This window comes from Cibotium barometz, chromosome 11, assembly GCF_041138505.1.
Source record: "Cibotium barometz isolate CiBa-2024 chromosome 11, ASM4113850v1, whole genome shotgun sequence".
In the NCBI taxonomy this organism is placed as follows: Eukaryota; Viridiplantae; Streptophyta; class Polypodiopsida; order Cyatheales; family Cibotiaceae; genus Cibotium; species Cibotium barometz.
The window spans coordinates 35,894,696-35,966,784 of record NC_141056.1 but is presented as its reverse complement, the minus strand read 5'-3'; the positions used below and the strand labels follow the sequence as shown (position 1 = coordinate 35,966,784).

The following is a 72,089-nucleotide window of genomic DNA, read 5'->3' as shown; positions in this document are numbered from 1 at the left end:
TCCCCTTATGACATCAATCCCTCTAGGATTTGGTCCCTTACCTAGCACTACCACAAGTCGTAAACCTTTAGGAGGGCTACGTGCCAACCCTTTACAACCCCTAAATGCCCACATCTTGGACATATTGACTAATCTAGGAAGGGGGGCTGCCCAAGGACTAAGTGAGTCCCTACTACCCACATTAGCATTCACACACGGTCTCAGTGACTCATACAAGAGCACAACCATACAAATTTCTAAAATCACAGGCACGTACAATGGAACGACTGATCCTGTTCAATTCATACAAATGATTGAACAAAGATGTGAAGCCTTTGGAAATCTAAACTTCCCCCAAGGTACATGCGTTGAACCTATGCTTAGTGGGAAAGGCCAATCGATGGTTCATCACATTGATGCCAGCAAATCAAGACAAACTTCAGGACCTTGAAAACAGCCTTTATCCATAGCTTTTCATGACAAGGTGATCGGTGGAGTGTAGCAAAAGAACTCTATTCAATTGAGTGAAAACACAACAAAACCATTCGAGATTTTATCCTTCGGATAAAAATCTTGGACTCACGATGTGAGCCATGGGAGGAACTAAATGATGCTCAATTGAAGAGATGTTTCATGATGGGCATAAAGAATAACAGCTTACACAACTTTATTATTGTATCCAATCCAGAAACATTCGATCAATGTTGTGAAGAAGCAATACATTTAGATGACAACATGATGGAGGATGATCACGATACGAGATGTTCCTCATCTAAACCAAATGAAGCAATGGCTAAAGAAAAATTGATCTCGGAATTGTCATTCCCTGAATTCTATACATCCTTGCTTAAAATCTTTGAACCGAAATCTCCAAGAGAGGATGAGTCCCCTAAAACCAACCATCCTTAATGCCTCTCCAAGTGATGGGCGAAATGCCTTGTGTTCATTGCCATCGCTACATCCATCCCAATCCTCAATGTGCGTACAATAGGCCTATTTTTCTATATTGCATATATTGCAAAACCTTTGGTCACAACACAGCCCAATGTCCCAATTCACCTACAGTTACCTCAAAACCTCAATCTCATGTGCCCTAAACAAAAATCATCCAAAAGGGTTGAAACTGCTGAGGAAAAGCGGTTAAGCAAACACTTCAGTGTTTCTATGATTGTGGACCGCACAAAGTGGCAGAATGCACAATTTGGAATACTTCCATGCCCACAGTCACTAACACTTTGCAACCCATATGTGAACGATGTGGCATCGATCACATATTCCAAGATTTCCCAAAGTGAGTTGCCTCACTGCAACTTGTCTCACAGAATACAACCTTAACATCTTGAGTGTACAAAATGGGTAATTTTCCACGGTACCCTTGAATGTGCTTGCAAGCTAAGACATAAGAAATAGTTAAAAATAATGCAAAAGAGAACACTTCAAAATGGGTAGAGGAGAATGTTTTAAAACAGAAGCCAAAAATGGAAGCAAAACTTTCTAAACCCAAGAAAAATAAGGGGCAACAAACTGTCAAAACCAAGGTTGAAATAAAGGACAAGGAAAAGGAGCATGTGGTGGTCCTAACCCCAAAAGAGCCAAAAGCTACACATGACGTAGAAGTATCCACCTCAAAGGCTACCACTCAAACCACAAAACCCACGAGTAAGCAAAAAAGAAAGTTTGTTCTCGTCATATGGGCAAACATAATGAAAACTTGGAAATCCAAGGAAAGTCAAAATATGATACAAGTTCTAGTACATCACTTAGTGAGGATGAAACAAGTTCTGATTCTTCACTCAGCACACCTCATAGACTAAACAAGAAACTAGAACCCACCCAACCACCCCAAACAAGAAACTAGAACCCACCCAACCACCCCAAACTGAAAAATCATCATCACATGACATATGCGCAACACAAAAAGCAAGCTCAAGAGAGCATGCCTAGCATTGTTGAGTGTCATAAAAGGATCACTGATGGTGATTGAACCTCATAATGTCAAACCTAAAACAGCAACCAAAATACAAAAACCTAAGAAGTATCACTTTCCCTTTCAAGAGAAAGACGTAATCTCTACAAAAGAGTCATTAGAGGTAGATTGCACGAACTATGCGGTTGAAAAAGCACATGAGGAATTTGATGAATCCCTTACAAAATTTAAGCAATCTCTCAAATACTCATTTGGAGGAGTGCTCTTCTCTCATGTGAAGCCAGCATAGCTTCAGCCCTTGCACCTTTAAAGGCCAAACATGTGTTATACCAAGACATCAAGAGTTACATAGAACATGATTGTATGGATTCTTAGGTTTCCAAACAGACCTTAGTTAAAATTGTCAAAGGAACGAGTGTGCCATTATACACATTAGGTACTATTGAAAAAGCTGAGAGACAAAAAGAGAATGAAAGTGAATGGGAATATGAAACCGACATGGGATCTGAAGCTGAAACAAAAACTGAAATATCCATGGTTTCACTTGAAGATTCTATCCTGGTATGGTTAGATTTCCCCACTCGCAATGATGTTAAGCACAAACACGCATTGATTAGCCCTAGAGCTAGCTATAACATTATGACTATAGACACTTGGGAGTCATTGGGACAACCTAAAATCATCCCTAAATAAAATGGTCTTGCAAGAGGTGCCTATTGACAAAACATTGAAGTTCCGAGATGCTTTAGCTATGCTACTTAAACTATCGATGGCCAATTGGAATTTAGATTCCATGTTACCCCAGATCCCCTTGAATGTGATGTGACACTTGGGTAAATGACACGTGGTATTCAATTGATGAATCCATGCAAACAGTCACCTTGAACACTCTTGTAGGCATTGTGAAATTGCTATAATGGGAGGAAGAAACCTTAGAAGAGTTGGAACTTCCATCATATCTTGCTCAGAATATCCCAATAATTATGGTTGGATTAGAACTTTCCAATAAAATCACCACAATCCAAGCACAACTTTACCCACAGCGAGAGCACAATCTCATGACCCTCAAGCGATGGGATTTGTTAGGTCAATCATCACTAATGGCTCATCCTAATAGAATTCTATTCAAACACACTTAGACTTGAACATGCCATATTTAGGGTACTTTGAACATACAATGTATATAGAATCTAACCCCCTTACGTGTAAGTTTTTTATGGTTATGTGTTGGAAGTAGATTTGATCTTGGGGCATAAATGGACTATTGCTACCCAAGCACCACTGTGCTTTGCTAGTGATAGGGTCATCATGATGGTCTCAACCACACAAAGTTGACAATACCATACTGCACAGAAGAGGATCCAACCCTAATGGATTTCTATGATGCTAAATGCAAAAAGCTACAAGCCTCTTCCTCGAAATCCCCTCTACATGAAGACCTTCCATCTGTGTATCACTGAACCAACTCGGACAATGCATCTACCCCTTCACCTCCATCCTCACTAACAAGGTCAACTGCCACAACCTCACAATCAACGGCGGCTGTTCCTCAAGAAGTCCCCCAAGCACAACCACCTATCTCTAAAAAGGAACTCAAGGGAAACGCTCCAAATCCAACACCTCCTCATCGACCAACCTCATCAAAGGAGACGGTTGCATGCTTAAAAGCCTCATCATCAACAGCCACTCAACAAGAGACTCAAGCCTCATCGTCAACAACACCCATGAGTCTCAAACCTATAACCTCAATGCCAACCAATGTGAAGGAGAGTCCCAACCCTTCCTCTACATCCAAAAATAAAACCCTATCATGACAACCAAGGTCACAATATCTTAATGTTATCAAAATGTGGGTGGAAAAGTAGCTACTTGTAGCTCAAGGCTACTACGAAGGCGCCAATCCAATTTGGGTGCCTCAATAATCAAAGCCTCTTCCTTTAAATGCAAAAATCAAAGACCAAGAAAGAATCAAAATACTCCACAACATCGTCCACAAAAGCCTATGCAATTTCCTCATAGAACTCCAACAACTCAACAAATGTGGGTACCAAACAAATTATTACAAGCACAAGGGTACTACCAAGGTAATACCAAAGCTTGGATTCCCAAGCGCACCAAGAAGTCCCACAAGCTTGCGCAAAGAAAGAACCTAAGCCCCAAAGGCATCAGACACCAATTCATCATGTTTATCAAAGATGGGTGCCTATGTGAACGTGCTTCAACAACAAGAGCACTATGATGGAAATCCCATCACATGGTTGCCAAGATCGAACAAAGGGAGAAATGCTTCACAAACACCTTCAACCCCAACAACTTCACCTAAAGTTTGACCACATAATGGAGGCCCAAGCAACACCAAGTAAGCCACTCAACCTATCTCGTACATACAACACATACACAAGAGCTTGTGTGTTCAATCAACCCCAATAGCAACCAACCAAAACCTGTACCTATTGCCTCCACAACAATTGAGCCACAAATTCAAGAATCAATTCCCATGTCTGCAAATGGAGACTTATGGGCACATCAAGGACAAACTAACAATTCTCTTTTCACCCCTCTAGATGAGAAGCATGAGCGCAGAAGCTACACAGCAGACATAAGAACCTATTCTCTCAAAAAGGAGCATAGACACAAGAACCTGTTACTCACAAGGTGGTAACAAAAAAAAGGGAAAAAAAACACAAGGGAGTCACACATATGACCTACCTAAACCGGGTAGAATATCACGAGAAACTCCCAACAATCTTCAATAGCCAATATATTTTGGTTAAGCTTATGGCTTACTATTCTTTTAGCTAGGTTAATTTTGCAGCTGCCCCATGAGTACATATCTATACTCATGCACTTAAGGACATTTTTACCAAAACCTCATCATCGACAACCTTCCAGGTACATCTCTAGATGGGGGGGCCATGGTGGGCGAAAGCTTGGTCAATTGTACAATCCATCGCCTGGAATTTCTTTTCAAAATTGAGAACCTCTCCAAATGAACATTGAAATCTTCATAATACATTGGTCTCTAATCCTTCGTGAAGATATCAACGTTAGCCTCGCAAGTCGACGTTATTCTTTCATGCCTTACCAACCAGTGGCTACTTCAACAAGAAGCAGCTCAATAAAGAGTCCATTTGACTCATTTAATGTAGTTCATGATTATCTGCTTCATAGAGTACTTAAATATGCATAAAAGAACCACATGGGAAGAAGCATGCATGAACAAATCCAAATCAACATTTGACAACCATCCTACCACAAACAGGGACATCATCGAAGGCCAAATTCTTCAAGGATTGAATGTCACTGCAAATGAATTAGATGAGGAACTGAGAAACCAATCTCGTTCTAATGATTTTGTCTACGTTCCTCCGGATACTTCCTTATCTTCTCCCTTATCATTAACATCTCTTAGTTTCCCAACTAACACAAATCACATGTAACTCTGCTTATGATTGCCAAAAACAAAGGGAGCAAACAATACAAACAAAAAAAAAACATGCTCACAAAAATAAAAAAATTACAATCACTCGCAAAAAACCCCCACCACCCCCACCACCCCCACCCATTAAGAATTCCCACTAATCACTAACTAATCTTTTCATTTACTAACTAGTCTTTTTTATTTCTTCCTCCTGAGGAACAAGGACCATTGAACGTCACTCAACCTCAAAAGCCATCAAGCTTGTCAATTCTCCCCACACAAAGGTCTTTAATGCTCACGAGGACATAATCGACATCAAGAAGGGGGGAATGTTAACCTATTCCTAGGATTAACAAGAGCTACTAACATTATCTTATATCAAGGAGTCAAGGCAGATACACCAAAAGGTCATGCATTCAAGATATGAAGCAATGGTGTCCAAATCTACAACTTGGATGGGTGCCCGTAATGGTCCTATGGAACAATTATAGCAATTTTCGCTTCAAAAGCATGTGGTAGCAAGTTAGTATGAAGCCCCAAGTGATGTAATTTATGGATATATTATGAGAGTAGTCATTGTAATAGCATTAGGCCTCTTATGAGCCTAAAGTGCTCGATCGGCCGTAGTGTAATAATTGAGGTAAACACTTATGGCCATGTATACAAGTGAATATCTCTCATAATACAAAGAACTCCCATTGTGCAATAGAGTCTTGCTCTTGCTAATCTCTCTCTCTCTAATGCATGCTATTGAGTGTGTGTGAGTGAAGTGGGTGAGAGGAGAGACAAGTACACGTAGTGCAACGCGGTGGTTTGACAACACTCGTCGGTGGGATGCATATTGGAATTGCTTCTCAAGGAGTTGTAGAGCTTGGAGACCTCAAGGGTTACAAGCTCGACCATTGGAAAGATCCTCACAACAATTGGTTCACCAGGTAATCTCTTGTTGGATGTATTTCAAGGGTGAGCCATAACAATTATACATGTGACATACATACAAAAAATAATGATAGTTTAAAAAAAACATCCGTCATAACCCTTAAAGCTAGGTTTGAAAATCAAAATTAAAGATTAAAAACTTTTAAATGGAAATAGTTACAAAAATCATGAATATATCCCTTCTTGTAATAATAGATACATTTGTGTTGCTTCATCAATGTCTATATCTAATGGAAGCTCAATGAAAAGATGGGGTTCCATATTAATATCACTATCATCATCTTCTTCGGATTGATGTTCCTTATGCTCTTGATCAGCCTCCTCTAAATTGTTTTCTTCATTTTCATCATCGTCTTCTTCCAATGAGTCGATTTAAGGTAGTACTTGCACCTCATCCAGAGATTCGGCCTCAACATCTTGATCTTGAAAGATACGTTTTGAACGAGAAAAAAGTTATATAACATACCACCACTTTGGATCAATTTGATCGACGTGAAACGTAACCTAAAATCACAAAGCAAAGGGGTTACACTTTTATTATACTACATCAAGGTTTACCGGTGATTAGTTGGGTTACTAACCTATTGACAGTGTTGAGGTAGTACGCAAGTATCTTTCTCATCATTCCAAAACTTGGTGGAATCAATTTGAAAAAACCCATTTAGATATTTCTTCACGGTTGCTTGAGCACCCCTATATATCACCATGAACCATTTGACATCAAAGATGAAGAGACTAAATATTCTAAACCCAACCTCAAGAATACCTTGAATAGTTCCATAATACTCAAGATTGTTCTCTATGACATTGGTATCCACACTACTCCCCCATCATGTCATGGGTAATGGGGTGGGTGTTGGCATGAGGCCTTTTATGGCCACTGTGCTCTTCGGTCTTGTGGACCTTCTGCCAAAGTGTTGAAATTTTCTCTTCAAGGTAGTTTTTGATGACTTGATAAAGCAAAGAAACATGGGATCCTTTGGTTCTCTACACTCTAAGACATGCTCCAAGGTGCTATTGGCATGCTCATATTTTGCATTATCTAATAGATCATGCAAGTTGAATAGACAGTCTAGAGGAACAACCTAGCCATATTATTTCTTTAAGGGAGATGCCTTCTTCAAGGGGGGTGATGGGATGTCTTCTGAGGTTGAGGGGTTGCGGAGGCAAAGGGGGCTACCAAAGCAATCTAGTCAGATTCTTTCTTTAAGGAAGGTTTCTTCTTTGAGGGGTGGTGCCTTTCTTTTGACATTTACTCTTAGCCCCTTTTCTTGGGGATTTCACCAATACTTTAAAATAGATATTTTTTAGGCTTAGGGAAAAGTGCTAGATAGGTCACCAACTTTTTGGAAAACATGGTGCAACATGCCCAAAATTGAGCAGCTAGTGAAACTTTAACGTGTGAAAGGCAAATGGTAACCCTCCACAATACAACATGAGGCCATTCTCTAATAATTCATCAACATAGTGAAAGGCCCACCAATCCAAGTCTAAGGACATTTAACTAGAAGTAATGTCCTAATCCCAATCAAAGTAAAGAGCAGCATAGGGAAGCACAATAACACCTTCAAAGATAACTCAAGGCATCTATTGAGGCATCTCAAGTTTTGGTTGATTAATCACTCCTAAGAATTACAATTAACGGAATGGGAGAGCCAAGCCCTTAAAGCACATCTAGAAAATTCCGATAAAGAGCTTGTAAAGGTAGTCTTAGATTCCTCAGCTCAAAGTGAGGCTACACCAACAAATCCTCAAGGATAGGGATAAATAGATCCTCAAATTGTAGGAATAGTTGCAAGTTACAAAACTAATAAGATCTTTCTCAAGAATAAAGGCTAATCAATGGCTTACCAACAAGGTGAATGTGCTCAAGGTCATTTAGCATCATGGTTAACCAACCTTATTCACCCTTTCTATGGTCATATGGACCACTTAACCTCCTCTCGTTCCACCAAAAGCTCTAACCCTCAATTTCCTTTAATGTGATGTTTACCTTAAGCATAGACCCATTTATTTTTCATCATCAACAAACTTCTTGCCCATGCTATCTCTACTTTTGCAATCCTCTACATTTAAGAGTAGATATCCCTTTTTATCCCCACCACCATCTACCATTTCTCAGTATATCCCATTGTCCTAAACCTTAAGTCTTAGTGTTGGCTGCTCATGTCTTACATCAATTTTGAGGAAGAAAATTTCTTAGTCCTTAGAAGCTACCAAACCTCCACAAATGAATAAATCCTACATGAGGGTCTTGAGAGACACCTTGTTAGTTGCCTTGACAACCAACACAAGACTATGGTCCTATGGAGTCTACCACCAAATGGGAAAATATCCAGCATAGTTGTGCAACTTTTCTAATTTCGATGTCAAATACCCCAAAAGTATGATCCTATACCATAGATTCTACCAATGAATGGGCAAATATCTAGATAGTTATACACCTTTGCTAATTCCCATGTCAAATAGCTAGCATAGTTGTACACCTTTGCTAATTCCATGTAAAATAGCTAGCATAGTTGTACACCTTTGCTAATTCCCATGTAAAATAGCTAGCATAGTTGTACACCTTTGCTAATTCCCATGTCAAGTAGCTAACATAGTTGTACACCTTTGCTAATTCCCATGTCAAGTAGCTAACATAGTTGTACACCTTTGCTAATTCCCATGTCAAGTAGCTAACATAGTTGTACACATTTGTCGATTCCCATGTCAAATACCCCAAAATTAATGTTGACAAGCACAAAACAACTCACTTTTGCCACCAAGTAAACATAGAGGATTGTAATGAGGACACACAGAGATCTTTGGATGATTGTTTACTATGATTATGATGCTACTATTGCCCTGGATTATAATGAGTGGACCCTATAGTCCATAATCATCATAGTTCTTGGAACTCCAGGTAATGCGACAATATCTTTTCTGCGCTATGCAACATTATTGCCACAAATGTAGGATTAGCTAGAGAGGCACATCTACAATTTAACCAAATGAACATAAAGTGCAAACACCCATGTATACATGGGAATGCAACCAAGTTGGCAACAATAGTAACTTTATTATAAGAAGTTTTGGGTTGAGTACTACCCAGCTTTAGTTTATAGGATGACAATAGTAACTTTATCATGAGAAAGGGCATCAATATCCATGAATTACTCCTCAAATCTCTCCACCTTTTTCTGAAATATCCCCACACACTCTGAATCAACCCATGTGGGCCCATGATATTACCTACCAACATATCATTGCTCGCATCACTTTGAAATGTACCCATTCACCTTTTACATTCATTATTTCCCTTTTACCTTTGGACCATTTAATCTTTGATTTTTTGCCCTTTAGTCCTTACACAATTCTTTTTTCTTTAAGGTGCACACCCCCCCTCATTCCTAGTACGCTTTATCACTTGTTTTTGGAAATTTACCCATTCACCTTTTACATTCACTATTTCCCTTTTAACCTTTGATTTTTGTCTCTTTTAACCTTGCAAACTCCCCCTCATTCCTAGTACCCTTCATCACTTGTTTTTTAGCACTACCTATCAAATGATGAATCCCTATCATCATTACACAAATTGAGTCTACACTTTTAGTCATTTTCTAGAGTGGTCCATCTCATCTTTCCTTCTTTGGGATAAAATGTTAACTTGAATTGAGATTTTACACCAGGCTAGGAGGTAGGGTTACAAGTCATGCGGCACCCTTTTACAACTCACTCACTTATATAATTAAGGTTGAGATCCCACACTAGCTCTCCACACATACTTGCGTGCTCATAAAGGACGCAAGGTCACATCCATTTTGTACTAAAAATCTGGGCAGGGAACCTAGCCATTATGCTTACATGTGACTTTGCAAGGACGCAAGGTCACATCCATTTTGCACTAAAAATCTGGGCAGGGAACCTAGCCGTTATGCTTCTTCTACTTACATTGACTTTTACTACTTTCTTTGGCATTTACCCTTAGCCCCTTCCCATTGGGTTTCAAGGATTATTGTGTTCTAGCCACCCCTCTTTATTGGACAGGCTTACCCTTAGCCTTACCAAAGCATGTGTTGCTAGGTATTACCTTAAAGCCACAAACTACCTCCCTATGTGGGTGCATTAGTTCATTCGCCGCATCCTCACTCCATTGCCACACCAAAATGTTGAAGGGAGAAATCTCCATACCTAGATGGAAGTAATAAAAGATGGTCCTTCCACGATGGTTTTCTCTTACAAAAGGCGAGGGAAGAAGAGGCTAATGTAAGAGGGAAACCTTAAGCAACCCTATTCAAAGAAGGCATCCATCTAGCATGCATGAATCCAATAGCATAAAAGTACAAGTGACTAGATTTTACACTAGGTTGGCTAAACTTAAAAATGGTTCGACCTCTATTACTAGTTTTGAGCAAGTATGTGCACTAAATCCTTAGACTTTCCCTACTTCAAATTACAAACACGGTAAGGCTGCTTTATATGTTGTAGTGCTATCTTATAAAAGATAAGTGTCTGTCTAGGTGGGTAAGATGGAAAAGCACCTTACGGTGGTAGGTCGGGCAAGTGAAACCATATTAACCTACGGAGTGGTTAGCATACCCTCCCTTCCTAATGGTGATTGTGTCCTTATGTCACCCAATTCGGTGCAGTGGGTAAAGTTGTGGTGGAAAGGTGTGGATAGTCCAAGATACACCATGAAGTTACTCGATGGGCTAAGTGGTATCATGTTAACTAACTCAACTTTCTTGCTCAAAAGTTACCATCATACCATAATCAAATGTGCTTCTTTTAGAATCTACATGCTCCATGCAAAAGTGTCTTCTCTCTGACCATATTGCATTATATAGTTTGTACTAACATTAAACAAAAGCATGATGTCTAGTATATTGCATCAAACAAGGTATATAACAATCAAAGCATGAGACAGAGATGATTACTTGAGGGTCACATCCTCGTCCATACTCATGCTCTTCTCTTGTGGATCATCTCTCCATTTTGTTATGCCATGGATATTGCCATACGAAGCCATTCTATATTGATCACATTTGGTAGAGGTTCTAAGCCGAGTGGGAATGGAAAGCATATATTTTCTCTTCTCAAAGCTCTTCTCTCATTCTTTCATCTATTGATTGCATCCTTGTATCTCCCAATCCACTTCTCCATGATGGGACTATTTAGAATGAAGAATGCATTCACCTTTTGGCATAATGCTTCATCCAGTCTTCGTTGCCTTCTTTCTCCTTGTGGAAAATTAGTGATTAGTTGGTCTTCCTCCTCATTGCTCCACAATCCTGACATGGAAGGATCTATGCAAGAGAGATGTTTTGAGATATACACAAGAGACTCTTGCATCAACCATTCCTCTACCATGCTTGTTTCTGGACTTGCTCTTTGTCTCATAAAGTTCTTTAAGGTTTTCATGAACCTTTCAAGAAAAAACATCCATCGAATATAAACAACACCACAAAGTGCCACTTCATCAACCAAATGCACCATAAGATGCAATTGGCTAGTGAGAATTATTATAGGAAAGTTTTCATCGATCATACACACTACCTCAATAGCATTGAGATGAGCCATCTCAATGGATGTAGGACCTAACTCCTTTAAGAATATGTATCTACATACATAACAATCATGTGTACTATTTATTATACATAACTTGTGATTGCATGAGAATACCAAATATTAAATATAACTTAGCTAGTGAATTGAAGACAAGATTCATACCTCACCAAGCTTCCCATTTTGTAAATAGCCTCTCTCACCTTCTTGTCTCCACAACCAACTATAGCAATTGGAAGAATAAACTATGCATAGAAAAAAATGGAAGTTATTATATGAGCCTACAAATTATGTACCATAAAGATAAAATAAATAAGCGAATATTTGAATACTTGTAATATCTTGTGCCAATCATGTGTCTCGAGGCCGTATTATTGTACCTGTCCTTTATCTTTGTTCTTTGTGAAGGCACCCTTCAATGAATGCATTACTCCTGTTGTATGGAAAGAGGCAATCACACTTTTCACCTTATTATGCTCCTTCTTGGTTAATACCCATGGTTCCGTTGGTAGAACCATGTTACGACTTTCACCTATTGTTGGCAATCCACTTTGAAGGCGTTCAATGTTTTGTAAGTCATCCCTTGCACCCTTGGTATCTCTTTTACCAATTAAATGGTCCCAAATATTTGCTGCCACATTCTTGAAGATATGCATGGGATCTAAGAGATGATTGATCTTCAACTCACACCAATATGGAAGTCGAAAGAAGATTGAGTGTCTACACATCCCATCGGGTGGTGGATTTGGGGTGCTTCTCCATGCCTCAACAAACCAATATCTACCTCTCATCACAAGTGGTGAGACATCATGTGGCACATACTTGGGATGTGGAGGATGGAGAAATTGATAATGTTTGTCATACACCACCTTCTTTAGTGTAGAGGGTCTTCCGAAACAAATGATGGTCCATAAATCGTACATGCATGATGTTAGAAGGTTGGCAAAACTATTTTAAAATTGACATAATTGAGAGGTAGAGTAAGACAAGTGTAAAGTTATAAAGTTCAAGTATGTACCTGAGCATTCTGAGAACTCGAGATAATCATGCATCATCCAAAGTAGAACTCCTTTCACCTCGATTTCATGCCTATTTATTGACCTTGAGACATCATGCACTTTGATACCTTGACATAGTGTCTCAAGGTCCTCAATCAAAGGCTTGAGCTACACACCACTCCCACCACTCACATCCTTAGGGGACATCCTAAATGGACTAACCAAGACATTCACTTTGCAAGACAACCACCGAACCACTGACCCCCAATGCAGCAACCTCATCTTTGGGAGTGTTAAAAGAAGGTGAAATCCCAACACCTCCCATCGGAGAGTAAGAACAGATGCTCCCTCCTTGACTACCCATTCAACTAGTGTGATGGCATTGACACTGATAGAGCCATTAGGATCTTGGAACAGAGGCAGCACCTTGACTCCACACTAGATATCAATAGGATCACTAATCGCCTTGACATCTGCCTAATCAAAGTATATCTAGAAGAAAAGTTCAACCAATGGTCGAGAGCTCATCGCAAGAGGGAGCGTGGGGGATACAAGAGACCCATAGTTTCCCCTATCATGCACAAACGTATGGGCAAACAACCTATTTGGAAAGGCCCCTCTCTTCAACAAATACTCGGCTACTACACAAGTGAGTCCAATGGATGCAAGGCTGGTATTACCTTTGAAGATATGTTCGAAACTGCCTTCCGGACATCCTACAAAGCTTTCCACCGCACTACCCAGTATATGAAATCCCGATTTGACTTCTACTAGAACTTCAATGGCTTTCCACCGCACTACCCAGTATATGAAGTGACTTCTACTAGAACTTCAATGGCTTCTACCACTAACTTCCTCTGAATTTACTACCAATTTTGAGGATGGAACCATGATTAGGAAGGGGGGTATGCTAACCACATTGGCTAACATTACTCTGAACGCGAATGTGTGGTAACATTTTCAAGCCATATTTTTTGTATTATGCAATACGCTTCATGTAATTGATTATAGGAAATCTCTGATCTTACAACTTAATGCCAGAAGATAGTCAAAACCGAGCTTTATGACTTGTGTAATGCTGGTAGTGTATACTTAGACTAGGAAATTAGCTTAGACTAGCTTTTGGGCCTCCAAACATTACTTGGGCGGTCGGGCATTGTAAATATGAGTCTTGCATATAAGACATTTTGACTAATGAGAAAGCACATAATCCTATTCTCACAATTGAGTTTAAGTCTCTTGCTCTTGTGATTGAAGCTTGCTTGTATACTTTATTTTCTTTGTTGCATGCATGCTTGAGGATTATGTGTGTGAGTGATGGTGTGTTGATACAAGTTCTATTCTCCCTCTCTCCTTCTCTCCCCTTTTCCCCCCTGCTCTGACTCACCAAGGCAATGATGTAGAGGTTCAACTTCCCATAGATCTCTCTCTCTCTCTCTCTTTCCTCCCCACCCATTTGCAACACTTCCTCATAGTGACAATAAGGGAGGCAAGGTTGAGGACCCTAGCTCTCCACAAGAGAGGGTTGCTCTACTAAGAGTGGCTAGAGATGCAAGCCGATAAGACCCTTCAATTTTTCCTGTTCTTCTCTCTATCTTGCAACAACAAGGCTCAAGCGTTCTCAAATCGATGAGAGAGACTCCCACCCCCAAATCCACCTTTCAGTGGCTATAATAAAATGGGATTAACATAGCCAATGATCCTAAGGTTGACTACCTGCTTGTGCATAGTCTCTAGAATTAGGGGTGGTATGATCTTTTTTGTGGTTTAACAATGAATATGCAATCTTTGTCTCTAATGCTGAAAAGTTTATACCCAATTTTTTTAGCCTTGGTTCAAAAACAAGGTACACATTTAAAATAGCGAACCTGTTATTTTTTAAAGCTCTCAAGGCTCGAGGCAGTTAATTGCTCTATTTGCAAGACGCTCTTACTCATATTCATCCAAAAATCCATTTCCATCTGTGTCTCCAGGACACTCTTGCTTAAATTCATCCACAAATCCATCTCCATTTGTGTGTACAAAATTCATCCTTTGAATGGAATGGCAATTGCATGTAAGAGTCCCATAGGATTGCTATGAAAGGTAGCCATAAAGGAAGTAGCCACCACGGGTGAGAGGATGATGGGTAAGAAGAGGAATTTGTTGTTCCCATGGTGACGGTGCACAAAGTAGGGTTGTGAAACTCTGTTCCCCACAGACCTGAAATCAAATCTCACGTAATTTTTATCCATATTTTCTACTCCTGAAGCGTTTAAACACATCGTATTCCACCAAACAGCCTGGCAACTAAAATTTTTGGTAGGAAAAGGAGCCATTAGAATAAAAGCTAGAATAAGAAGGCTAACTATTGCATACAGGCACCTAACAATATTCATACCTTTTTAAAAAGGCCACATTCTTCAAGATGAGTTTTTCACATGTAGTTGGGTATGCCTTTTTACTAATATCAACCAAGCATGATGGTGTGGCAATTGTTATTCAGCGTGGATTAACTTGATGAACAACCCCTCTACTTTGCCAAACACCAACTCATTCCTAGTGATTCAAATTGAACAATAAGGCTAGAGAAGCAATTTGATTCTAACTAATGAAGATCAAGCGTCGAGTTGGGTAACCCTAACAATCTATATTGCCACATACAAAACCTATCCCTATCCAAGACTCTTGGATTATCCTAAATTGCCACAACAGATGAAAGGTGGTCTCAGTTGTGATGAATTTGCAGAATGTGCAAAAAGCATGGCCACTCCTTTAGTGCCTTGCCGGGCTCCATCCTTCCTATAAACAAGCCTTGCTGCACTAACAAGTGATTCATTCTGAAATTAGGATGTAATTCTAGTGATCACTTACTCTACTTCGGATTATGCATTCATTTGCGTGAGACCCAAGCTGAAATCTAGATTTGATCTTGTCTTTCTCCTCCTCACCTGTGCAATCTGGAACACCTTTGCATCTCTCCTCTAACCCCATCAGCTTAATTGTAGTTCTGAGGACATTTAAAATTGAATCGTTGACAATACACCACAACTTTGGTTAATGCTAGTTATTACTGTCACCTATAAAGACCGTAACTTTGGCTATGCTTGCATGCCTTTTCAACTTGCATGTAATGGTGGTCATGAAGCTAGACTTCCATATGTCCTTTGGAAACCATCAAGTTACAACACACAACTTTCTTGGATATACCACTTGTGTGTGTAAAAATGTAAGGCATACCAATTATAATACCTTGCTTTCCACCTTACAAAAAATGCCTTTACAAAGTTGTTGATATTGTTATGATTTCCAAAAAAATAAATAAATAACAATCTTCAAAGCAAAATTACAGGTCGCCCCTCCTATTGTGAAGAAAGAAATGCACTCATGTTAGATTGAAGTGACTTGCACTATTCACTTTACAGAATTCAAAAAAAATAGTGCAGGTTTCCTCCAACATTTTTTGGTCTTTGAGCCAAGGGAGACAACAATCTCAGTGACTGTCCATCTCTCTCTCAGATTGAAAAATGATCCATCATCCATAGAGACTTTGATCTGTAAGGGACAAGAAATATACAGACAGTCATCATTTTACTGAGCCTCAGACACAAAATAGTACATGCCACAACACAATCCTAATCATGTCAAACAAAACTAATTACGAGAGACAGATTGGGCTTACTGTGGAGCTATGCCATGTGGCTCTTTGAATCCAAGGTCATGAAATAGCAGTAATCAGAGTATATTCTGATGTCCTGTTGGGGATGAGAGCGTATGAAGTTAAAAGAGTAGCCCTTCAGCTACTGAAAAAATCAGCATGGCTTGTTAGAAATCAATGTGGACAAGTAAGGACACCTTTAGGCCCATATGATATTCCCCACTTTGGATACCTTCTTGTTATGTTCTTGTTAGTCACTTGACTTAGCATTTCCTTAATAAAGTACAGCTTGAAAAAGACTGCTGCTACCAATTTTCACTTGGAAAATTGAGGTATATAGGAAGCTTACACTCTAAATACATAGCTGTTGTTGGGAGGTAGGATATCTAGTGCAACAGAATGCATTACGTTCCACGCATGAGGGGTCTTACTCTACGAGCAAAAGCAGACGGATCTCTATCCCACTCTGCAACTGATTGTTTCCCATCAAGATCATCGGCAAGACGCAGAGCTTGCCTTTGTAGAAGCATTAAAACAAACCTTTGGCTGGTATTCACCATTCCTGGAAACAGGTCGGAGATCAAGGGTATCATACTGTCAGCAGCTTCCCTCATCTCTGTATCAAGGCATACCATTGAAAATATGAGGCCGCATCATTGCAAATCTTCCGTCTCTTGCAATTAAAATCTCATATATCATGATCACAAATCAAAACAACTCTAGCGTGTATGATGCAAACTCTACTTTACCCAGTCTGCTTGGCCTTTGAATGAATTGAGGTTCAAGCAGTACCCAGAGTCTCTTTACAGCTTCCAAAGATTGTTGATCCTCAGCACTTAAAGTAGCAACACGACCGGAGCCAAAAAAAAGGCCTGGAAGAGGGATAGGCCATGACTTTGGAGCCGTAAAAGCAGGTGGGAGTGAAACAAGAGCTCGTGAAGCAAAATACTGCCAGATCTCTGCCACTGCATCACGCGAAAGCGCATCAACTACCCGGACAAGCTGCAAAAAAGCAAATTTGCAAAGTGAGCAGCATACAGCGAACAAAATTTGATATCATGAAATCCCATGGACTCTAATGGAACCCCCATCTAAGATGACAGCGTGGGTCTGATACCCAGACATGTACAGGGGTGCATGCACGTTGCGTCACCAAAAAGATATCAAGAAAAACCAAGGCTTATAGATACCTCTGTTAGTAATAGCTCCTGAAGATAGCTGCCATTAGGGGCAAACACCAAATACAAAACTTGCTTGGCAGCAAGATCAACAGATGGCTGGTACAATCTATTGATGTTCCCAGACTCTACAGGTGTTACAGCTGTCAACGTTTGGAATGTCTGAAAACCAGAAATGATGTTTTCCACCCTGGTTACATCAAGTTGCTCCTTCCCAGCATATACAAAGTACTTCAATGCAGCTCTCGTCCTTGGACTGCTAAAGAGTATGCTTTGTTAGCTTCAAAAGCATCATATAACAATAACCCAGGAGAAATGTGTGCATATTGTTACCTGTCATCTGTAATGAGACGCTTACAGAGGTAAGGATAGCAGTCATTTATTATGGCATAATCTGGATCGGCTGCTAGTCCAATGCCTTCCAAGACAGAGAACGCCCGTAAGATTAGAGAAAAGTAAGGAGGAATGACAAAGACATAATCCCTTGATATGGTGGAAAGGTCATCTGTAATCTGATAACCCATGAACTTGATAATGTTAGCTGTTGCACAAAACCATCTAGCTACACTCACACATCTCTCTCTCTCTCTCTCTCTCTCTCTCTCTCTCTCTTACACTTTAGCGCGCTGCGGACCTCCGAGCCAGACGGAGACCGAGAGCACTAGGCTACCAGACTCCTAGACTACATCAGAGGGAGATTACAGAGATACGGGCTCGACATCAGCACGATATCCAGGAGCTAGCTCACTTACACTCACACCCGGAGATCATGCTCCGAGGTATTTTTGCCTCGCCATCGCCTATGTATCACATATTACACCCCCATTATGGTACTCGTTGGAGCTAGACAGATCTGCATTGCATTCTTGTATATACCCTACGTATATAGGTTGCATACTGAGCCTCTAGCAGTAGTGCTCCATCCATCACACCCCCCCACTAGCTCAGTACTTTGATACTTTATTTCATGTTCATTTTGTCCTTTTTTTTTTGGACATCCAGAAGACATTGACAGTTGTACATTGATTTGTCTCATAGGTCGAGTTCGGCCTCTAGTAGACGTTAATACAGCTTTCTTTCTCTCTCTCTCTCTCTCTCTCTCTCTCTCTCTCTCTCTCTCGTCTCGCCAGAGAGTCTCGGGATGTACCTGATAGAGTGCAGACGACATAGAGACGGAGTATTGAGAGGATATGTTGAGAGACAAGGCCAGCCCATAAGACGTCGCCCAGAGACCCATCACTGATTTCTTCACAGCACAAGTACCCACATCAACCACCCACGCTGACACCATCGCATCGACATCAGCTCATAACAGCAGTACAAAGGGGGCCAAATTCCGTCCCAGAGGAGTCCTAAGTGAGCAGGCCTACTCCATCCTACGTGCCAGGCGCCCCCGACATAGAGCACCGAGGATCTCCAACCATACAGAGACAGATCCATGAGATTCTCCAATGACATGACATGCCCTCACCATAGCCACATCTGACATCAGAAGGCTTATAGAGTCATGTTTCAGTTTTTAGTTTTCAAGTTCTTTCTTTACTTTTTCCATGGCCTGTATACCCAAGGTATCATTGTACTATTCATGCTTAGGCAGCACTCCGGAGGAGACAGTGTCAGCAAGGAGCCTCCCAAACCTCCATCACAGATTTCTTTGAGTCACAGCCATGGATTATCGTGGCCCGGCAGGAACAGCAGCAGGACCATCCACATCCATGACGGCCTACACAGACACATTATCTTCTGGCACCACGTACACAAGGTGTCACTACTAAGCGTGCCCGATCCCTTCTAAGAGCCAAATGCCCCAGATCTCAGAGACGCCATCCCTCCACCTGGCAGCTGCAGATCCAGATCTCCTTTGACGACATGGTGAGCTCCCATCACAAAGGGGAGATTTATGGCTGCTTTGTGTTCTATTCTGGAGGAGGATCACAGTATGACCACACATTGTCACCATGTAGCATCACATGGATACTTTTGCATATGTAGCTAGTTTCACACAGTTTTTTCTTTTCCATGGTTTAGCATTCATCATGGATTTATTGTCCTACCTTTTTGGTCTCATAGACCCTCTAGGTCTTTTGAAGACATTTCTCTCTCTCTCTCTCTCCGACAGATCCATGAGATTCTCGGACGACATGACATGCCCTCACCTGACACCATGGCCACATCTGCCATCAGGAGACTTTAGAGTTATGTTTCAATTTTCAGTTTTCACGTCCTTTTTTTTTCTTTTTCCATGGCACTCTATACCCACGGTATCATTTTATCATGGTCTCATAGGCCCTTCGGGTCTTTTGTAGACGTTAATAGATCTCTCTCTCTCTCTCTCTCTCTCTCTCTCTCTCTCTCTCTCGACCCCCCCGTTGACCACGATCACCTCATCAGCTCCACATCCAAGACATGCTCCACCGCCATCGAGCTACCTTTCCACGTGACATAGCTGAGGGAGACCTCTCGGCCATACTCGTCAACCCCATGCTTGACATTTTGGAGAGTGGTATACCATCTACTCGGAGCTGATGTTGCTCCCATGTTTTTATGTTCTTAGTTTTCCATGACGAGTTTCCATGGACAGTTTTGTATCACCCCAGTGAGATAGCTATATTTATGTTTTCATTCTGTTTTATTTTCCATTCTATGATGAGATATGCCATGGACATTATTGTACCACTTTGGTCTCATAGGCCCATTGGGTCTTTAGTAAACGCTTAATCTCTCTCTCTCTCTCTCTCTCTGTCTCTCTCTCTCTCTCTCATAGGTCGAGTTCGTCCTATAGTAGACATTAAAACAGCTTTCTTTCTTCTCTCTCTCTCTCTCTCTCTCTCTCTCTCTCTCTCTCTCGGGTGTGACATGGACATGCTTCTATCCATTGGCCACCTCAGAGGTCGAGTATGTGGCCAAATTCATGTGTTTGTAAGGGCTATTGTGCCAGATCATTGCAATACAGTGCAGGTGCCCAATGTGGACAAAGTTATTGGGCTATTATGTGAACACACTCAAATGGACATTATTATTAGGGTTGGTAGGGTTGGTAGCCAACTCACCAACATTAGACACTATAAATAGGAATCTAAGCTTTAGCCATATTCATTCATTGATCATCATGTCAAAATATGCAGCGAAAATGAAGACGAGATCTGAAAACACCAAGAGCAAGTGCACAGCAGAAAAACACAGAACTGAGAGAGAGAGAGAGAGAGAGAGAGAGAGAGAAGCGTATAACTATGCTATACACACAAGAAAATCCCGGAATACAATGAATACTGTGTGGGGGGCAAATGGCCCCAAGGCAGCCAATCAGCTTGCATAAAAGCAGCCGACAGCAGGTACTACTGCCCATGACCTGTTTGCCCTCCAATCGGCCAGCATCTTCTAGTCGGCCAGCATACAGGGGAAAGCCAGGGGAAGCAGAGCAGTCGGACAGCCCTCCACACCTGGGGAAAAATAGGGAAAAATAGGGAAAGTGGGGAAAAATGAGAAAACGCCTAAATCAGGCGGGCACACCAACAACAGAGGCCCTGGTGTAAATATACAAACAACAGATGACTGCTAACAATCCCTCTCAGCTCCTGGATGTGGAACCAACCCCAGTGAGCTAGAGTGCCGCCGGAGCATTCGTGAAGAGGTCCGCCGCATTGTCCTCCGTCGAACAATAAAGAAGCAAGATGTTACCAACCAAGATCTTCTCACGAACAAAGTGATATTGTATCTCTATGTGTTTGGTCTGGGCATGGAAGACCGGGTTCCGAGCAATAGCTATACAGCTCTGGTTATCGCACCAGATGACTGTGGGCTCCTTCTATGGAAACCCAATCTCGCCAAGCAACCTCTGCAGCCACACAACCTCGCAAGCAGCACCACAAGCAGCCCGGTACTCCGCCTCTGTCGATGACAAGGCAATAGTTGGCTGCCTCTTACTGCTCCATGAAACCGATCCTGAGCCGAGGGAAAAACTGTAGCTTGATGTGGATCTCCTCGTGTCTGGATCTCCTCCCCAATCTGAGTCACTCCAACCTTGGAGTTTAACTCCATCCTTCAATCCCCCTCCTGTGTAAAAGAGTCCAAGATCCTTCGTACCCTACAGATACCGCAAGATCCGCAATTGCATGAATGAGCTCAACAGCCCCACAGGAAAGCTAGTCCAATCTGGTGTTCAGCAACCAGATCAATGAACCAACTAGCTTCCGATATAGAGAGGCATCAACTGGCTCACAAGGATCATTCACTTTAAGCTTTGTGTTCGGGTCCATCGGCAACGTGATAGACTTGTAGTTCTCCATCCCACAGGCCTCAAGTAACTCATGAACATACCGCTGCTGAGAGACAGAGTGTCATGTGCATCCGTTCATCCCAATGCTCATAGACATGTATATTCTCATAAGCAAATATATGGGCAGATTCAGGGGCAGATTTTGCAACCCTACAAGCTCCCGGAAGTGCCCAAGACATAGCCCAATGGTTGGAACACCTTTTGGGCATAGTTTCGACACAAAATATGACTTTTTGGACAATGTTTTTGTGGGAAAAACAGGCAAAACCGACTTGATTACGAATTCATTTCTTTTTCCTATAAATAGGATCATTAGGCATTCATTAGAATCATCATTAAAAGATCAAGAGGATCAATTTGTCAGAGTCTGCAAGGTAGCAAGGACACAGTGGTGGATCAGCAGGAGCTTCTCTTGTTCGATTGCAAGTAGAGGGTTGCAAGGATCTTTGGTATGCATCATGAAGCTGTGAATCAGCAAGATCATTGTATATATAGCATGTTTTGGCAATATACAGTAGATTAGGTCCATCTCTCCTTCTCTTTTGTGTCTTTGCTAAACATAGGATTAGCGTTATCTTCTTTGCTTAGCGTTAATCATGAACACGCTTCCGCAACGCATGTTACATTGGTATCAGAGCTAAGGTCATCCTAGGACAACCCTTAGCTTATGTTTGGTGCATGCTGAATAGGGTTTCTGAAATTAGGGTTTGCGTTTTAGGGTTTACAAGCAAGATTAGGGTTTGCGTTTTTGCGTTAAATCTGCGTTTTCGCATCAGCTTTTTGCTCATTTTCAGCATAGTATAGTGCTAGAAAGTCTAGTTTTCAGCCTAGCATGATCCTAGGGAGTTTAGAAAACATGTAGAACTCTAGAGTTAGGGTTTTTGGGCTGATTACAACAAAAAAAACAGCAAAATAATATCATGAGTTCAGAGGCAATGGACGATGACTTTCTCAAGACTTTGCAGAGTCGTCGGGGACGGGAAGATGAACGATACAAAAGGGAACAAGAACGCTATGCTCAATATGAACAAATCATCGTTGGGGCCAGGTTTAGGCAACAACTCATAGAAGAGCTTCAAGAAGAGGCACGTCAAGGCCCACTTCTATACGAGCAAAGATGGACACAGTTCAACGAGACATGGGCACAATTCATGGCAGCATCAACAAAGGCCAAGAAGGAATCACCTAGGGTTGTGAAGCAGCCCATGACCGAGAGAGTTTACCCAACGAAAAGAGAGCTTCTAAGACGAGTTCTCGGGAGACGTGATCACAGAAAGAGGTGTTTCCGAGGAGGTGCCATTACCCGGGATGCACATGCCTAAACCAGAACCAAAGCCAAAGCTAGAGCCAGAAGCCAAACCAGAACCAGAACCACAGATCGAGCAAGTGGATATTTCCAAATCCTATTTGGAGGAGGATGAGGTCAACCCGATAGTTCCCAAGGAGGTGGATCTCTCCAAATCCTATTTGGAGGAGGATGAGGTCATCTCGACAGTTTCAAAGGAGTTTTCAGAAGATCCAAAGACCAAGCTAGAGAACTTGAAGACCAAGTCAGAGAGCTTGGGGATTGAGCCGATGGATATGAAGTGCAATCTTCAATTGGACCAGAACGGAATCGGAGCAAAGGTATATGGATTACCCCAGTGCTCCAAGCTTAGCAAGAGGGGATGTCATGTGCATCCGTTCATCCCTGTATATTCTCATTAGCAAATATATGGGCAGATTTAGAGCAAATTTTGCAGACCTACAAGCTCCCGCAAGTGCCCAAGACATAGCCCAATGGTTGGGACACCTTTTGGGCATAGTTTCGACACAAAATATGACTTTTTGGACAATGTTTTTGTGGGAAAAATAGGCAAAACTGACTTGATTACGAATTCATTCCTTTTTCCTATAAATAGGATCATTAAGCATTCATTAGAATCATCATTAAAAGATCAAGAGGATCCATTTGTCAGAGTCTGCAAGGTAACAAGGACAGTGGTGGATCAGCAGGAGCTTCTCTTGTTCGATTGCAAGTAGAGGGTTGCAAGGATCTTTGGTATGCATCATGAAGCTGTGAATCAGTAAGATCATTGTATATATAGCATGTTTTGGCAATATACAGTAGATTAGGTCTATCTCTCCTTCTCTTTTGTGTCTTTGCTAAACATAGGATTAGCGTTATCTTCTTTGCTTAGCGTTAATTATGAACACGCTTCCGCAACGCATGTTACACAAAGAACCCCCTTTGGGTCTGCCAGATCTCCAATCCCAAGAAGAAATGAAGTAAGCCTAAATCGGTCATCTCAAACTCCTTTGACAAGGCAGCCTTCGTGTCACTGCAGTGTGCTCCATATGACCGCCGGTGAGAATGAGGTCATCCACATAAAGGATAATCAGCGTGACCATGCCATGTTCTCGAAAGAGATATAGGTTGGGATCTGCAACCAATCTCTGAAATCCAACCCATAGAAAGAAGGAATCAATCTTTCGATTCCAAGCCTTGGGAGCCTGTTTAAGACCATACAAGGCCTTCCGTAACTTGTAAACCATCCCCTTTGATCCTGGAACCTCAAAGCCTGGAGGCTGCTCAACATACACCTCGTCCTGCAGGTCACCATTAAGGAACGCAGATTTATCATCCATATGATATACGGGCCACCGCTTGAGAAGAAGCAAGGGCAAGAATGGTCCGAATCGTGGTCATCCTCGCTATCGGTGCAAAGGTATCCTCATAGTCGATGCCAGGCCGCTGAGCATAACCCTTAGCCACAAGTCTGGCTTTGTGTTTATCCACCGACCCATCTGATGTATACTTGGTCTTAAAGACCCACTTGACACCAATGACAGACCGTTTCGATGGCCTCGGTACCAACTCCCAAGTGTTATTCTTCTCAATGGCATCCAATTCCACCTGCATGGCTTTCCTCCAAGTATCCTGTGCAAGGGCTTCCTTGACGGAAGTGGGCTCTTTGTTCCGCATGATACGAGACATCAAAGCATAGTTTACTTGTAAAAGCTCCGCTGAATGACTTTTATCACGGACTCTATGCGATCTTCGAGGTCTGTCCTCTATGGTCCATTCGGAGGGAAGCTCCGTGACACTTGACTCCCGAAGGGTGTCCACCAACCACCTGGGTACTCCAACAGAACGCGGAGCCTCCTGCTACTACGGGGGCTCATCTCCAGCTACAGGCTCAACCTACTCAACTAACTGAGGTTATCTAGCTGGAATAATCGACTGGGAATCATCATCAAAATCCTCTGGGTCTCCAAGAAGTAGTGGCTCATCAACAGTGGAAACCGGAACATGCTGGAGAGCCATACAATAGCTGAAGTGACGAGTGTGAGGCCACTTGTTTCACTGTGATCCACTTTCTAACAACTATCAGGCCACTTGTCTCACTTTGGTCCACTTTCGTGCCACATGTCCCAATCTAAGAGATAGGTCCATCCATAAACTTTATCTCTAAAAATATCCCAATTGATAGCCCATTTGTCAAGGTACTTTGGCAACTCTTGGTATTTGCTCAATTCCAGACATAATGACACGAACAAAATTTCCATCGGAGTCAGGCCAAAAATAGTAACCCTCCTAGATTTTAGGTGTGTGATCCTTTGTATTCCAGGATAATCCCCCATTCCCAAAGCTTGTACTTTCCAAATATTTAGACGTTTTGCAGTCCACCAGACCCCTTTCATACTGAGAAATATCCACATTGGTGAAATCCTCCCCAGTTTCTTAAAAGTTGTCCGCAACTTTAAGCTTCAAGCCATATATATCCACGATATAATCATGTCCCATCAAGTGGGTGGACCAGACAGTCTCAAAAATCCAATATGACTGAAAGAATCCATGTCCCAAATAAATGGGCAAGACTAAATAAGTCTCCATAATACCAATATCAAAATCATGTCCCAAAATAAATGGGCCAGACAAAACAATCCCATAAGTCCAGATCATAATCGTGTCCCAAGTAAATGGGCGAGACAAAACAGTCCCATAAGTCCAGATATCATAATCATGTCCCAAATAAATGGGCGAGACAAAACAGTCCCATAAGTCCAAATATCATCTCTATGTGTCCATGCTCCAAGAGTATACCCAAACGAAATAAGTTTTGGTGTCGTATCCACCAACTCGATGGAGCAATCTCTCGTTCCCCAATCCCTAGTGTCACGTCAAATGCATGCAACTCTTCACTGGCTTTCTTGCTTACACATGCGAAGCCCAGCCCGAGAAATAGAAGACCGATTGACCAAGCACGCAGATGTAGAACGTCCGCTGGATCTGAGCACAGACATTGAGTCCCCACCATGCTAGATTCTAGTTTATTGACACTTAGCGTAGACATAGTCCCTTGCCAACAAGGTGTCAGTCCACATGACCCTTGGCGTAGACATAAGTCCCCTGCCAACTAGGCATCATGTCTACTCTACCACTTGTACTCCGTGTTGGTACTCTAACCACACACCTTGGATGAGAGGTGGGCTCAAGTAATAAGATAAAACCATCACTCATCGCAGACATAGATAGCTTGGTGTTCCATAAGCATTTCTGCTACACAGTTTATAGGCATTTAGGCCACCAATAGTTTGTATGCAATTTCGGCCACCAACTCACACTACCCTCTCAAGTGCCCATGTTTCCTTCCATCTGCTCTCTATTGTTCCACCCATACATAGTAGAAACAATCTTCAAGAGAGCACGTAGGACAAGAGAACACTACACAGGGTATGTTGTGCTTGATACTACCCTTTGAAGTGCCCATGTTCCCTTCCATCTGCTCTCTATTGTTCCACCCACACATGGTAGAAACAATCTTCAAGAGAGCACGTAGGACAAGAGAACACTACACAGGGTATGTGAACCATGAGTTCCATAAGTCCAATGCATCCCAAATAAAGGGAGCCATAAACAATGTTTCCCTAAAACCATCTCAAGGCAAACAACACCTTTCTCCTTGCATGGCTATACAAGGGTTAGTGAACATCAAAAACACTTCATAGTGAATAGCAAAAGCACCAACTTTGCAAACTCAAAGTATACTTAGCTTTTCTTTGCCAGGTTGGTCATGAAGCCAAAAGAAATATCTCCTCACCATATCCTTAAGATATCCCGAGATATATCTCCATATAGCTTGCTTGTAAGCTTGATAATATAATCCACAATATCCATATGGAAAAAGTGCTAAACATGTGCACATAAAGCCAACTCCATACTTCCAAGACACATTCTGTGAATTCATAAATCCTTAGACCAAGCTGTCTACAGCTCATGCTCTTGCTTTATAGACTATGAAGAAGCTGACCATGCTTAATAGCAATGATGGTAAGTGTGGTCCTCACCTTAGATCTTTTCTCTTCCTCATTGATAGAAGGAAGCCACTGCTTCCAAGAAAGCCTAAGCTCTGATACCAATGTAGCTTCCAGGGTTTCGCAAAACACTTGACCATTAATGCAATTAAACACTTAAACCATGGCCACGGCTTTAACACATATCCATCATCACTTTGCATAAAACATAAAAGCTGGACAAAACATCCACAAATGCTGAAAATGGAGCTTGCACGTGACACTGCAAAGAGGCCGGAATGGGCCGACCCCTCCCTTGGAGTATTTTATTACCCAAGGAGAAAATATCATGTACAAGATTTGAGGGCCTTACTCTCCCTGCAGGAGATGCCGGATTATCCATATACAAACCATTACACAGCCCAACATGAGGCAACCATAAGAAAGTACAATGGTTGGTAAAGCAGGTATAGTGGCTGGTACAGTAAGTACAAGGGTTGGTATAGGCGGTACAATGGCTGGTACAGTAAGTACAAGGACTGATACAATCGGTACAATGGCTGGGACAAGTGCAGTGGCTGGAAATCATAATTAAATGATTAAATACCTTGTCTTCAGTATTTCTTCACGATGGAAGCCTTCAAAAACAATCCCCAACAGCCGGTATACTTCATGGGCAGCCTTCAAGAGAGAGAGAAAGAGAGTAGCCATCATTAGCGCAGCCAGTAACACTGGTAGAGGCTAGTGTGCAGCAAGAGAGCCTCCTTTAATAAAGAGAGAGGGCTGCAATTTGTAGATTTGGGGCTCCCATGAGTGAAAATGGAAAGAGAAGGCAATGATGAAAAGTGGAGAGCCATACAATAGCTGAAGTGACAAGTGTGAGGCCACTTGTCTCACTTTGATCCACTTTCTAACACGTGTCAGGCCACTTGTCTCACTTTGGTCCACTTTCGTGCCACATGTCCCAATCTAAGAGAGGGGTCCATCCATAAACTTTATTGTTAAGAATATCCCAACTGGTAGCCCATTTGTCATAGGTACTTTGGCAACTCTTGGTATTTGCTCAATTCCAGACGTAATGACGCGAACAGAATTTCCATCAGAGTCAAGCCAAAAATGGTAACCCTCCTAACTTTTAGAAGTGTGATCCTTTGTATTCCAGGATAATCTCCCATTTCCAAAGCTTGTACTTTCCAAATATTTAGATGTTCTAGAGTCCACCAGACCCCTTTCATACTGGGAAATGTCCAAGCTGGCGACAGCATGCACGTGACATTCCCTGTACTAAACTTGATGACAAGATAGACACTCTATCATTCTTCCTCCCTCGACTACTACTAACTTTGACCTTCTACAGAATTGACTTTGACTTTGACTTTGACTTTGATTAATCTTTTTGTCTGAACACCTTCACTCATGATCTCCACTTCCAAGTCTTGCTGAAGAACTACGCATCTGTTCAACTGTTGTCCCCATGCCTGCTTTCCCTTACCCTTAACACAGCGGTTGGTCACCTGCTGGAGCAGGTCATGCTTGTTGCTAGGCCTTTGGAACTGATCTGAGAGCTTAATGATGTACTAGTTGTGCGTACATACCTTTAGGAAATGCTTCCTTTGGCTTCGCCTGTTGAGCAGACCGCTCCATATGCTACCCTATTGCATCCTTTTTGCTAGAAATGTGCACCTTCTTGGGACTATGCTTAGTGGGTTGAGCCTGAATGCTCTGATACCAATGTTGCATGCACGGAAGCCTTGCTGTAATAGCCCTAAGCCTGATTAAGAACAAGATGCTGATTAAACATGATTAGGACAAAGAAGAAAGAAGAAGAGAAAGATTGGTGTCAGGGTTTTTCTTGTATTTTATATGGTACAAAAAGGTGGCTTAAATGCTTGTACATACTTGGGCCTTGGTCAGCCCCAAGGGGGTGACCCTTTGCCTTTACATAACTTCTTCTAACTACTAGACTTGATGAAGAATTATGAACTTGATGATTGCTGAATTATGGACTGAATGCTTATGTATGCGCCTGGGATGCAAGTCGGCCAGCTACAGCTCTTGTCGTCCTGTTGTGTGGACAAATATTCACATTAAATGCTGAAATTGCTGCGCTTTTGCCTGCTGATCTTGCCCAAACCTGTGCCCACTGCATGAGCACCTAACCGCCTGCCACACAAGGCTCTGCTGCCAGCTGGCAGGCAGGGTATTGCTGCCAGCCGACAGGCCCCTATGCCTTCCCATGATGATGCTACTGATGTTGATGATGATGATGATGAAGATAATGTTGCTACTGATGACTGACTTAACTGATGATTAACCAGGGATTAAGACTATTCATGCAGATGATTATCCATGGCACAAGTGTGCACGTGACATGTTATGGTAGAGCTTGTTACATTTTTAAGATTGGATGTCCTATTGGGATTCACCTCTTGGATGAGAGTTGGATTGACGGTAAGCAATTGGATCTTTGTAGTAGGTTCTACAAGAGGAGTCTTACATTAGCAGTGCTATCTAGTCAAGTTTCGCAACTATCCTGCTATAGATGCGAAATGGTTGGATTATCCTCAAATTTTGGATGCCTACATGGAAGCTTTTCAATTGTGGTCAACTGTTGAGAAGAGGGGGGTGATGTCACCATTTGGCTCCCTCAACAACAAGGTATCCTCAAATAAATGCAAAGATAGATTCTCACCGGATCTTTCTATGCATCTGGAAACGACTTTGACTAGTAAATCACCCTCGGGATGTCCTCTATTTGGGCTTTGCTGATATGATCAGTAGTCCTCGAGTAGATGATGATGGAGAAGATGATCTTCACACTTCAAGGAATATGGCAACGCGATGAAGAGGTTCTTCTTCAACTTGATGCTCAAAAGAGAGGCTCATGCTTCTTTTTGTTTTTGCCTCTTACTTTGCTTTTAATAGTAAAATATTACTCAACTTTAGTCAAAAGTTCTTGTTTTGCTTTTCTAGCTTCAGGGCCTTGCTTTTTGGTCCTGGAGCTGCTTTTTGAAAAAGCGGCTTTTAGCTTTTTGGTCCGGCTTAGTCTCCTCTTTCCAATGGTGCCCTTGGCTCATGGTCAATCTTGTTTGACTTTTTGGCACTCTTTTGATTTGCCACATAACACTTCAACAAATCCAACACAACAAAATTTGCAGCCTCACTTTGACTATCTATTTGGGGGTGATAAGCAGATGAGAACTCAAGCTTAGTGCCCATGTTGTCAAATAGAGCCCTCCAAAAGAGGCTCGTAGTCCTCGGATCTCTATCCCCAACAATGGACTTAGGCATACCATGATGCTTGAATATGTAAGCAAGGAAAAGCTTCACCATATGATTGGCTTTAATGGTTTTCTTGACAAGTAAGAAGTGAGCTTGCTTGCTAAACCTGCCAACTATCGTCGAAATAGCATCATTCCCATGCGGGGATCTAGGTAAGTCCATAGTAATGGTTTCCCATGGCTGTGAGGGAATAGGCAAAGGCTGAAGCAAACCTGGAGGCTTTTGTCTATCAAATTTCACTTTTTGGCAAGTAATACATGCGCGTACATAAACCTCAATGTCTTTACGCATGCTTGGCCAAAAGAAATATCTTTCTATCATGCGTATCGTAGGTAAAACACCTCCATGACCAGCATAAGGTGGGGCGTGACATTCCTCCATAACCCTTGGGCGCATATCCTTCACCACGCATAAGCAGTTATCCTTCATAAGATAACCCTCTTTGATCACATAAGAGGCATGCGAGTTACCAGACATCAAATCAGTCCATATATGGGAAAAATCAGCATCCAAATGATATAAATCACGCATGGTAGTCACGTCCCCATGTGAGGCCACTGAAACAGCATCCACATATGGCCTCCTGGACAAGGCATCTGCCACTACATTCTTCTTTACCGGAGTATATATGATCTGAAAATGGAACATAGAAAGAAAGTTTGCCATTCTCATTTGCTTCTCCAAGAGCTTTGTTTGAGATAGAAAGTACCTCAAGCTTTGATGATCTGTCTTGACTACAAATTCAGTCCCAAGAAGATAATGTTTCCATATTTTTAAAGCATGAATTACAGCCAAGAGCTCTTTTTCATAAATGTCCATATGGATCTCAGCATCATGCAATCGACGGCTCTCATAAGCAACTGCATGACCCTCTTGATTTAGGACAGCCCCTATACAATTCCCACATGCATCACATTCCACCGTGAATGGCTTTTGCAAGTCGGGAACAATCACCACGGACCCACAAATGATAGCATTTTTAAGTTGCAAGAAGGCATCTCGCTCATTCGAAGTCCATTTGAAGGCGGCCTTCTTCTTTGTAAGATCATGTAATGGCAAGGCAATCTTAGCAAAATGCCTTATGACTCGCCTATAGTATGAACATAACCCAAGAACGCTACGCACTTCATGTACATTTTGCAACTTTGGCCAATTCCGAATGGTTTTAATCTTAGTAGGATCCATTCTTACACCATCTTTGGATACAATGTGGTCCAAATAATGTATCTCTGAAAGAAAGAACTCACTCTTCTTGGCATTTATGAAGAGTTTATGCTTTCGCAACTCTCCAAACACTATAGCCAAATGAGTCTTATGCTCCTCCTCATTCTTGGAGAAAACCAAGATATACACCTGTAAATTTACGATGGGGTCGAAATATCATGTCCATCATATGGTTGAATATTGCCAGGGCATTGGTAAGGCCAAAAGGCATCACCAAAAACTCATACAATCCAAAAGCTGTCCTGAATGCGGTTTTATGGACATCCTGGGATTGCTAGAAACATGGTGAGCTAGACTAAAGTTGGAAACTGAAGTGAGAGAAGACAAAGACACACTGAGATACTTCCATTGATGTGACCCCTTGAATATATAGGGGGAAAGTACAAGAGCTGAGCATGAGTGCATATGGGATAAATCCCTGAGTGCCACATGGCATACACTGAGATGACCAAGACTAAAAGTACTCCTAGTGAGCATTTAGTAAAAGTACTCCTAGTGAGCACTTAGTTCCAACACCCTCCTTAAGTGATACTAGGACATGACTGACAAGATGACAGATGACAAAGATAGATAATAAGGCAAGATGAAGAGACTGATGACTGATGACTAGACAGACAGACAAGCCAAGATAAAATGACTAAGACTGAAAGACAGAAACATAAGACAAGATCCTAAGACACCCCTCCTCAAGTGATATCCTCATATGGGTCCACAAGGGTAGGGACAGAAATGGATCATAGACTTAGACATAGACAATCAGCCAGTAGATGAGGTCTCACAGACAAAGAGACTGTCAGATAGACATTAGAGAGTCTGGCAACTAGATGATAGATGGAGACATAGACAAAATGCCAAAGACATGTGGGTAACTAATCCACAAAAGATAGGCATATAGACAAGAGAATGACTGATTGTTGACAGACTGAGTGACAGACTGAGAGATGGACCTCAAAGATGGGCTCAAAGACAGATAGATCCACATGGCCTACATCATCGGTGACCAGAGGTGGTTTTCAAAGACAGAGAGAGGACCATAAGATATGTGGTTGTTACAGTAATGACTTGCTCAATATCTGAGCCATCTCCAGCACTATCTCCTGAAACCTTCTTTATGAAATCCCAAAGACCTTCTTTCATAAGATGATACTTGACTTTCATTTGCCAAGTATGAAAATTTTGCCCATTGAACTTATCAATGGATAGGAATGACTGAGTAGATGTAGCAGCCATTGGGAAGGTCTTACCACTCGTGAGATGTGGCAGTGTCTAATCCCGTACAAAGATAGAGTGTAGACTGAAGAAGATAGATGAGAGGTTAACTTAGCATGAAAAGAAAGCATATGAATGACTGAGATAAAATGAAAGCATCATTCCTCCACTTTTGAAAAACGCAGGTCTACTGGACAGCATTTGGGGCCACTTCATTTTGCGGCAGCCTTCCAAATGGTATGTCTAGATAACCCACAAGACTAATCGGCAAAATAGAATCGTAGTGAAGATTGAAGAGTTCTTTTGCAGACCGGTTTGTAGAAGAACATTTCTTGTAGAGATCAATGTTCTCGCCCTCTTCGTTCTGCATCTCGAATCCATGTCAAAATCTCCGGCTCCTTCTCCACGATGGTGTTGCTTCGGGGGCTATGAGCTTGAGGCCGGGAGATCAAGAAGCGCATAGGGTTTCGATTAGATGGCTTTCTGCAGAAAAGATATGAATGCGGACACAGAATAGCAGAGATTAGGGTTTCTGCAGAAGAAAAAAGAGGTTGTCATGGTCTTGAACCACGAATCGGATAAAGACCAGTGTAAAAATGCCTGACCACAGCAAGGAATATCTTAGCCTTGGGCGGCTGTCGCTTGAACCAAAGAAAGTTGGCTCGTGGAAGCCACTCTGCCGCTTATTCAGGCTCGCGAGTCACAAGACGAAGGCGCTGCTGACTGATATGACGGGCTGCAAAAGTAAAACGCTGGCACGCTGCTTGAGAGCTACGCAAAAGGGATGGAAGATGAGCTAGGGCTGAAAGGGAAGCTAGGTGGAAACCTGGCTCTGATACCATGCTAGAAACATGGTGAGCTAGACTAAAGTTGGAAACTGAAGTGAGAGAAGACAAAGACACACTGAGATACTTCCATTGATGTGACCCCTTGAATATATAGGGGGAAAGTACAAGAGCTGAGCATGAGTGCATATGGGATAAATCCCTGAGTGCCACATGGCATACACTGAGATGACCAAGACTAAAAGTACTCCTAGTGAGCATTTAGTAAAAGTACTCCTAGTGAGCACTTAGTTCCAACAGGGATACCACACGAATCTGGTGATAGCCACTCTTTAAGTCTATACGGCTGAAACAAGCTGAGCCATCAAGCTTATCCAAGATGTCATCTATGCGTGGGATTAGAAACCAGGTCTTGATGGTGAGCTTGTTTAGAGCTCCATAATCCACACATGCGAAATGATCCATCCTTCTTTTGCACAAGAAGCACAGGAGAACAAAAGGGTGAGGAGCTTGGCTAAACCAAACCCTTCTCCAAAAACTCATTAACTTGCTTCATGATCTCCTCTTGTTGTGCAGCACTCACACGATATGCAGGTTTGTTAGGTGGGGAACTACCTCGCACAAGATCTATGCGATGATCCTCGGGCCTCTCAGGAGGTAATTCTACTGGCAATGCATCGGCAAAACAATCTTTATATGCATTAAGAAAATTCAGCCTATCTTGAGTCAATACATCCACATTCACATGACTTTGTTCAATCTTGTCACGAACAAAAACCAAATACGCAAAAAGACTCTTTTTCATTGCCTTATTAATTTGGATGTGAGATACAACTGGGATGAAATACCCTTCTTTGCCAGCATCAATGACATGCATGCGGCCTTTATGCATAAAAGTGATCCTGTTGGTTTTATATTCTTTGCGGGATTCAAGCCTATGATGCCAAGGCTTACCAAGCAATACATCACATCCATTCAGAGGAGCAATCAAGAAATGCTCATGATCCAAATAGCCCTGTATATGTATGTGCAACTTCCCAATAAGAGGAGTCACGTGCACCTCGTTGCCAACAAAAGTGGCCTTTGCCTCAATCTGGGGTCCCATGTCCCCAATCTCTATGCCCAAGGCGGCTACCATCTTTGTAGAGATGAAGTTATCCGTCGCACAATCATCAAACATGAGTAAGGCAAGCTGATCCTTGATTTTCCCCCAAGCTTTGCATACCACCCTCTCTTTGCCATCATGCTCAGTGTTACCTTGTACATCGGAAATGGCATGCACATTAGCCTTGGGTGGCCTATCCTCTTGCTTTTGCTTGCGGATAGAGCATTGCCTAAACATGTGATCTTTACTACCACAAGAAAAGCATTTCCCCTCTTTTGCATATTGCTCCCTTTGCTCGGGAGTCAAGCCAAACTTGTTCTCCTTTGGTCCAATGTCCTTGGATGGAGTATTTTCAGCTTTACCTCCCTTTTGGGTTTCCCGAAAGTTCTTTTTAGGGGACTGTCCACCTTTTTGCAGGTTTGGGGCAGCCCTGTCTTTACCCTTTGAACCTCCATGATCCTGCTTAATTTTAAGCACCAATTGCTCCATAGCAAGAGCAGATGCTAGAGCTGTTGAAGGGTGTGTTTCGGGTGCAATTCGATGCCCGAACGGTAAGCTGGTTGCAACCTGGAGCGAAACTTCCTTTTCTTTTCATCTTCGGAGAGTTGCATAAAGGGAGTAACCTCAAGCAAGACTTTTCAAAATTTGTTTACATATTGTTGCACACTCTCATTGTCTTTTTGCTCAGGTCTATCCCACTTTTGTGTGAGAGTTTGCTCCGCATTTGGAGGCAAAAATTGGGCATAAAATTTATCCTTGAACTCTTTCCAAGTACAAATGGGATCTTCGGTGGTCTTTTCAGTGATCCACCAATGGGCACCTGTCCCCTTCAAAAACATGCTTGCATGATGAACTTTAGACTTCTCAATGAAGTCCTCATCATTGAAAGCAATGTCAAACTGAGCCACAAAAGCAAGCACCTTGGAGGCATCATACTCTCCATGAAAGGCACCAAACTTCACAGATTTGTCTCGTGCCTTAAACTCCTTGAGCTTTTTGGCATGTGACTCATGTTCTTGCCTCTTTTGTCACGTGCATCCCGCACTTGGATGCCACGTAGACATATCTGTACAAAAGGTGCAGGACCTAGGATGGTAAACTGGTCCCATGTGAGCCCAATCCAGTCTAGGACGAGTCAACCAAGGATCCATCCCAGTCGTCCGAGGTCAGGTGTGCATTGTCCTGCACATGAGTCCAAGGTCAAGTGTGCACTGTCCTGCACATGAAACAGTGCCAGTCCACGCTGTGAGTCTCCCTCTGGAATGATGACAGTGATACTGTGTATCTAATATGGTACTGGATGCCAGATCATTGTGTAGGTAGTTAGGGTTTGCTTTTAGGAAAAGGGGCCAGCCCATAGGGCTACCCCAAGTCTTTGTGTGGGCATGGGGAGTGTGAACCCACCCCCATGAGGGCCACGAAGGCCCTGGCTGAACCCACCAGCCATGGAGAGGGGCAGGCTAGGGGAAGCATACAGGATATGCAGCCTTTATATGGCTGCAAGGCAAGTATGGGGCAGCCCATACAGGCTGCCCAGCCCCCAAACTGCTTGCAAAACAGTGCCCAGCCCCTTTGTTTTCAGGCGCCTAGTGTCCAGCCATCAAGGGAAATGATGCACAGATTTTATGTGTTTTATTCAGCATTTAATGCTGATTTTACAGTCGTGGGCAGCAAATATGCTGGCCGCCTGGATTAATGCTGGTCGACTGCTGTTTATGGAGTAGTATAAATAATGAGCCCACAATCCCATTGAGTTATCTCATAATTCACCAAGTGCTCAAGCAACCAAAGGGCCAGGACAGCCATGGGGTTGCTAACGCAAAGGGGTGAAGGACTGCAGGTCAACGGCAGAGATTTCTCAACCAAGAAAGGTCAAGTTTTACTGTATTTTCTTTCAGATTTACATCATTCTAATAAAGCAAATACACCATTCGTGGTGGGGGCCCTACAGAGGGTATTTGGGACCCAATACTGTGTCCCCTCCTCTCTCCCTCTCTCTCTCTATTTTCTGCACATCTTCATTCAGTTTTGTGCATTAATTCCGTCGCGAAAAGTGTGCTGATTTTCTGAGCATTGAAGTTACCGATCTCACCCGAAGCTTCCGCATGTTACAGTGGTATCAAAGCCTACTTCAAGTGCAAAGATTCAGCAAAGAAACCAGAATTTTTTCTCGCTCGTGTGGTTGGTTTTCAGACGCCGGTGGACTACCCCTTTCGGAGTGACTCCTGTCCCTCGAAGGACGGTTGGTTTTTAGCCTCCGGACGTCTCCCACACACATAGTGGATGGTCAGATTGCGCTCCGGAAAGAAAGTGTGTTTTCCTGCTATGGCGAGCTTCGATGACGAGAGAGACCAAGAACCTTGGGAACAGAGTGCACCGGGCAGCCCAGCTAGGGCACCAAGCTTCAGTGTTACATATATGTTCCAGCAGATGATGCGAGCAATCGCAGACCAGACAACCAAGTTGGAAGGGCAGAAGGCGCAGATCTTGGCTCTGGAAGAGCGTACCCATTCTCCAGTGTCACGTTTTCCATCTCCTCCTCCCTCTCCTTCCGTATCCCAGATTCCAGATCCTCGACACAGGGACCCTCTCGTGGGGTCACGACCGCAACTGAGCTCTTTGCTTGAGTAGCACATGCGGGCATTGGAGATCCGACAACGTGAAGACAAAGCCACGCGACACGTCGAACACGAGCATTACCTGGCAGCTTTGGACGCAAGATTGACACCGGCGGCACCCTCGAATCATTTTCCCGAGAAAATGAACTTCAATAAGTATAATGGTAAACTCGACCCCACAACTCTTTATTCATGGTTGCATCAATTTGAAGCTTACTTTGCCGCAGTTAGAAAGACAGATACTGACAGAGTGATCTTAGCTAGTTGGTACTCGGAAGGTGAGGCCATTCCTTGGTGGACTCAGTGGGCTCATGCCCACACCAGATTAGGTATGGCAACTTATGTGTGGGACGAGTTTATCCGCGATCTTAAGTAGCGGTTTCTACCGCCCCACTATCTTGAGCGACTCGAAGACGAGTTCAGGGAAGCGCGTCAGAATGCGCAACCAGTCCTTCAGTTTGTCAATAGAATTTCGACTTTATGTTTGCAATTAGGCTTATCTGATTTGGACAAGAAAGGGAAATTTTTGTATGGCCTTGACACCCAAATCCAATGGGAGGTGCGTATGTTTAGGCCAGCCACCTTTGAAGACGCACTCTCGCTTGCGCAGAGTGTAGAAATGAAGCATAATGGTGGCAAGCCCAAGACTTCCCAGCCGGCTACTCCCAAGGCTACCGCCTCGGGGGGAAAAGGCCAGAACCAGACGGGGTCTTCCCCAGGACAGAGCCCGGGAGCCTCTGGCTCCAAGAACTCGAACAATGCGTCTAAGCTTACTCTAGACCAGAAAGCGGAGACAAGCAAGACAAGTGGCAAGTTGAGTGCTGAGGAGCTTTCTCAGTACAAGGAGGAGCGTAGATGTTTCTTTTGTCATACAAAAGGACATACTTCTCAGGAGTGTCCTAAGAAGCCTCCAAAGCTTGCCGCCGCTACCTTCACAGCTTCTGTGGTGAGCTCAGCTCAAACACAGGCCCCAGTGGCTACCCCTAGTTCTTCAAATCCCGGTGCTTTAGTTGGAGCAATTATTAGTCGGGAGCTCGAAAATAAGCAGAAGGGCACCCATGATTAGGAGTATGAGCGCAACAAATTGCTCAAGTCCTTTGGCTACATAGGTGGCCAGAGAGTCGTTGTCTTGTTTGACAGCAGCAGCACAAAGGATGTGGTCACGGAACAGGCCGCTAGGCGTGCCCGTTTCGTCTTGACTTCGGTGGACAAACAGGTTGAGGGTTTTAGCACAGGCATGACAACGAGCGTCAACTACGAAGCTCTAGGTGCTAGGTTGGTTATTCAGGGCATAGCATTTGCGTGTGATCTTATGGTTGCCCCTCTTGTAGGAGCAGACATAATTTTGGGTATTCAGTGGTTTCACAAGTTTCTTCCTGATGTTAAGTGGGACAAGCACACGTTCCAGATCAATCAGAATGTGTCAAACGCCCCAGTAACCATTAAATGTGAGCCAGGAATTCCGAACTTTCCGCTCATAAGCCACTTGCAGGCTAAGCGAGCAGTCAGGAAAGGCGCACATTGTGCGATGATATACATCTAGATAGTCCAGACGGTGGCCAGTGCTTCCGAGAAGTACTTGGCTCTCCATGAAAAGTTCCAGAAGATTTTTCTTCGGGACAGTCTCCCTCCCCAGCTCCCCCCGTCCAGACCGGAGGACCACAAGATTGACCTCCTCCCGGGCTCGGAACCCTCGAGCAAGTTTCCGTATCGCCTTTCCAAGGCAATGGAATCGGAGTTGGACCGCCAACTCCAAAAATTGTTGCAATCTGGCTTCATCTGCCCTAGCGTGTCGCCATGTGCAACACCGATCTTATTTGTCAAGAAGAAAGATGGGTCTTCCCGTTTGTGCGTCGATTATCGTGCACTCAATAAGTTGACTATCAAGAGTAGATTCCCAATGCCTCGAATAGATTATATTCTCGAGGCTGAATGAAGCAAAGGTGTTCTCGAAACTTGATTTAAAGAGTGGGTACCACCAGGTGCGGATTGTAGAAGGGGACATCCCCAAGACAGCCTTCCGTACGGAACGAGCCCACTATGAATTTGTGGTCATGCCATTTGGCTTGACGAGCGCCCCAGCTACTTTCAACCGCATGATGATGCATGTTTTTTGGGATTTGATTGGAAAGTATGTGTTCGTATTTCTGGACGACATACTGGTATTTTCCGCTACAGTTGAGCAACATGACATTGATGTGGAGAAAGTTCTTAAGTTGCTAGAAAGCAACGAGCTCTACGTCAATGAGAAGAAGTCAATGAGAAGAAGTCAAAATTTTATTTATTCCAGATGCATTACTTGGGATACATAATTAGTGCAGAAGGCATTCGAGTTGATCCGGCTAAAGTGGCCGAGATTGTCAACTGGGAAGTACCTCCGACAGCCTATGACATTAGATCCTTTGTGGGTATATTGCCAGGCATACTCCACCCACATAGACAAGTTTTCTGATCTCTCGGCGGATCTCACCGATCTACTAAAGGGTGTGAAGACAAGAAGACAAAAGATTCGAATGACTCCAGAAGTGTTGGAGGCATTCAAGAACCTCAAGGTGGCTTTGTCAGAAGCGCCTTGTTTAGCACTTGCCTCGTGGGACGAGCCATTTCAAGTGATCACCGATGCAAGTAATATTGCAATTGGCAGCGTGTTACAACAGAATGGTCATCCAGTAGCTCACATGTCTCGTAAGTTACTGCCCGCAGAGAAAAATTACTCAGTCTACGATACTCCTAGCAGTTATACAGACCTTCAAACATTGGAAACATTTTCTTTATGGCCGTGACTTTGAGGTTCGCACTAACTATCAAGCATTACGCTGGATTCAGACAATGCCAAGTGCACAGTGGAGTGATCGACAACACCACTGGAGTCAGATGGCCAATCCAGTGGCCGATGCTTTGAGCAGGAAGGGACAAGTGACTTCAATTCAGACCACTAGACTCGATCTTGTTGGTATAGTATGACTAGATGACATGAAGCACACGTACGCGGATTCCGAGGAATTCTGTACATAGTGGAAATAGGCATTGGATGCCACAAGACCATGCCACTTTCTGATACGCGATGGTTGGCTTTTCTACAAAGGCCGACTGTGTGTCATGAAGTCGTTCAGGGCATCTCTTCTCCATGATGCCCATGACACCATTACTGGTGGTCATAGAGGCATGAATTCGACTCTGGAGAAATTGGAACAGCAATATTATTGGCCAAAGATGAGGTAAGATGTGTTTACATATGTACAACGCCGTGATATTTGTCAAAAGGTGAAAGCTCCTCGTGGAAAGAAGATAGAGTTGTTACAGCCCTTGCCAATTTCCAAGATATTTCAATGGGACTTTGTCATGAATCTGCCTCCCAGTCCGAGTAAGCGTAATACGCAGTGCTTAACTATAGTTGATAGATTTAGCAAATTTGTTATGCTTATTCCTCGCAGGGCCAATGTCACCGCCAAGGATGTTGTTCATTCGGCATTGGTACCCGATTGGCGGGATTCCTAGGACCATAGTGTCAAACCGTGATGCCAAGTTTACCAATCATTTTTGGAGAGCATTGTTTGATAACTTTAGTACTAAATTGAATTTTTCCAGTGCATTCTACCCACAGACGGATAGCCAAATAGAGATATACAACCAGTTAGCCTTTGATGTGCTGAAGTGTTATGTCCACGATCAGCAAGGTAAGTGGGAATCTTATTTGCCTTTAGTTCAAGTTGTTTTGAATGATTCTTTTTCTTCAGCTATTGGCAGGACTTCATATGAGGCAGCGTTTGGAAGATCTTTCCAGTCATTGTTGACCAAGACCTCGTCTTCAGTACCTGAAGCGAATAGAGTGACGGAGTCTTACCAAGAGATTTTAGAGTCAGTAAAAGACAGGTTGGCTAAAGCGCAAGAGGCCTACACTCGACAGGCCAATAAAGACCGAAGGGATATGAAGTTTTCAGAAGGGAATTGGGTTTGTCTTCGGATTATGAAGCAAAGGTTGAAGCAAGTGGACAAGCGATGCCCAAAGTTGTCTTTCAGGAGCTTCGAACTTTTTCCCATCCAGAAAAAGATCAATGAGGTTTCCATGCAGTTAAAGCTACCTCCGAGTTGGACTATGCACGATGTGTTTCACGTCACTTGGTTAAAGCCATATGCAGGTCCGATCCCTTCAGAAGTTATAGACAAGGTGGAACCAGATAATGTTGATGAAGCAGAAGTTATGGTTCCAGAACAGATCCTTCTGCACCGTTTCAAGCATGGCTCTGGCCGAAGGCAAAGATAGTTCCTCATGAAGTTTCAGGACCGAGGGGCCCACGAAGCGGTATGGCTTGACAAAGAGTTTTTTGAGGACTATCCCGCGTTATTGACGGATTATTTGGAGGCTATGCAACTTCCGTCAAGTTAAGCAGAAGGGGATGCCACATAGACATATCTGTACAGAAGGTGCAGGACCTGGGATGGTAAACTGGTCCAGTCCAGGACGAGTCAGCCAGGGATCCATCCCAGTCGTCCGAGGTCAGGTGTGCATTGTCCTGCACATGAGTCCAAGGTCAAGTGTGCACTGTCCTACATATGAAACAGTGCCAGTCCGCGCTGTGAGTCTCCCTCTGGAATGATGACAGTGATTTTGTGTATCTGGTATGGTACTGGATGCCACATCATTGTGTAGGTAGTTAGGGTTTGCTTTTAGGAAAAGGGGCCAGCCCATAGGGCTACCCCAAGTCTTTGTGTGGGCATGGGGATAGTGTGAAACCACCCCCATGAGGGCCACGAAGGCCCTGGCTGAACCCACCAGCCATGGAGGGGCTGTAGGACAGCCCTAGGGGCAGGCTAGGGGAAGCATACAGGATATGCAGCCTTTATATGGCTGCAAGGCAAGTATGGGGCAGCCCATACAACAGTGCCCAGCCCCTTTGTTTTCAGGCGCCTAGTGTCCAGCCATCAAGGGAAATGATGCGCAGATTTTTATGTGTTTTATTCAGCATTTAGTGCTGATTTTACAGTCGTGGGCAGCAAATATGCTGGCCGCCTGGTTAATGCTGGCCGACTGCTGTTTATGGAGTAGTATAAATAGTGAGCCCACAATCCCATTGAGTTATCTCATAATTCACCAAGTGCTCAAGCAACCAAAGGGCCAGGACAGCCAAGGGCTTGCTGACGCAAAGGGGTGAAGGACTACAGGTCAAGGGCAGAGATTTCTCAGCCAAGAAAGGTCAAGTTTTACTGTATTTTCTTTTTCAGATTTACATCATTCTAATAAAGCATATACACCATTCGTGGTGGGGGCCCTACAGAGGGTATTTGGGATGTTACAGGACTGAGTATTTTACCTCTTTGTCTTAAGCATTGTTAATTATGTTTTAAGCATGTTTAAGCATTCACTAATCATGTTTAATCCAATAAATGCATGTGTAAGTCTGTACATGTGTGTGGATTCAGATACATGTTTGTGTGTGTGTTCATGTGTGTGCATGATCATATGTTTGTTCATGCGCATGTTTTTTTGGTCTTTCTCCTAACTTATTGCAAGAGCAACAGCTGAGGCATCTTGTGGGTCAGCCCAGTCAGTAGACTGACGTGGCATTGCCACGTGGCACAAGTGCAGGTGATGTGGGAACTGACACAGTAAAGCTGACGTGGTGCACGTGGACTGCAGCTAACGTGGCAGGCACAAGCACGTGTGCCTGCCTGCAAGTGAGTCGGCTGGCTGCAGACACTGCCTTGTAGACGGCTGGCTGCAAGCACTGCCACTTGTCATAGGCGGCCTGTAGCAAGCAGTCCTACAGGCACACAAGTGAAGCGAAGGCTGGCTGCAGGTGCACATGGCGGCTGGCTACCACGTAGGCGGGCAGGCGTACAAGCGAAGGAGAGAAGCGAAACGAAGGCGCCGAGCAGCAGCTAAACGCAAGGCGACGGGCAGCAAGAAAAAGCGCCGGGCAGCTCAAACGCACAAGAGAAAAGCGAAGCATGGATTTTCGAAAAACACTAATCGCTGTGTAGTTTTATTTTAAAAAAAAGAGAGAGAAAAAAGCTATTCGAAGAGTTCTTTTTTTTTATAAAAGCTCTTGTAGTAGTTTTTTTTTTCTAAGGGGAAAAGCATACTTTTCCCCCAAACTTGTATAAAAAGGGGGCCAAGGCTCTTGTTTCAACACAACACATCTTGGGTGAAAGCTAGTAGGAGATCTCCTCCCCATGGATCAAGGAGGAATCTTCTCGGGAGTTGTGCAAGGGCTACGCCGACTTTAAATTATAAATAAATACCTGCGGGGGCGCCACACTTTGGGGCCAATTGGTCTCTTGTGCAAGAGCACTCTAGCTCCACTTAAATATTTTATTTTTTTCTTCCAAATTTATTATTCCAGTTCATAAAGTGATTAAAGTGTGATTAAGTGTGTTCACCGCCCGTCAAGTTGCTGAAGGCCCGTTTCAACGTTCCATTGCCGGGATTCATCGTCAACTTTTTCAAGAGGGCGAGCCTGTGATTAAAGTGTGATTAAGTGTGTTCACCGCCCGTCAAGTTGCTGAAGACCGGTTTCAACGTTCCATTGCCGGGATTCATCGTCAACTTTTTCAAGAGGGCGAGCCTGTGGTCGACACATTCGATTCTATGGCTAGAACTAGTGCGGAGATGAAGGATCTATCTTCGGAAGAGTACGACTACTATTTCAATGAAGACGAGGAAAGCGAGTAGGAAATACCTTCCGATATGCCAGAACTTGAAGATGATGATGCCACCTATGAAGCAAAGATGCAAAGTTTGATGGAGGAATTAATGGAACTCGCGAAGGACTCACGTTTTCCACAAAACTTCAAAGGTGGTTCCAAACCACGGAGGCAGGGGTCTGAGAAGAATGCTAAGCCTCAACATTCGACTCCCATCCACCCAAATTTTCAGCCATACACCGATTCTTCTTCTTCTTTTCCCCCACCTATCCATGGAAACCCTTTCAATACTTCTCATCCTGGTTACTTTGGCGGAGGCTCTGTCTTTCATTCCATGACGGGTGTACCCAACATGGGCATGACTGGGAGCTATGGTATGCAACCAGGTATGCATGGAGGTATGTATGGAGGTATGCCAGGAAGTATGTATGGAACTTATGGTGGTGGTGGTGGCAGTGCTTTTGGTATGCCTGGTATGGGAGGTGGTATAATGGGAATAGGATCTAATGCTGTGGGCAATTCTCTTCTCAAACCACATCCCTATAATAATCTTGTTCAAGGCGAGAAGCCAAAAGATTATAAAGAGGGTGGTGCTGCAGTAAAGTTTGATACTTTTAGTGGTGCAAAGGACCGTTTGAAGGCTCTCACCTTCATTCAACAGTTTGATGCGGCATTTTCTGGTGGTAACTTCACAGAGGCATCTAAGGTACGAAAGGCACCTTCTTTCCTAAAGGGTAATGCTCTTCAATGGTGGTCGACACTTCTTCATCAAGGAATAGCACCTACCACTTGGGTGGAGTTCAAGCAAATCTTCTCTTCCTTATGGTTGACATCGAGTTTTGAGGTGGATGTTTTTTTTTTTTTCCCGAGAAAAGATCCTTTCATTAGTTATAAAAAAACGCCCACTGGGCTACAAAACCCTCTCCTGCTCATAAGAAAGGCAGAGCAGAGATCCAATCAAGGCAGCTAGGGAGACTCCCTAGGTGCAAAAAAGTACAAATAACTGAGAGGCTATATCATACAATAGGAGGGGGGAAAATCCAAACAGGTGGCCTGTAGTGCCAGCGGGGGGTACCCGCGTGTGGAGTATAGAAAGGGCCGCTGCGCCAAGTGGAGTAAAAGGCCTGGCGCCGCAAGATTGCTCGATCCGAGTCACCCCGGATGCGGTCATACTGTCCTCGCAAGGTGTGAATCAACTCCTACCAGATAGCTCGAACAGTCTCTGCTGGTGGCTCCAATCTCCCCTCAAAGGCCCTGAAACAACGGGCTCTCCAGGTGAACCATATGGTGAGGCTGCTGAGGAGCTCCCATTGTAAATCCCTCTCCTGTGTCCAGCCGGCGGACGAGAAATCCGGTGAAGGAACAAGGCGAGGCTGGCCCCTAATGAATCTGATGGCCTGGCTATCCTGCTCCGTCTCGTATCCCAAAGCTGGCCCTGACGAAGTCGACCAAGCAACGGCTCCCCACGTATACATGCCCTCTGGAGAGAGGGGGGTCAAAATGCGCAGCATCCTCAGCCAAATCTGCTGCGCCTGTGGACAGTCCCATAGGCAATGTCTCTGTGTCTCCAATGGGTGGCCGCATCGGACGCAGGCCGGCGGAAGGCTCAAACCAAAATTCTAGATAAAGCTAGAACCAAAATTCTAGACAAAGTTGCCTGAGTTGTTACAGAGGATGTGTTTGCATGGAGCTACAAGGACATGAAAGGGGTGGATTCCCTGTAGCCACAGCTTGCATGTAACCTCCAGAAAACTACATCCTATTCACATGAATCCAAAGACATGTTTTCCACATGAAACCAAAGACTTGTATCCGATAAACCAAAGACCTATATCCCATAAACCATAGGCCTGTTTCCTCGATACCAAAGTCTTGTTTCCTCTCGAAAAACCAATGTCCTGTGTCCATGACAGATATACCATCCAAGCACGGTTGCCAAAACCCAGAGAGAGAAAGATAGAGGACATGTCAAGCAATCCCTGAATACACATAGGTCCAAGACGAAGAGTAACAACACATCTCTTCCAAGAACATCATCCTGTGCATCTTAGCTTGATCCTCTGCATCCCAATCTCTTCAACAGAGCCTGCAATCCATGATGAGAGAGAGAGAGAGAGAGAGAGAGAGAGAGAGAGAGAGAAATCCTATCTCTAATCTCCTGCATCAAGTAGGTTTGGGGAATAAGGCCACCGCCACCTCCTCCAACAACCCACGCGCATGTGTGAGCGCCCACCAGCACACACATATGCGAGCGTGCGCCCACCTTCTGCAGCAGCCTGCGACTCTGTACGCCACCTGAGAGTTTCTCATCCTACAGGTCTACGCAAATCTACTCAGCCCACGTACAACAGGTTGCGCCTGAATGCGACTCCTGCAGCCCAGCCCACGTGTCTGCAACCCTACGCAAGTCTGCTCGCCTATTTGCCTGTGTGTACTACAGGGCAAACTGCCATGACCAAAAACCAAGAGAAGCGCCACACGCCAGCGCGAACGCCCATAACATAGAGGCGCGCACCACAGCAGCCCACGAGCGCTTCTTGTCTTGCAGACCTGCTAGCCGTCTGAGAGCAAGAGAGAGAGAGAGATTCAATAGATGATTGCCAAGGTGATGCGCCACACGATACCACCTGACACTCCCTTCGCTTTTATAACCAAAGATGCGATCTGCTTTCTCCAAAAAGCAAAATAGCCCCCCCCCCAAAAAAAAAACGCAAACTTCTAATAATAATATTTTAAGTCATTCAAAGGTTATAAAACCTTATAAACTCAAGATTCCCTTTTTGTCCCTTTCACACTTGGGCTGGCCACATTTGGGTTTCCTTTTTATATCCAAATTGATGCGCCGATCACACTGTTCGTCCCGTGCCCGTGCCCACCTGCTTATTGTCCAGAGAAAAACACAGGGTCGTAACAGATGACCCATTAGATAGCAACGATGCTAGAACAAGATTTGTGTATGGAAGGCAACGATGCCAGGTATCTTGGACTTCGCATTCGGACAGTCATTGCGGCCAGATGGCCCAGATGACTATGTTGGACTTCACAGTCAGGAGGTCATTGCAACTAGATGGCCCAGATGACTATATTGGATTTCGCAGTTGGGCAGTCATTGCGACCAGATGGCCGAAATGACTATATTGGATTTCGCAGTCGGGCGGTCATTGCGACCAGACGGCCCACATGACTATATTGGATTTCATAGTTGGGCGATCAATGCGACCAGATGGCCCAAATGACTATTGATGAATTCTCGGGCGGTCCCAGTGACCAGATGGCCTTGAGCAAGAGTCTAAGCAGTTTCCCTTGGGAACCAGGTGGCTCAGCACGGTTTTGATGAAACCAGACAAGACAATCCATGAACAAAAGGATCATTACTTGTGCACTCCATACTGATGTATGTTTGAATTTCTTTGACTTTGTGTGATGTTTTTTATGTGTGGACAATGCTTGGATTTATGGCATGTGAGTCCACTGGGCTCCAGACTACCTGGCCAATACCTGGAATACCCAATAGACGTGATGTAACACGCGGAAGCTCTGAGAGTCTTCTTTCAGCCCTAAACACTACTGAGAACATGCTGATGCAAAACGCAGACAGAAGGGAGAGTAGAGAGAGAGAAATGCTGGAAATTCAGTATATTTATATGGTACAAAAAGGTACCTAATTCTACAGCCCTAGGCTGCCTTCATGAAAAGGTGGTATACACCCACCCAAAACAGTCCTAGTCTAAGACCCATTTCATGAGGGAATGAATGATTAACTCAATGAGCACCTACGCATATTTATAGGCTTCTTGAACCTTAGGAATGCTGGCTGACTGCTGGTCGGCCAGCCGACTGGCATACTTCTCCATTAAACGCTGAGCGCATGCAGCCGCCTTCATCAGGTACAGCCGACTCCACTTTGTTCAGCCGACAGCCCCTTGTCTTGCAGCCGACAGCCTCTTCCAAGTCTTCCATGCCTTGTACCAAGTCCAACACTACCTCTTCTGCACTTTGTGCTCAAAATCCTAGCTCTAATTTGTTTTTCTGGTTGCCCCTTCAGGATTAGTTCCAGGAAATGTCCATGGGCAAGCATGCACATGACATCCCCCTCTGCTAAACTTGATGACGGGATTCCAACTTGTTCTTGGATGACTGTCATCATCCCATTCTTTTTCCCGAAGTCCCTCTGTCATCCATCCATCTCTGGCAAACCTTTTCTCTGAAAACCCGGCCCCGGTCTCCAAAACCACTCTAACTCTGAATAAGATCTATGCATCTATTCCATCCAGTCCCCCATTCGTTCCTGCCCTGACTCTAAACACTGTCTTGGTCTTCATTCCTGAGAAATGAGTTTGGCACTCTCACATCACCCCTTGGAGGATAATCCTCCCTTGGGACCGTTGCCCGAGAACCTATCTGGCTCACAGGACTGCCATCCCCTCTGGCTTTGTGGAACACCACCAACAAACCTCCTGGGAGCTCTTCTCGTTCCTGTGTTCCTTGCCTTGGGCTTTGTACCCGTGTACTTTCTTGTACCTTGGACCTATACACCATCATATGGGACTGAATCAATGTTTAGCTTTGCTGAGCCTAATGCTGTGATACCAATGTAACATGCGGAAGCTCTGAGAGTCTTCTTTCAGCCCTAAACACTACTGAGAACATGCTAATGCAAAACGCAGACAGAAGGGAGAGTAGAGAGAGAGAAATGCTGGAAATTCAGTATATTTATATGGTACAAAAAGGTACCTAATTCTACAGCCCTAGGCTGCCTTCATGAAAAGGTGGTATACACCCAAAACAGTCCTAGTCTAAGACCCATTCCATGAGGGAATGAATGATTAACTCAATGAGCGCCTACGCCTATTTATAGGCTTCTTGAACCTTAGGAATGCTGGCCGACTGCTGGTCGGCCAGCCGACTGGCATACTTCTCCATTAAACGCTGAGCGCCCCTGCAGCCGCCTTCATCAGGTAACAGCCGACTCCACTTTGTTCAGCCGACAGCCCCTTGTCTTGCAGCCAACAGCCTCTTCCAAGTCTTCCATGCCTTGTACCAAGTCCAACACTGCCTCTTCTGCACTTTGTGCTCAAAATCCTAGCTCTAATCTGTTTTTTTTCTGGTTGGCCCTTTAGGATTAGTTCTAGGAAATGTCCATGGGCAAGCATGCACATGACACGCGAATGATGCATACTTGTTTGTTGACTAGCTTGTGTCTAGTTTTTGCAGAAGGTAAGTTATTATATCTAACACATATGACAAGCCATGAAGATGTACCATCAAGAACAAGAACATCGGTCAAAGAAAAGGCATAGAGATGTTGCCAGACGAGCAGAAGGCACCACATATATGGGAAAGACCAGATGCACAAGCTCACCAGATGGGGCTAGTACCTTGAAAACATATGGAGGTACATGATGTACTTGGAACACATGGATATACATGGAACATATGGATGTGCTTGGAACACTTGCAGTCTGCAGTTGTCCTAAGAGGGAGGGAATGTAGCTATTTGGCCCTCCTAGCTCTATTTCACATGATGAAACCCATGCTCGGACACCAAACAGGTGGAAGAAGACATGGGGACAAGATCCATAAGGTTTGATTACGAAAAGGCACCATTCTTGATCAAAAAGCAAGAAAAAGCAAAAAGTAAAACAATGTTGACCATGCGCCAAGGGCACCATTGAAAAGAGGAGACTTAGCCGAACCAAAAAGCTAAAAGCCGCTTTTTCAAAAAGCAGCTCCAAGGCCAAAAAGCAAGGCCCTGAAGCTGGAAAAGAAAAACAAGAACTTTTGACTAAAGTTGAGTAATATTTTACTATTAAAAAGACCAAAAGCAAAGCAAAAGCATCACTTTTTGGCCAAAAGCAAGACTTCCCCAAGTATAAAAGAAGCATGAGTCTCTTTTGAGCATTAGGTTGAAGAAGAACCTCTTTTGAGCATTAGGTTGAAGAAGAACCTCTTCATCGCATTGCCATATTCGTTGAAGCATGGAGATCATCTTCTCCATCATCATCTACTTGATCATGAACCAAAACATAGAATTTTTCATCGTTGCCCGCTAATTCAAAGTGCCTCCATCAAGTGTTGTGCCACGTCATCACCCATCCGTACGACTATACGGATCCATACAAGCCGTATGGAATTGTACAGATATGCACGAACATGCACAGAACTGTACATACTGAAAATTTCAAAAACCCTAAAACTGCTCCAAAAACCCTTAAAAACTACTTTTTGGAGATTTTTATCGTTCGAAAACCATTAAAACAGGTTGTCCATCAGTTTTCTTGCCAAAAAGAGCTTTTCCTTGGTTTTCTTCATCGACAAGGCTGTAGGAGTTGTGGAGATTACTCATGGGATAAGCAAGTGATTCTTGGACTTGGATTTGGACTTGGACTTGAACTTGGACTTGGATCTAGACTTGGACTTGGACTTGGATTGGAACTAAAACTTGGACTTGGACTTGGATTGTAACTAGAACTTGGACTTGGACTAGAATTTAGAATTTGAATTTGGACTTGGAACTTGGACTTGGATTTAGACTTGGTGGATTCATTGGATTTGACACTAGCCCGGTGAGAGATACTTGTGGGTCATCCTCGTGGTGTGCTCAGCATCAAAGATCTCGTGCCTAGACATCAAGATCGACTTGGATATCCTACATCGGCATATCTATTTGTTTTATATTCATTGATTGTATTGATCCTAGCGAGCGTGCTCGTGGATTGTTCCTGAATAGATTCCTGAAAGAGAGCGGGGCCTATTCCCCGCTCAGTGTCGTGTATTGTGCAAGATCCCTATTCCCTTCCTCTCTCTATCATTATATCTTGGACACGTGGTTGAATCTGTCACAACACGCCCAACCGGGCTTACACTATGCACGGATGTCCAGATCAGAGGATTCGCTTAAATATGCTTGTCTCCTTATGCATTCACGAGGATGTAATTGTGAATTGAACAGAAGAAGGAAAGTATGTAGGGAAATAAGTAAGGGAGTGGCAAGAGAGTTGGGGACTCCTCAGGTTCCTACCCCAAGGCATGCCTAGGGTTAGGGCTAGGGACGTGGACTAACCCAAGTTAGGGTTAGGGCTTAGCTAGGGTGTGGGGACTTGGAGTGTTCACATGTGGGCTACTGGCGCTATCAGGATGAGGTCTAGATTAGCTAAGAGCCTATAAATAATAGCCTAGGGCTAATAATGGCTAAAAGCTTATATATAAAGCAAGGGCCAATAATAGCTAGGTTATTGCTATATAAGTGACCTTGGGGGCACCTATGAGTTATGAGGTATCCACATGGTAGACAGGAGAGAATTACCGAGGGCATGCAAGACCTCATGGCCATGGAGCTACAAGGTGGGTGGTTCAGCCTAGTGGTATGTGATGCTAGGTTGGGGCCATCGGTACCAGGCAGGCTCACGGTAATCAGACCTCACGCTCAAGGGTGAGTCCAAAGGACTCTACGATTGGGTGGTGAGTCGCTGGCCACAATCTATCACCGTCATGCGATGCGTATGATGTCGGGTCTATGAAACCTCGTTAGGGTTTTGGTTCTAGGTGAAATGATCCTTGGGCGTAGTCTATGGGTACTTACACCTCCTAACTTGCCTTAGTCTATAAACCGATGTACAAAACCTCTTTAGGGTTTTGGGTCTAGGTGAAATGATCATTGGGTGTGGTCTATTGAGACCTTGCACCTCCTAACTTGCATTAGTCTGTAAATCAATGTGCAAGGCTTCAGCAGCTGCCCTGCAAAGTCTAGAGAAATCATGCTCTTTGTGCAAGGAACATAAAAGACAAGTGACATGAAAGCATGGGTCTGCCTGCATTCTCTTTGTTGATCTTACCATCTATACATATACCTAAATGAATCAAGGAACATGCCCAAATTCACCTTTTAGGAACGTGCATGTTATATACTCATGGTAGTCAACCCACAAGACTATATAACTATCAACTCCATTATGCATAGTATGGACTAGATACTACGACATCCCCACTAACGCCATCAGGTGCCCAATAGTGGGTGTAGAACTCTGTATCAAGATATGCTCTCACACACGCACTCCACACACACACACACACACACACATAAGAGCATATATTCACACAAAGCCCTTCGTACTGAGTTTCTGTCAATCCAAATGGCAACCTTCAAAGTCTAATTTGACAAATGTGGGGCCCCATATGCCTTGTCACATGACATAGCAAGTCTCGTCACCCAAATCCTGCAAGTAATAGGCCCACTCTCTGACATTGCTACTCAAGCCAGCATAAACAAGGGCAAATGATGAAGCATTGATTTATGAATCAGGTCACAGGACTGAAATCATCAAATTTGTGGTGCACAGCAGCGTGGACTGCATGCTACAACATCCTTATGTCATCAGCACCTGCCTAAAAAGGAGCAAGCTATAGATACAACGGTTGCATGATGCCACATGTAACAATGTTGTCCTGCTCCTTGCCCTCAACAACTTGCTCACTTGTGGGGAAAATGCTGGTAGCTTGAATTGGTCTAGACGAGCACGTCTTTGTATCTCAAGTAATGAGGCCGCACATGGATTCTCCTGCTATCTATTACGCTGCCTTCTTGAAGTGGCTCTTTTGTAAAAATACCTTGCAGATGCCTTGATGTGGTCAAAGCTTTGGTTCCATTTCTTCTTTAACACAGTCTGATCCCCATGGGCCATTCATTTCCATATGTTTTAGAGGTATGAACAAAGAGCTCTAATTTGACATTAGCTATGGATGGTTAAAGCTTGGCATTCCACACAGATCTATGCACAGATACAGAGCAGAGAGAATACCTGCTGGAAATTTACTTTCTGAGCGCCTCCACCTTGCACTAGTTCTCCTAAAACGCGACTAAGCTGCGGCACCACGGCTGCAGTCTTCACAGGATCTACCAATTCAGGGGGGACAAAGCCCAGCTTTACCAAATCCTCTGCAACAAGTGCATAATCCGCATTCACCAGGTGAGAGATGTAATCAATGAAGGCATACTGCTGGTCCAAGGTTATCTGTAAGCAGGTAACATAAAGAAAGATAAGCTGCCATAAGAGAATTGCTAGAAAGAAAAATATCATGATAATCGATGAGCTTTCTTGCAGTACCTGTGTCATCAGCCCGTAGTCTAAGACACACAAACAGCCATTTTGGGTTCTCAAAAGATTTCCCGGATGAGGATCAGCATGGAGAAAGCCACTTTCAAGAAGTTGCATAAGATAGCAATTCAAAGCAACTTTAACAAGCTGCAACAAATCCTCGGCCTTACTTTCAGAGAGCTTCTCCCCTTTCACCCATTGCGTGGTAAGCACCTGCAGGTAATCCACCAAAACTTGATTTGAACAGCCATGCATCAGTACCATGCACCCGACTGTGGTAAAGTTAAAGGAAAAGAACCAAACCTTACGTGATGTATACTGCATGTAAACAGCAGGCACGACAATGTTGGGTAAAGTTTCCATGTTTTTGGCAAACTGCAAAGCATTTTCCCCCTACATGTGATAACATGGCAGCATTAGCCACAGCTTAGGAAATATAATGAGCTGACTGGTGACTGGTGGTGGAACTCACAACTGGCAGCTCATGACTGGTGGTGACTGGTGATATTGAATAGAGAACCAATTTACCTCTCGCACATAGTCAAGCTCATCAAAAAAACGGAAAGCCCAGTTGTCCAGAAGTGCAACCAAATTTGATCTAACATTAGGAATAGATTGGGCTATCTGAGCACCACTCCTCAGTAAGTATAAGTCCCTGCATATTCCTTCGAGCACCCCCGGTCTCTGTACTTTCACAGCAACATCGTCTCCAGAATCTCTCAGTTTGGCTTTGTATACCTGCTAACAAGATAGTCATACTCCCACTCGGCACTGGCATTCAGAAGTTTAGTCTAAGAAATATAGCCAAAAACCTCATTCGCACCTGTCCCAAAGAAGCAGCCGCAATAGGCTCCGTGGATAACCCAGTATAAACTTCTTCTACTGGTTTGCCCAGTCCCTCTAATATCAACTTCTTGGCCTCCTCGTTTGAAAATGGGGGGACTCGATCTTGCAGTTTCTGAAGCTCCTCGAGATAAGCAACTGGCAGGATATCTGGCCGAGTGCTCAATGCTTGACCGATCTAAACAGCATGTCCAGGTTTTAATTTTAAAAAAAGTAATGCCGTTACCCCATCAATTGAGATGAGCACGTCCAAATCAAAAGTTAACATGCCGAATACCTTGATGGCAGTGGGTCCAAGCTTTGTAATCAAACCAACAAGTTCTGCTGCTCGCACCTTCTCATTCTCTTTCACTGATCCCCTCATCTTATCAATCAGAAGGCTTCTTGCAAAGCTCGAGAACGCATACACTACTTGCAGCAACCTGGAATAGATGTCCGTTGATCTCTTTCTAAAATAAGCTTCAATTGCATTGGGGTCATATCTTGAGGGAAGGTCTCTGCCCTCCAAGGCGCTAGACTTCTTGGCATTAAGTGCAATCCCGAGAACTAGGAGGACAAAAGCAGAACCAACCGTCATCGGCAGGATGATGTTGCTGGCAAAAGGTGATGAGTCGGCACCATGTGGAACTCCAAGGGCAAAGCTCAGCACATCATTAAGGTATGTAAGAGAATTTCTAAGGTATGTAGTAGGCACATCATTAGGGTGTGTCATCACATCATTAAAGTACGCCAACTCATCATTGAGGTGTGTCATCACATCATTAAGGTACGTCAACGCATCATTGAGATAAGTCGGCACATTATTAGGGTCGATTAGCACATCACTAGGGTATGCTTTGAGCTTTTCTACTGTCTCAGAAAGAAGGGGGCCTAGCTGTGAAGCCACCTGTACCATTGCATCTTTTATTTGAAGCAAAACCTCTTCACCTGACTGGCTTAGGGCTTCATTTCTCCCAGAGATTTGAGCAGAAAGATTGTGTAACATCTCATTGAGGTCTTCACTTCTCAACTTACTGACAGCATCAGAGAATTGTGAAGAGAGCGCGCTTAGCAGCTCGTTAAACTCACCTTGACGGAGTGCATTTTGCTGATTAAGGAAAAGATTGGACAAATTATCTGCTAATTGCTGAAGCGCTGCACCTGTTGATTCTGCAGCTCTGCTGATCTCTTGCGTTGAGAGGTTTTCTGTGAGCTTCTGGACGTAAGCTCCCATGTCGGTGAGGCCCGGAAGGCTCTGCAGCGCCATGGATGCCTCTCTCTTGGGTCGTGGTTTGCAGAGAAATAGAGAAGGAAGGTCCGTTTTCTTTCCCAAATTGCGCCATCCGCCATCGCAGAACCAACCATGAAAACAATGATGACCCTGTAAGCTCCACATGGAGACTCTGCTCTTTCTGCTTTTCTTCTCTGTGTATACGAGAGTCGGAGAGAGAGGCTACTGTGGGTGTGAGCGCGCGCGCATGTAGAGCATAATGGGAAAGTTGTTCGTGTTCGCCTCCTCTTCACACCCAATTCGTGTGACGCGGACTTTCTCTGGCCCTCTGACCTCCCATTGACTGTTGTGGCTCTAGCCCGGGCCTAAATTTGACGGGTGCCTATGAAATTTTTTATGACAGGCAATTTTTTTTTTCCCTTTCGCTTGACAGGTTTCAACAAAAAAGTTCTTGTCAAATGACAAGTAAATTTATATCAACACAGATACCATAAAAAGAAGACACATAAAATAGAGAATAACCTACGGACCGGAGTCTCTTTAAAATCACATTCATGCATATCTTGCTAGTGCAAAATCCCTAATCATCAAAAGATATCAAATAAAAAACCACTAGATCACAATAAACCTCGGACAAAAGACAAAATCTGAACAATCATCAAAGTTGTGCAATCCAAAAATCACTCTAATGGCATAGCTCTCCTCTTTTTTGCTTTACCCCAAATTTTTTATGACAGGCAAATTTTTTTCTCGGGCTTGTCGTTTGATAGGAATTTTTTTCAACTACCTTTTTTGGCAGGCAAAATGGCCCTTGACAGGAAAAACAGGCGTCAAATTTAGGCCTTGAGCCCATAGCGCTCACGCATGTAATTTAGGCCTTGAGCCCATAGCGCTCACGCATGTAATTTCTGTAACAAACACACATCAACCCACAAAAAAAAAACAATCTCACCAAAGAATCAAATTGCTCAACGTTCATAGTTCATATTTATGAGGCTTACAAAGGATGGCTTCTTTCAAAAGCCTGGCTATCTTTATAAACGCATGTCATAAGCCACGAGGAGTACGATCGATCAGAGTCTTATCGCCCGAGGGTGGAGACTGAGGGCACTACCAAAGGGAGAGTGGAGTTGGGTGAGCAGGGCACTACCAGAGAGAGTGGAGACTGGGTAAGCATGTCAGAAAAATGGGGACAGGAACCTTTGAGATGGCAATTATGGATGGTGAGAGGCTGAGAAAACTAGTGAATGGGTATAGGCTGAAGCCTTATTATGGAAGAATGCCATAACAAGAAGGAAAAGTGTGTCCATATCCAGATCCAGAGAATGTCCAACAAGCAGAAGTCGAGTATAGTCAGAAGCTGAAGAATGCCCAACAAGCAGAAGCCAAGTCCAGTCAGGATCAGAAATCCGAAGAGAAAAATCCAAAATTAGGCATTCCATATGTAAATATGATTGCAGTGTGCACAGAGAATGAGGAGCCAACTGGCAGCAACGTGGAGTTGGCAGAAAAATTGAGATTGTCACCCTAAAAAAGGGTGCAAGAATGGAAAGGGAAACATGTCACATCAGAGTCGCCTATTCTATGCCCAAACATTAATAATCTTGCAAATAGTGCAGTAGGCATTCATGGTCAGATTTGGAAAGGGAGTTGGGAAAATCATGGAGATGTTGAGTAGTTATGGCCGTACCTAGGGGAGGTGTGCATCATGACAACGGTTGGATTATTGAGAGATGTAATCGCGGTGTTGTGTGTATGTGGGAAAGCACCCTAAAGGTGCAAGATATTGTGGCAAGATAAGAACGTCACATGTAATATTGTATGGTGTGTGAGTGTTGACCAAAAGAGTGGAAAAGGAGTTGCCACATGGATGATGACATGTAAAGTGGGATAAGGCTAGAAAGCTTATATGCAATATATTGTGGCAAGATAAGAATGCCACATGTAATATTGTATGGTGTGTGAGTGTTGACCAAAAGAGTGGAAAAGGAGTTGCCACATGGATGATGACATGTAAAGTGGGATAAGGCTAGAAAGCCTATATCATTGTATGGTTCATTTGTGATATGCAATAAAGCTATTGTTGAGTGTGCAATCTCTCTCTCTCTCTCTCTCTCATGGAGTTTTTAGTGTGGTATAACCCACCTTAATTATGTTGCTTAATCTATGTCTAGATTTAGAGATTATGGTGCTGCCATGGAAGCTGAAAATGGAGATTTCAACATTATGAAGGCTATGGAGTCTTCATCATCGTCAAGGAGAAGCTGCCAAGAGAAGATATGCTGCTGATTATGCCTCAAGAAGGTTGGTTTTGTGAAGTTTTGCCTCAAAGTTTTGGTTTTGAGCATGGAAAAATGCTCAATGTTGAAGGGTTGCTCGCTGTTGGGATACGTGGATCCCATGGCTCTTGCATTTGGGCAAAGAGCATGTTTTAAGGTGCATGTTTTGCTTGGCTGAAGCAAGCAAGGTTTGAGACTCAAGATGGAGTCCATGTGTGTGCATCAAGAGTGGGATGCACTCATTTGTGGTGGAGACAATGGCGGAGTCTTCACAAAGTTTTTTGCACCTATGGTTTCAAGAGAAACCACTTAAGTGAAGCACCCTTGTTTTGGGGCATGCAACAATGGATGCATGCTTGTGTGGAGCTCAATGGTGTGCTCGTATAGCTGGCCATGGAAATGGTCATGAAACCTTATTCAAGGAGATTTGCAAAGATATTGAAGGCTTGGGTGCATATTCGGCAAAGAGCCAAGTCTCAAAACAAATTTTTTGTGCAGCATGGGGGACTGCACAAGGAGGTTTTTGAAGAGCTCAGATGAAGCTTATTGTAGTCCATGTAGTGGCTACATCTACAGGTGAAGAGCTCAGATGAAGCTTATTGTAGTCCATGTAGTGGCTACATCTACAGGGTTTATGGAGCCATAATAATGAGTCAAAGAGGTCGTGGAACGTGGCATGGCATGTTGTAAAAAGCTTTGAGTCCTTGGGCATTGGAGAGACTACAACACACAGGCATAACAACGTTGAAGATAAGCGAAAGAAGAGATAGACAAACAGCCTGCAGAAGGCATTGTGCCACAAACAGCCTACAGAAGGCATTGTGGCACACAAACAGCCTACAGAAGGCATTGTGGCACACAAATCTGAGGCAGTAAGAATGGTGGGAGCTGTAGAGAAAGCGGATAGCAAATAGCAACACTATAACAGCAGGCAATAGTAGCAAGCAATAGAGCAGCATCGCAACATCTGGATCTGCAGCAAGAGAAGCAACCCACTTAGGCAACAGGTGGCCGCCATCGCCATTTCCAAAAGAAAAAAGCCAGCTATGGTGGGTTTGTGAAGGCTGGCCATCAATGTAAGAAGACAAGCAACTCACAGCAGTGGTGCAGAGAGTAGCCACGTTGGACTTTGCAGATTTGTCAACAGAAAATCATTTTTTTTCAAAGGAAAAAACCTTTAAGTTTAAAAAAAAAACTTAGACAAAGGGTGTTTCCATGCATGCGTTTTGAGCCTTTGAAAAAGGCATGTTTTGGGCATCATGCAAGATGTCCGTAAAAGGGGTGTTCCCATGCATGTGTCTTGAGTCTTTAAAAAAGGCATGTTTTGGGCATCATGCAGGATGTCCGTTGATGGGTGAAGGAAACTTGAGATTTGTGGTGCCCACGTGTAGGTATGAGATGGATCGAGTAGAGTCCATGTTTTTTGTCCATGGGAGACACAATTTGTTTACCAGAAGAAGAGTCATGTTTTATACATGTAATTTCTTTATCTCCCTAGCCCCTTGTAACAAAAGGCATTGTATTTGTTTTACCCATGTATATGAGGGTAACCTTACTTAAGCATACATGCTCAAAACGAGATTTTTTTGTAATTGCCAATTGGTATGAGGGTTGCCCTACCCAAGCTCACCTAGAAGCTCGAAATGGTTGTTGCGTGATGTGTGCATGAACGATGCACGTGTGAGGTGCATGTGCATGGGTTGGTTCCCACCCGAACTTCTATGTTCAAATCGGACTTAGTGGCTCCGCTGTGTGCATGAACGATGCACGTGTGAGGTGTGAGTGCATGGGTTGGTTCCCACCCGAACTTCTATGTTCAAATCGGACTTAGTGGCTCCGCTGTGGTGAGTCGGCTCAAAATGGACTTGGTGTCTAAGATGGTAGACACACGCACACATGTTTGTTTGATGGACACTCCAATGTATCATTGAGGGGGAGTGTTGAGAGGTAGCGATTGCGGTTGTGCAATGCTACATTGATGGATGTTGGGTGAGTTGTGGAACACCTCGATTAAGAGGGGGTGTTGAGAGATGTAATTGCGGTGTTGTGTGTATGTGGGAAAGCACCCTAAAGGTGCAATATATTGTGGCAAGATAATAATGCCACATGTAATATTGTATGGTATGTGAGTGTTGACCAAAAGAGTGGAAAAGAGTGGAAAAGGAGTTGCCACATGGATGATGACCAAAAGAGTGGAAAAGGAGTTGCCACATGGATGATGACATGTTAAGTGGGAAAGGCTAGAAAGCTTATATGCAATATATTGTGGCAAGATAAGAATGCCACGTGTAATATTGTATGGTGTGTGAGTGTTGACCAAAAGAGTGGAAAAGGAGTTGCCACATGGATGATGACATATGTAAAGTGGGATAAGGCTAGAAAGCCTATATCATTGTATGGTTCATTTGTGATATGCAATAGAGCTATTGTTGAGTGTGCAATCTCTCTCTCTCTCTCTCATGGAGTTTTTAGTGTGGTATAACCCACCTTAATTATGTTGCTTAATCTATGTATAACCCACCTTAATTATGTTGCTTAATCTATGTCTATCACCATGATCAATCCCATTTTAGGATTGTTTAACATGGATACCTCTCCATTGAAAGCCTAATTCGCAAGTCACTTTTGTGCAAAAATTCTTTTCTACATTGCACTCTCAACTCTTCTGCTGCTAAACTCTGCTTTCACCTTCACCTTTTGTACCTCAACCCTAGCACACTCGAAGCCGAAAAGATGGTGGAATTCGATTACCTCTCGTCCACCTTATACAAGGAGGCAGATAAGCATGCCCAGTGTGGCTGGAAAAGATTGGATTAAAAGAATTTGTGAAGCTGTCCTGGGAGGAGCTCCAACACAACTTCAAGGCTGCGGAGTAGTTGAAGTAACTGTAGAAGTTGAACATCATCACGCTCCCACAAGTGAGAAGAGAGTGTTCAACCCTTTGTACATTGCCAAAGTATTCAAATTACATGCTGAGGGGGAGCAAGCTAGCCGATATGATGACGAAGTGATTAAGGAGTTCGACCCACCACTCGAAGGCAAGGCCAAGGAGTTTAAGATCATAGCAGGCACATTAGACAAAGATTGACAAAAGCAAATGCGTTTTGAGGTGGAGATGATCAAGCTCACCCACAAACTATATTGCATGTCAAGGAAGGCTTACGGGATGGTGAAGGCCACGGAAGTTGGAACAAAGGTGGCATGGGCATAGGTACTGTATCACAATCTGAAGCGGGAAAATCAACCGACCGAACACAAAAACAAAAATCAACCCTTATCTAACAGCCTTGTTTAAGGAACAAACAGGATTTAGAAAATATCAGGAGGAAGGCCGCAAAGAGGACGTAGGGCAAAAGGAGGAGGCAGGCCCCAAAGAAGATGCAACTAAAAATTCCCAAGACCAAGCAAGTTCTGGACAAGGAAAAGACGAGGCGACATCAGGGAAGAAAAGAGTTTTTGAATTCAGGGAGAAGAAGACCAGTGGGAGGACTGCTAAGGAAGGTACCAGTGGGGCAACAGAATAAAAGAGCAAAAGGTAGCTAAAGGAGGACTTGGCCGACATTGGCAAGTCTATCCTCTCATAGAAGCTAGAGCAGTAGCAGTGGACAAGAGGCTGCAACCACTACAAGCTTGCAGCTTGAACAAGCATAGTCTGATCTCTCTACAAACCAGTTCTACAAATTTTCCAGATTCCATTAACACAGATTGGGTGGAGGGAGCTCTCAACTACCTCTAGTGCTGCATGACAGATGGGTTGAATGAAATGACCAAGCTGCAGGTAGAAATTAAGGAAAGGATGCTACCATCCAGATGGTGAGGAGCCAGTAGGAACCCCTGCAAGAAGAGATGCATAGGAGGAGGATGGAAGCATGCCGCCAGACAAAATGGAAAGGCAAATCCAGGATCTCCGGAAGGCCAACAAAGAGATTCAAATGGAAATGGCGAAGGCGAAGGAGGCAATGGCCCGTAAAGAACAAATGAATGTGTAACTGCAAATCGAATTGGATAGGGCTAGGGAAAGCCAAGCAATAACAGAGGGCCAAGTTACCCTGATCAAAGAGGAGCACCTCAAGGTCATAAAGAAAGTGCAGGCCAAGGCTGTAAAGACAAGAAAGAACTAGTCAAGGTAGAGGCTGTTGAAATTAGAGCGATGTGATGAGCTATGGTGGATCAAATACTAGAATCAACATCATTAACAAAGTGATTAGCAAATAATTAAGACGTGATTAGTGAGTAATTAACAAATAGCTTAATGTAGGCATGGATAATAAAAAACCAGCAAATTCTCATCAGGCCAATGCCTCAATTTATAGTGTTTACATCAAAGCATCTAATCCCACTGATTTCTCCTTCCTTCACTCCACCTCTCCTAGAATATCTCCACCTCTTTTGCTTGATTCTCTCCACCTCTTCACTTTTCCCAGAATATCTCCACACTTCTTAAATCTTCTCATGCTACCCTTTATTCTCTCCCAGTAGATTCTTAACCAAGGGCTTGTTCCCGCACACACCCTATTCACTTGTATATTTCAACACCTCCCCTCAAGTGAATACTCCTAGCACACCTGGACCCTATACCAAGTTTCTCTCTTACTTGATAGTCCGCGCGACCAGTGTCTAGCACACCTCCCCTCAAGTTAACTTAGCACACCTGGACCCTGTGCCAAGTTTCTCTCTTACTTGATAGCCCGCGACTAGTGCCTCAAGTCCCTAAACTCATAGTCCTTGACACACTCTCTCTCTATGTGTCCAAGGCTTACTACAAGTGCCCGCCCGTGACCCTGACTAAAGTGCTCACACATACATCTATCTACCACGTGGCCTACATCATCAGAGGTGGTTTTACTTTGTTGGGGCAGGTTACATTGGGTTGTGGGGTCTCTCTCTCTCTCTCTCTCTCTCTTAGAGATTTTCACATGGCACCTCACTCTTTGGAGCCTCACATCTTCTCTTTTCTTCAGTCTTCTTGTCGTGGCAGCTTCTCTCCACGCGTCCATGTCTTCCTCTTTTTTCAGTCTTCTTGTGGCAGCTTCTCTTCTTGTGGTAGCTTCTCTTCTTGTGTCCATGTCTTCCTTCAATTCTTCCTTTAGATCTTCTTCTCGGTGTGGATCCTCTTCTTGGAAAGAGATGTTCTTCTCCTTTCATGGTTGGGGCCATGAGCTTGTCCGTCAGGTCTTCTTGCTCCATGTGAGCAACATGTTTCAATGTTTTGCTGACAGTTCCTTTGGGTTTTTGATGTTTATCTTGTATCATTATGCAATGCAAATCCAAATTTATGCAGGAGGTCTTACCTCTTGCCTTATTCTGGACATTGTCTGATCCCATTTTTACACTGATGCAATGTGCCCAATACATAATGCATATAGCATTCATTCTTATGCACATTCCCAAATGCAACTCTTGCTGTGAATAATCTTGAATTTGAGTGAGATTTACAGGCATTAACCAAGGGTTAAATGTAAAATGATGATTATCACAAATTTATCAACACAATTTTTCCAGAAATTACATTAAATCAAGGGTAACCGATTTGTACGGAATGGTTGGAGTATCAAACCAACTCCGAATTGCAATCTGAAGTTATAGGGATCTGTATCAGATACCTAATGGTTAATTTGAACCCTCAATTGTACCAAAATACAGTGATTAGTACTGATTAATCACTGATTAGCAAATTAATCCTCTGTTTTGTGTGCAAAAAACAGAGTATGCGGGGAGTCCAGATCTGGGGCCTAAAACTTCAAATGAGCTCAAATGCTTTCAAGGCCATCAATAGCAATGAGTCTAGTAGAGGATTAAGCCAATAAACACAAGATTTGACCAAATATTGAATGCTTAATCTCTATTTTACCAAAGTCACATGCAGATTTGATGAAGAGCTTGGATCTCACTGTAGACTTGATCAAATTGAATTCTGACTTCACCAGCTTGTAGATCATGCTTGAAAACACTTGGGACTAAGAGGAATTAGGCTGATTCACCTTGAGTGAGTGTAGATGTGAGATCTTCTGTTGAAAAATGGCACCTGCTAAAACAACGATTTCTCCTTCGTCCGACGACGATTTGCTGCGTTGTTTTGACTGGCTAGAGCACAAGGGTTATGGCTAGCTAGGGTTAAAAAGGTTTGGCCTAATATTGAGTGTGCAAGGAGAGGAAGCTCCTCCACTGGCTGGGGTATAGAGGTGAGTTGAAAAAAGAGGGAAAATTATAATTAGCTATTAATCCTAATTAGCAAGATAATGGGCTCACAAAATGATGGATTCTAGGCATGGCTCTGATACCATGTTGAAATTAGAGCAATGTGATGAGCTATGGTGGATCAAATACTAGAATCAACATCATTAATAAAGTGATTAATAAATAATTAAGATGTGATTAGTGAGTAATTAACAAATAGCTTAATGTAGGCATGGATAATAAAAAACCAGCAAATTCTCATTAGGCCAAATGCCTCAATTTATAGTGTTTACATCAAAGCATCTAATCCCACTGATTTCTCCTTGATTCACTCCACCTCTCCCAGAATATCTCCACCTCTTTTGATTGATTCTCTCCACCTCTTCACTTTTCCCAAAATATCTCCACACTTCCTAAATCTTCTCATGCTACCCTTTATTCTCTCCCAGTAGATTCTTCTCACCTTTTCACAGGTTCTCTCACATTTACAGATTCTCTTTTACAGCCTCTAACCAAGGGCTTGTTCCTGCACACACCCTATTCACTTGTATATTTCAACAGAGGCCAGGCTAGCGATCTTAGATGCAGAAGAATTTTTGGAGGTCTACGAGCTTGAGGTGGAAAAGATGGAGTAATGGGAGGGGCATGCAATTGAGGACCTAAAGGAGGTGTGTGGACAATATCTAAACAAATTGACAGCTGTAATGCAAGCCCCCAGATGGTTCCCTACCATTCACAAGATGGAAATCTGAAGGGAGGATCGAGAAATCCGAATCTAGCCCAGCTAACAGGCCCAAAACCAGCAAAAGCTATGGAAGGAGCTGCACCTAGCCAAGTGGGCAAGGAGGGCGGCCACAATGTGGGGGAAGCGCCAGCAAAGAAAAAGAGCTGCAAACAGAAAATGAGTAGCTCAGAATGAAAGTCAAGTTCCCAAGGGCTAGAATGCGCCTAAGGCATAAGAGTCAAGAGTCGCGTGGCAAAATGCCAAAATATGCTCAAGTGTAATTCCTTAAAAAGTTTCACCTCACGTATACACATGAACACCAATTGATATTTCAAAAGTTGAGTCACTTGAACTCAAGACAAGCATAAAAATTCAGTCGTCACCTATGCGAGATGTGATATGCACAAGAGTCAAGTTTAACTAAGTCAAAAGGAGTGATGGAGCTAAGTCCTTAAAATACACAAAAAAAAGGTGTAGTAAAACACTTTAAGTGGACCTCGCCGCCCTGAGAACCTTAGCTCACAACTTTGGTAGCATCGCATTCTGGTTTGGAACATTAATTTCAAAACATTTAGGTGTCACACCTAATTGACACATGCATTAGACACTCTTCTATCCAATTGATCTCCTAAGCACTTGTAAAATGCCACGTCACTCGCGTACTAAACATGCTCTCTCTCTCTCTCTCTCTCTCTCTCTCTCAAGAAATAATTAAACCATACAAGAAAAACAATAAAAGAAACCGATACTCTCTATAAACGTTTGCATGTCTTAGCTTGTCCTAGCTCCCTTTATGTAGGTATAGGCCTGCAACTTGTAACGGCCTTAACTCTTTAGTCTGTTGCTAGAATATAGTCAAGTTCATACTTAAAATTATAAGAATAGTGTCAGTCTATAACCTTACGTCAACCGTTTTGCTAAATTCAATCGTATGTAAAAATAGACTACTTTGGAGAGGTCTATTTTAAGAAAAGTTTACTTTTTTCCTTAAGAATAGGAAAGTTGCATGTTTTATGCATGCATTCAATTATTGACCTCATATTTCACTAGGCTAAAGTATTACAATGAATCAAATAAATTGACTACTAAAAAATGGTCCAATTAGATTAAACTAAAGAGGTAGTCTAAGCAAATTTTCCAAATAATTGATGGCCACCGAAGCTAGCCCTACCCACCACTGATCTTCTTATTAAAAACCATCACACGGATTATATGCACATAGCATTCACCATTTAAATAATTATTTAAATAATATTCTCACAACAATAGCACCCTTGCTCACATGGGTGATTTACCAAGCCATGGACTCTTTAGAAAAGCTCCCCACTACTAACAGTAGCAAGATGCCACCCAAGGACAAGAAAGACAAGAAAAAAAAAGGATTAGAAGGGCAAGAGATCAGGGGATGGTAGCAGTGTGAACAACCATAGCCCAAGAAATAGAAATTCTCTATCGATGAATAGGGTAACATTAAGGTTGTGTTTAGGCTAGAGTGAGGGGCTGACACTAAAGCAAAAAAGGATGCCCAACAAAAGAAATACAAGGGTAAAGACAAGGGAGAAGAAGGCATGGAGACCGAGGCCAAGATAGAAGAAAAGCAACAAGCCACCACATCAACACTATAGCTTGCCCCATAGCCTCCAACACAACCATGCAAAGTTGAGCCACCCCTTCATGCAAATGTAAACAACCAAGCGGTTCTAACTTACCTATAGTACCCATGCCCTATCAACGGTGAGAAGGCACTCAAACCATTACCTAGTAGACGAGAGGATGGTATATATCTGGAGCACACCCGAGTGAGGTGAAAAGTCAAAATAATGAAGAATCGGAGCATGCTTATGCACTATGGTTATCTAATGAGCTTGCTAGATAGTATAATTTATAGGTTATTGAGGTGCCATCATGTAGACTAGATCAAGAATTATAACATGCGGTTGACGTGCAACCAACCTTGATATGGACATGATTTTCCTCATTGCCCAGGTGTATTCTAACCCATCCTCACCTTTTGTTTAATATTTTTCATTCTTCATTTACTTTTTGTTTGAGTGCTTACATGCATTGCTAGGTATCTGGTTTATTAAATTTTTAGTTATTACTTGGTAACACTTAGGCTTTGGTCCTAGTTCCATCTATCATGAGATCGACTTTAGAGTATGCCAAAGGAGTATGCCAAGTAGTCCACCTTTCTTACTGTGCCCTCCTTAGAATAGAGCTTTCTAGGTGAATTATAAGGTGAAAATAATTTATTTTAAAAAAGCAAACAAACAAACAAAACAAAAACAAAGCCAAAAAAAAACCCACAAGAAGATAACCATCGCCATGTGCGATCTAGGTAGGACTTTTGGCTCTTAGTGATGGATCCTTGAGACCGTAGCCTTGATTTCCATGGAATGGGACCTTGTGGCTACAAATCTATCAATAAAGGGCCTTTTAAAAAAACATCATTGTGGAGGTACTTAGTGGTTCTTAGATACTCTTGTATGAGGTCTCTGGACCATTTCTTGGGTCTCTGCAGGGTGTTGCCCTACTTGTATATTTTTAGAAATCAAAATAAACGCTTTTAATAATCACTTAGCAATTCCATTTAGAAGGCTAGATAATAGCTAGAGATGGTCTCACACCAAGTGATTGTGTGTCGAGTTTAAGGTCATAACCCAAGGCATGTTTTTTTCTCCCTCTTAGCTTAGATCGAATTGGGACCAATCTTAAAATTAACCTTGCCCTAGAAAATTTGACCAGTCGTTAAATATCATTCCTCATTTCTTGATAGGTGTTTGCATTTTGCTTAAATGCACCTTACTTGTGGTTCCATGTTGCCTTGAAGACCTTCCACTAGGACCTCCAACATTTCATACATCTAGCAACAAACAGCCTTGACCAATCTTCATTGATATATTCCGAGGACGGAATCTGCATCAAGAAGAGAAGCATGTTAACTCTCATCGGACACCTCTCTAGAATCATTATATATTTTACGTGTGTGATCATCGCTTGTCTATGAAATGCATGCCACAGGATTAATAATGGAGATTGTATTCTTAGATTAGGTGTTTGCATAAGCCTAGGTGACCGTGGATAGCCATGGACCTATTTTTAAGTATGGATGCCCAAGGTGTAAAGGCTATGGACCAAGATAAGGATCATTGTGTATATGCACCATTCATTCTTTTACGCTAATTCAAGAGAGTGCTCTTCTTCTCTACACTCTTATGCTACTGCTTTCTTGTTTGGTTGAGCTCTTCTGTGCTTGCTTACATGTGTGTGAGAGAGTAAGTGTGTGATTGAGTGAGACATGAGGGTTGAGCTTCCATTGGAGTGTGGCAGCAGCATTGGAGCATAGCTTTGAGTGTGGCTGCACGACAACAAGGTCTCCTACGAGAATCTAAGCATAAGCAATCAACAAGGTGAGTGACACATCTTGTTTATGTAATTGTAGGCTAGGTTATGGTAGATTAACCTCTTGGTTTGAGCTGTTTATGCTCCTGAGAGCGGCGAGGCAAGGCCCTATGATATTGGCTAGTTCCTGCACTCTTTCTATGGTGCAAGGGATTCCCATCGCCTAAGGATACTACCAGGGAGGAAGAGGCCATTTTTGGGTGCTAAAGATGCAATCTGAGATGTAATCCACAAAAAGATGCAATCCTCCTAGAGCAAGGAAACAAAGGTTAATAAAATTGTCATCATGCTCAAGGACCACTCGTCGGCAAATTGCACAAAAATAGGTGTGGATGCCCAAGAAGTAAGATAAGGGGAAAGCTAAGATAGAACAACACACATGGAATTTGGAAGAGCAGGAGCAAATTTAGAAGAAAAATCAAGAACTTCCCTCTTCTTTAGCTCTACATGACATTCCAAATCCCCTATTCTCGTTGAACCCTCTAATGAGCATAGTGTCAAGGCTATCCCACCACAAGAAAGCCCTAGAACCATCAAAGTCTCATTCTTAACCTGGGTAGAATCCAAACTCATCAAGATGATGCATACCCCCTTAACTTGAGTAACAAAGATAAATATGTTGTTGCTTAAAGCATAGCAACAAGAATGACATCAAGTATACAATCGACTCAAAGGTCAAGTCGCCGGAGACCAAAATGCATCAATGGGGGTCCTACCATTGGGTAACAAATACTCTCATGATGGTGTGTGGTGGTTCTACATTGCCAACATAAGTAGGACTCTACGTACAACATGCGATGCCTATAGGCAATGCATGGTGCAAGGGGATGGAACTGTAGGTAGAACATGTCCATAAAGGTGGTTCCATAACATCTCTCCCCTAGTGGTGCATAAAAATAGTGTGAGTGGGTCTGGAAAGGGGGAATACTCAGCTATCCTTGATAGTACCATTCCTAGCAATTCGGGTCCAGGATAGGGTCACTTGTGTCGGTCCATGAAAAGTCCATTCTCACGGCTTGTAGTCACAACAAAGTCATATTTCATTCTTCTATTTGATATGTGCTCCTTCTCATCATCTTCTTTTTTAAATTTGTATCGTTAGTTGGTTTTTTAGTATGTGTATAGTTGCTATTGTTAATCCCAGCTAGGATTAACAATTATGCTCCTCCATTTGAGGACATTAATAAGTGTCATGCAAAGGCACTATAAAAGTTGTAACATTATGAGATATCGCCACCCAAGGCCTTTAGTTAGTAAGTTTTGGGCGCCCGAGTGTGCATAAGGGCCAATTCTATATAAGGTATTTTCTCATAAAATGAATGGACACAATCCCCCTTTGTGCTATGAGAGTTCTTGCTTTTGTCTTGAGATAGAGAGTGAGAGAGAGTACTCTAGCACATGTGCCTTCTCTATACTTGTATGCTTGTGTGGAGAAGTGAGAGGGAGCGATTTCCTTGTGTGGGGGTGTGAGAGACTCTACGGTGACAACGTGGAGGTGAAGCTTGGAGGATTGGAGCTTCTCAAGTGAGCTTGGAGACCCCAAGGGACACAAGCTCGAAGCATTGGTAAGCTATGACAGTTGTGTTCTATTGCTTCTTCCCAAGGTGAATGCATAGAGTTCCTTCTTGGAGGTGTGGTAGCCCATAACATTTTTTTTCGGGAAAAAGATCCTTCAATTAGTTAAAGAGAAAACATCCATAAAGGGCTAAATATAACCACGAAGGGCTAAATACAAACTCGCCTCATATAAGGGCGAGAAACAAGTGATCATAAGGGGGGAGTGATGCTTCTCCTCCTGCTGGTCGCTTTATGAAGATAAGGCTATCTCATATAGGGAGGGGGGGAAACAACCACACAGGTGGTTTGTAGTGCCAAATGGGGTCATCGCCTCTATATGTGAGGAAAGGGCCAAGCCTCCAAAGTCTCAAGAAGGCTTCCCGCCACTTCTGCATGCGGTCAAAACCTCCTTGCAGCTTTCTCCACTTGCATCTTTCTCCACTAACCATGGAGGGTGTGAATGACGGTGAGCCATATGCTCGTGATGGTCTCATTCGGCGAAGTGTGGGTATCCTCTATGACCTCGCTGCATCTAGCACGCCAGATGTGCCAGGCTGCTATGCTACTACAAATCTCCTAGTGTTGGCATGACCCTGGATGCCAAACACCTACAGGTGGGACTTTGACTAGTACTACTGCAGTACGATGGTGGGAGACCTGAAGGGCCTGGCCTCCCACATCATCCTCGTAAGTCCTATGACCACTCTAGCCTCGGTGGCCTAAGCGGAAGTACCCCAAGTGATAATTCGGGTCGATGCCCTATCCATAACAAAGATGTGGAGAATCCACTACCAAATTTGCCGAGCCTTTGGGCAATCCCAAAGGTAATGTTGCTAAGGCTCTTGGGGGTGACCCCACCTCGGGAAAGCTACTGGCCGCCCTCCACTGCTAGCCAAGTGCCCACTGCCAGACTCCTATGTGCCATCAACCAGAGGAAGAGAGTGATCTTCCTCGGCCGAAAGCTATCCCAAAGCCTCTTCCAGAAATATGAAAGGAAGCGCTGTGATGATAGGCCTTGAGACTGCTAGTGTGCTGTTGTTTGCTGGTGTTGTTTGCCAGTGTGCCATCTATCTCTGACATCTAGATCCTACGGCCGAGCCTCGCTGTATATGCAAAGAAAGGGGCATCCAGAGTCTCCACCCAATCTGTGGGATCATGCCTGTCCACTCTCCAGGGTCCCACAACCGCGTGAGAGGTCGGCACTCTCAAGTCCATAACCACCAAAATCTCTCCCTAGCCACCTTGGCCGGTGTTGGATCTATGTGCCATGCACGTGCCTGAAAACCAATCACCCTCACCCTCTACAAGGTGCAGCCTCTGAAATCCTCCAAGGGGTGCTCTGATCTCTCTAATCTACCATGTAATCCAATAGAAAAAGTGAGCAGATAATTGTTCTCATCTGCTCCATGCACCACCACGAGAATATCGTGTTTGGTGGGCACGCCTAGCCATATCGAGGGGGAGGGTCGGGTTTGGAACAGGAGTCAGCCACTCTGGAGGAATAGCTGAGTCAATGTTGATGCTGAGCCTGTCTCTACCCCGGATCTCTGTCAGGCCTCTCTCTTGGTCCTCTTGAGGTAACTGCCTATGTGCAACCTAATCTCCAAGAGACCTGGCTAGTCCCATGCTCAAGGTGCCCCAGGATATGTGCGATCGGGCCCTTAGCATATGGCCATTGGGTAAATGGATCAGGGGGTTCCATATTAAAGGCTATCGAAAAGCTGCTTCTCTGAGGCCATTGGAACAATATGTCTAAGGGCTGGACTGAAATGATCCCAAGCACAAAGTAGACTGGCTACAAATCTCTCCTCAAAGGCAGGACTAAAACCATGGGCTCGCATCTCTGTGAAGATCCATCTAGTACTCTGCGGCCACCACGGGCCTCTAAGGCTCGGAGTGCAGGTTGAAATCCGGGCGGCCAAGAGGAAATCCTTCAAGGCTGGCCACCGGCGGGTTGGAGTCCTCTGACAATCAACTTGCCCAACAGGGCATGGCTCTGTATAGCTCGATCAATGAGATCTAGCCCCCCTCTGCTACATGGCTAAATGATCACTCTCTATGCCACCTTGGCCCTGGTTGTGGCCTCCCATCACTTTCGGCCCAGAAGAAGTTTCAGATCAAACGCTGTACGTGGCCAATACAAGCCCGAGAAAGGCCCAGCACGAGGTGATGTACCACATGGTGGCACTCTGCCTGCTAGGGATAGCCTCGCCAAGCTCCAGTATAGAAGCTTCTTCCGAATACTCAGAAAAAGCGGAGTGAGCTGCTGCTAGGGAGACATATCAATGCCAACCTAGCAGCTTAGGTATCGGACCGGAGTGCCCCTCGAGATCCACCAGAAAGCCTCAACTGGTCGCCAAGTCAGGGTGGGTTCTAAGCCTACCCAAAAACCACACGACTTATGCCAGTTGATTTGTGCTTCTCATGCATGGCAGAATCACCTCCGCGAATCTCTAAAGATTCCCAACATCTCCAGCAAGGTAGGCTGCTGTGTCGTCTGCAAACTCTGAGTCCAAGAGCTCCTCTTGCGTGCAGAGGGCAAGGTGCAATCTCTGAAGTCCGGTCTCCTGGGCGGAGAGAAAACTACTCATGGCCTCGTCAACAAATAGTTTTCTCTCCTGGGCGGAGAGAAAACTACTCATGGCCTCGTCAACAAATAGAAAGAGGTATGGTGCCAGAGGACAGCCCTATTATCAAACCAAGCGAGAAAGGGGGAATCTGTCACCTCGAGCTCCCTAAATGAGAACTTGGCTGT

General features: G+C 43.5%; 1 protein-coding gene across 6 annotated transcripts; it reads right to left on the bottom strand.

Annotated features, from left to right (window-relative positions):
* Window positions 1-15,926: 15,926 nt before the first annotated feature.
* LOC147634126 (uncharacterized) lies at window positions 15,927-55,556 on the bottom strand. Of its 6 annotated transcripts, none has more exons than XR_015266983.1 (12): window positions 54,263-55,556; window positions 53,966-54,163; window positions 53,671-53,880; window positions 53,446-53,535; window positions 53,152-53,355; window positions 52,846-53,058; window positions 17,960-18,138; window positions 17,639-17,882; window positions 17,198-17,450; window positions 16,798-17,064; window positions 16,473-16,593; window positions 15,927-16,345 (listed from the first exon to the last, which is right to left on the bottom strand). XR_015266983.1 is itself a non-coding variant. In XM_086805255.1 (12 exons), the coding sequence occupies exons 1-11, from the start codon at window positions 55,358-55,360 to the stop codon at window positions 16,509-16,511; spliced, it is 2,802 nt and encodes a 933-aa protein (XP_086661381.1). In that variant the 5' UTR covers window positions 55,361-55,556; the 3' UTR covers window positions 15,927-16,345; window positions 16,473-16,508. The 6 variants fall into 6 exon arrangements, 2 of the variants coding, with proteins under 2 accessions (XP_086661381.1, XP_086661382.1); XR_015266984.1 differs by having other exon boundaries at window positions 16,473-16,545; XR_015266985.1 differs by having other exon boundaries at window positions 16,989-17,064; window positions 54,263-55,542.
* Window positions 55,557-72,089: the final 16,533 nt, after the last annotated feature.

What these genes read in the sequence shown, in the direction of transcription:
- LOC147634126 (XM_086805255.1), bottom strand. Translation starts at nt 55,360, where the DNA reads ATGTGGAGCTTACAGGGTCATCATTGTTTTCATGGTTGGTTCTGCGAT. An exon ending in CGGCTGCTTCTTTGGGACAG is followed by an intron (nt 53,881 to 53,965) that starts GTGCGAATGAGG and finishes TCTTGTTAGCAG; the next exon opens with GTATACAAAGCCAAACTGAG. An exon ending in AGGAGCTATTACTAACAGAG is followed by an intron (nt 17,451 to 17,638) that starts GTATCTATAAGC and finishes GCTTTTTTGCAG; the next exon opens with CTTGTCCGGGTAGTTGATGC.